At 40.2% G+C, this 60,948-nt stretch overlaps 2 protein-coding genes across 3 annotated transcripts; one reads left to right on the forward strand and one right to left on the reverse strand.

Annotated features, from left to right (window-relative positions):
* Window positions 1-42,516: 42,516 nt before the first annotated feature.
* Window positions 42,517-44,340, reverse strand: LOC129724908 (ankyrin repeat and MYND domain-containing protein 2). The gene is made up of 2 exons (XM_055680187.1): window positions 43,344-44,340; window positions 42,517-43,283 (listed from the first exon to the last, which is right to left on the reverse strand). The coding sequence occupies exons 1-2, from the start codon at window positions 44,200-44,202 to the stop codon at window positions 42,871-42,873; spliced, it is 1,272 nt and encodes a 423-aa protein (XP_055536162.1). The 5' UTR covers window positions 44,203-44,340; the 3' UTR covers window positions 42,517-42,870.
* Window positions 44,341-48,012: 3,672 nt separating this feature from the next.
* Window positions 48,013-52,992, forward strand: LOC129724903 (tectonin beta-propeller repeat-containing protein). Of its 2 annotated transcripts, none has more exons than XM_055680180.1 (6): window positions 48,013-48,238; window positions 48,304-50,417; window positions 50,524-51,149; window positions 51,202-52,009; window positions 52,074-52,529; window positions 52,584-52,992. In XM_055680180.1, exons 2-6 carry the CDS (start codon window positions 48,366-48,368, stop codon window positions 52,623-52,625), a joined length of 3,984 nt encoding a protein of 1,327 aa, XP_055536155.1. In that variant the 5' UTR covers window positions 48,013-48,238; window positions 48,304-48,365; the 3' UTR covers window positions 52,626-52,992. The 2 variants fall into 2 exon arrangements, with proteins under 2 accessions (XP_055536155.1, XP_055536156.1); XM_055680181.1 differs by having other exon boundaries at window positions 48,312-50,417.
* Window positions 52,993-60,948: the final 7,956 nt, after the last annotated feature.

The raw sequence follows: 60,948 nt of genomic DNA on the forward strand, positions 1-60,948 counted from the left end.
AGCTAGACCTTTCATTTGATACTAATTCTGAGGAAATCGGGTCAACCATCTCTGAGAAAAGTGAGTGAGCTTAAGTAGTCATCAGAATATGTTTCTTTTCATAGCTGGATTTCACATTTTTAAACATAACAGGAAAAGTAATAATCCGTTCGCAAAAAAAATCATTAGGGTCTTATGGGGCAACATGACTTTCCATATGACACTGATTTTATGAAAATCGGTCCAGCCATCTCTGAGAAACATGAGTGAGATTAAACAGTCTCCAGAACACGTTTCTTTCTGTAACTTCTGAACCATACATTCAATCTTCATAAAATTCAAAAGTTGAGGGTTTTTAGGTAGACCGTTCATTTGAAACCAATTTTGTTTAAATCGGTTGTGTAGTTTCTGAGATATTGATGTTTCGTGATTTTTACATTTTGATACATAACCTCTAAACTAGAAATCAGATTACAAAAAAATTCAATAGGGTCTTATGGGGCAACTAGACCTTCCATTTGCAATTGATTTCATTGAAATCGATTCAGCCATCTCTGAGAAAATCGAGTGAGATTGAGAGAGCGTTACACACACACACACACACACACACATGCAGATAATGCTCACCTCGTCGAACTGAGTCGAGTGGTATACGACATTCGGCCCTTTTGAGCACTTTTATACCTTTAGTTTTGCAGTGATTGCTATACCTTTCTAGGAGAAAGGCAAAAAGTGAAATGATAGAAATGACTTTTAATTTCAACTTCAATCTCGAGCAAGGCCGCAAACATTGAAATAGTACAATGTTAAATTTAAATGATGTTGAGGCCACATATTTTGATCGTAGCTATAGTTTTAAACAGTCTGCGGGTTTCGTTTCTTTCTATAACTTTCAAACCACATGTTTAAACATTATGAAATTCATTGTTTAAGGGTTTGAAAGCCCATTTATTTGAATTCAACTATGTTCAAAGCTTCTGAGATATAAGAGCGTTTTTCACATTCTGACGCAGCGCCAAAACTAAAAGTTTGATTACAATGAAATTCAATAGCAACCTAAGCGGTAAATAGATCCCTCATTTGACACCAAGATAGAAAGGATCGGTCAGACCATCTCTGAGAAAAGTGAGTGCGAAAAAAAGGTGCACATACACACGTACACACCCACACGCAAACATATACACCTATACATGCTTATATGCAGAAAATGCTCGATTCGTCGAACTGAGTCGAGTAGTATATGACATTCAGCCATTTGGATCACTTTTCTACCTTTTAATTAGCCAGTGATCGTTCGGAGAAAGTCAATATGTTTACTTCCATTAAGTGATTTCACATTTTTATGAACAACGGACAAGGTTACAATCCGACTGCAATGAAATTCAATAGCAACCTATAGGGCAACTAGACCTTTCATTTGACATTAATTTTGTGAAAATCGGTTCAGCCATCTCTGAGAAAAATGAGTGAGTTTAAACAACCTCAGGATAACTTTTCTTCACATAACTTTTGAACCATATGTTCAATCATAACGAAATTCAAAAGTTAAGGGTTCTGGAGACAGCCCAATCATTTGAAACCAGTTTTATTGAAATCGGTCATGTGATTTCTGAGATATTGATGTTTCGTGATTTTTACATCTTGATACATAACCTCTAAACTAAAAATCCGATTACAATGGAATTCAATAGCAACCTATGGCGCAACTAGACCTTTCATTTGCAATTAATTTTATGAAAATCGGTCCAGCCATCTCTGAGAAAAGTGAGTAAGAAAAAAAAGTTGCACATACACACACACATACACACATACACACATACATACATACATACAGAAAATGCTCAGTTCGTCGGAAGGGGTCGAGTGGTATATGCCATTTGGCCATTGGGACCACTTTTATACCTTTGGTTTTTCCAGTGATTGCTATACCTTTCTAGGAGAAAGGCAAAAACATTTTTGCTCTCAACGTCTTCTGATGTCTATTTTCTATAATTGGTGTTCGACAGCACCCTGGTTTAAATTTTTTAGGGGAACTGCTCCATTATTCATCTCAATAGCTAGCTGCACCTATATTCATCTTATTTCTCTCATTTGTTCAATTGATCGTCAAATTTTTACAAATGTTTGAAAGTAAATCTATTTGCTTCTCGATTTTGTCAAGTGGTTGAAAGTTGTACGTTGAAAATATGGTAAAGTTGGACGATAAATTGATCCAAAAGGCGTGATGGGATGAATATAGGTACTGAGATGAATATAGGAGCGGTTACCCTATGCTGTTAAACTAAAAAAAAATATAAATGTTGCTCTAGTGATATTAACAACATTAGAATGACTAGGTTTCAAATTCAAAAAGATATACATTAGGGTTGCCAGCCAAAATGGTCATCCCGAATTTCAAAAAAAAAAACCCTATACAAAATGTTCACCTTCTCGAAAAAACACCCTGTGCAAAGTTTCAGCTCAATCGGACTTAAAATGGGGTGGCGCAAAGCGATAGAAGTTTGGCCTTTTTGAAAACTGGAAAATCACCCAAGGGGGGGGGGGGGGTACGTTAAATTTCGGTTTTCGAAATTTTTTTTGATGCCAAATGACTTAAAAACGCATGAAACGTCGAGAATTGGTGTGATCTGAAAATTTTTTTTTTTGCAAAAATCGACTCTCTGGGACTTAGTCGTTTTTTCAATTGTGGAAGACTGAGTTCAAAATGTTTAGAACTTATTTAATGAAATTGATCACAAGTCTCTCGAAATAACCTTTATAATGATATACACTATAACTAGTATCGAATACATTATGTTTCATTAGGGTGGTTCATTTATTCGGCATAGGGTGATTCATTATATTGTGAAAATTGAGTATAAAATTTAAAAAAAACACTTCGGTTCATTTGATTGATGTGACGTCTTCGGCAAAGTTCCGACAAGTTTCCAAAAAAAATTACACTTAAAAAATTATTTATTGAAAATAAGTTAGAATAAAAATTCAAAATAGTTATTCAAAAGAGCTCTTTTCTAAAAATCCGGTTTGAAAAAAAACTACAAAAGACTTCTAAAACAATTAAACCAGTTCGGACATTTAGAAATCAAGAAAAAAAATCATTTTTTTGAAAAAAAAAATATTTTTGGAAAAGGCAATTGTTTTCTTTTGGAAGAACAAAATATTATCTACAACTTTGCCGAAGGCACTATGCCAATCAAACGAACCATTTCGACTGTAGACATATTTTTAATTTCCAATAGAGCACTCTATGAAATATTAAGAATACGGTTTATTTAATTGGCATAGTGTATATGGCAAAGTTGTAAATAATAACTTTGTTCTTCCTAAAGAAATGTACTCTGTAAAAAAAAATAAATTTAAAAAAATTTTAACTTTTTCTGATTTCTCCATGACCGGTTTTGTTGTTCAGGTAATCTTTCGTAGTTTTTATGAAAAAAATCAGTTTTTTGAAATGGGCTGTTTTGGATAATTAATTTTTAACTTTCTTTAATTTTTTTTTCAAAAAATTAATAATTTGTTTTTAGAGTGTATATTTTTTTTTTGAAAGACACTACTATTATCTACTACTTTGCCGAAGACGTCACACCGCTCAAACGAACCGTGTTGGCTCTAAAAATATTTGTAATCATCAATACCTATCCGAAATAGCATTTTTCAATAGCTTTTCGAAAATGATTTGTGTCTCAAAAAATTGAACCAATAGCACAAAATGGCATCTTTTGCCTATAAAAACGTCTATGCAAAGTTTCAGCCAATGGGCACGTTCACGTTCTGATGATGTAAACTTGACAGAAAATGTATGGTCGAACTGTCAAAACGCCGCTAACCCAGAAACAACGAGTCAATTGTGTTGCGTATCTGACCGAGATCCCTATACTCTCATTATCACTGAATAACATCGATACAGTCTATTGTCCGATTATATAAGCCAGAGCACTGTGTGTTCGTTCAAGTGTTGGCAAAGGACATTATTGTGGTAAATAAAACGAATAAATTGTCTTGTACAACATTCGAAAGAACAAGTACAAGTGTCCTAGAGAGTAGATTTTTCAAACAAAATTAAAAAAAAAATATTCCATCAGTTTCCACCGTTTCATGTACTTTTAAGACACTTGGAATCGGAAACATTTTTCAAATATTCAAATTCCACGTACCTCCCGTGTGTGATTTTGCAAATGACATGAGAGCATTCAACATTTTCCGCAAAACACAATCTTAATTTTGGTTGAGATAATTTTTTTTTGCATAGAGTTGTTTTTTAAAACATTTTGTAAATTTGCATTTGCATTTTACATGGTATTTTTTCCAATTTTTGCATTTTACATGGTATTTTTTCCAACTCAACATTGCCACCCTAACGACAATGATATAACAAATATTACGTTTTCAGAAATTTTTCTATTTGTAGTCAGTGAAAAGTGATTTTTTTTCATTTTATATTCAATTCTACACAATATTGGGAACCACCCTGTGTCGAATATATGAACCACCCTAATGAATCATAATTTATTCGATGCTAGTTATAGTGTATATCATTATACAGGCTATTTCGAGAGACTAGCGATCAGTTTGATTAAATAAATTCTAAATGTTTAAACTCAGCCTTCCACAATTGAAAAAAAAAGTCCCAGAGAGTCGATTTTTGCAAAAAAAAAATTTCAGATTACAGCAATTCTCGACGTTTACTGCGTTTTTAAGTAATTTGGCATCAAAAAAAAAATTCGAAAACCGAAATTTCACGTACACCCCCCCCCCTTGGGTGATTTTTCGGTTTTCAAAAAGATCAAACTTCAATTGCTTTGCGCCACGCCATTTTAAATCCGATTGAGCTGAAATTTTGCACAGGGTGTTTTTTCGAGGAGGTGAACATTTTGTATAGGGTTTTTGTTTTTGAAATTTTTTGGTCACTTTTTTCCATACGATGATTGGCACCCAATACACATAAACTAAACTTTTATCTGTTTCTTTATCAACTTCATATGAACGAATTTATTGTTTCGGACAGTTGCACTTAAAAGATGAAAACATTAATGTAGCTCATCATTTTGAATGCATAAAATACTAAAAATAAAAGCAGCATGCGAGAAAAAGCTTCTCAGTATCATTTTTTCTCTGTGTGGACTCATCACTGCGAACAGAGACATTTTGATCTATTGTGATATTGCCCAGGTGTTTTCTATTGAAGTAAATGATACGCTTTTTCATTCATATGCGTGCTTGTGTGTGAGAGTTTACCCTTTCTTTTCAAGCTTACTGCTCTACTATACCGAGCCTCTTTCTATCCTACCAATACCGCCAAATTTCAATTTCCTGGAGCGAGACTACACCTAACGTTCCTCTCTGGCAAGGTTAATTCTAAGAGGGACTTATTATGTCAAGAGGAAAGAGTCTTATCGAAACCTCGTTCCCCGTGCCAATATCGCCAACTACAATTCCCTGGAGAGGATAAATATTCCTGAGATCAGTTTTATTAGGGGAAAACATCAATTTTATTCTGCTTGTGCCATTCCAATACATCGCGGGCGTAGTGGCAGCTAGCTAGATCGAGCCAGAACTTCACGGGGTCTTCGTGTGACGGGATGAACTGCAAAACTATCTCCTAAAGACACTTCTCCTTGTAAACTTGTCCATTCATGGTTGCTCCAGTGATGAAAACTTTTGTCTTCTTTCCACAGCTACTAACAGATGGTTTGCCAAATCATCAACTTGCGGGCAGATTTGTTCGCAAAAACAAACTTTCATGCTCGGGTTTTAGCAACTAGGTTCTGTTTCAGCGTCCTGTTGGGTTGTTTTCTGACATGATACGACCGTAATCTTTCACGCATACAGATTCGACAAACTGTACTATGTGCTGCATTGAACCTTTTCGTCAAATCACGGAGGGAGACCCCAGGATTTTTCCGGACTGCCCTGATGACCTTCGCTCGCAGTTTCCGGTCTTATGTTCCATTTCTACGTTTGATTTGTTTAGTGCGATTCACCGTGAAAATTTCCCGGTACGGTTTGAGCACGGTATTCATAGTCGATTTCGGTAGTTTGAGAGCCTTGGCGATCATTCCTCCTGACATGTCGGGTTTTCAACGAAGGTGTGCACAATTTTTTTCTCGTCTCTCGCGTTCCATCTTGGATAACTTTTCAACGCGTGTATCAATCCTGACGAAATTTTCACCACTAAGTAAACAAACCTTCCAGGTCAAAACGCTGTCATTAGTTCCTCGGTACGATATCTAGAGGCGCTGCAATAATTGAAAGGAAACGGCCAAATACTAAGTGGAACAAACCTTAACCTAACAAATTTTACTTGTATTTTAAGGACATGTATGTAGTTTGTCAATAGTATGGCAAAATCATCGTTATAAATTATATTTTTTGAGCTCTTCGCTGTACTTAATTTAGGCTAGTTCAGAAAACGGCATTCTTATATATTTTTGTGAAAATAGAAATTTTAACTTGTATCGCACAATTATTTTTGGACTATTGACTTGACGATGCTACAAATAGAAAAAAAGCAAGGCCTATTGATGTGACCAAGTGTAGGTTTTAACTCTAGTAGAATGTTACTTGCCCTCATACTTGAAGTTCTTCAAATGCCGCTGGAATTTGAAGTTTTGGTCAAACCCTGTTTTTTGATCTTAGTTCTTTCTTTACTTACTTTGCTGGCCGACGGACCGTTTACCGGGACTAGGATCCAACTTCTTCTGTCTTGGGAAGCCGTTCTCGAGTCATCTCGTACACCAGTAGATCGTGCATCTTCTGCCATCGCGCTCTTCCACCGAGTGCTAGGCCTACTACGGAAACGACGGCCTCATCCTGAAGATAGTTTTTTTGGGTCTCTCGTCAGACTTTCTGGCTACATATCTATCCCACTAAAACCTGCCACTAGTGTATTACCTTTACTACATCATCATGTTTGTATACCTGGTACAACTCGTTATTTGTGCGCTGGCGCCACACTATCTTCCAATTTATCGCCAAGCATCGTTCGCAGGACTTTACGCCCAAAAACTCCGAGCCCTCCTCGATTAGCTTCCATCAGCATCCATTCTCCAAGTCTGCGTCTACATTACTAGTTTGGTGCGAGTTTGTAAACTACGGGACCTTTGATGGTTACGTAGTCCGTAGAACGCCCTGTTCACAGCTGCAACACGTCGCTTCACTTCGCGGCTCTTATCGTTGTCATATGTCATGTCACAAGCGTACCAAAAGAAATGAATTCAACCACTTTAAATCGTTCCTCATCGATCTTCATTTCATCACCAAGACCACCGGAACTTCCACGGTCCCTGCCAACTACCAGTTACTTTATTTTCGCAATGTTAATGCTTCCAAACCTCACTGCTTCCCTCTTAAAAGGCTTGAAGGCTTCCTCCACTGCCATATGGTCGATACCAATAATATCAATGTCGTTCGCAAAACCATAAAGCTTTATCGTACCGTTTTTTTGTGCACGTTTGCTCGTTGCACTTTTTTTTTGCACGTTTGCACGTTTGTTATACTTTCGCCACTGTCGAAAATAAGCCTGGCATTCGCCGATGAAGCATTACGTTAACGGCCTCAATCTGAAGAACAAGATACGCTAGAGCACTTTGTATGTGAAGTTGTTTCCCCATTTTAACCTCCCCCTGTGTTAGTGGCTCCACAGCTTGTTTGTCGCTCATAATCCTCTTCCTGTTCCTGTTTTGCTTATTTTGCTTCTCACCGCTCTATAGCGCCTGAAAGTGCCCCTTCCACCTGGCTGCAACCGTCGGTTTATCTGTAAGCAAGTTGCCGTCCTCATCATTACACATCACCGGCACAGGAATATTTCTGCTTCTGACCCTGTTGACTGTTCTACAGAAGTTTTGCGCGTCGTTTCTAACAAAGTTGTCTTCTGCGTTGGCAATCATCTGCTCCTCGTGCTCGCGCTTCTTCCGACGGTGGACTCTATTTTCGGCAGCTCTCGTCGCCCTGTAAGTCTCTCTGTTCTGACAGGTAGCCGCAGTGATCATGCGGCTCCAGGCACGGTTCTTCTCGTTCGTCGCTCTCTGGCACTCAAAATCAAACCAACCGTTACACTGTCTTTCACGCATCATATCTACCACTTCTCTCGCATTCGTTTCCATGGCACAGTGAATACTACTCTACAGCCCATTTATGTCTTCCACTCGTTTCACCTGTCATTTCTGCTACTGTTGACCAGCTCTCTGATGTATTCTTCTGCCACGCCATCAGCCTTCAACTGCTGTATTTGAAACCCATCGTCCTCTCTGTGCGAGATTTCAGCACGTTCGACAACCGTGCGCAGATCTTACAAACGAAGAGATAATCGTCAGAGTCAATGGTTGGTCCCCGAAAAGACCGAAGAACAGTAACATCCGAAGAGTACGTAATCGATCTGCAGGCTTCTCCAATTGGACGTTTCAAGTACCCAATTTCCAATCGTTTACCTTTTTCTGTTTCTGTGTTCATAGTCTAGGTTATTTCGCCAAAACAGAAGTTTCAGTTTACCACCTTACCAGGGAGGCGGGGTAGGGGAGTAGAAAGGCAGGGTAGAAAACAGCATTTCAATGATTCAGCCGCCTTATCCAAATCAGACACTGTTGTACACCGCTCTTACCAAGTATGAGCGCAAGTAACACTCGACTAAAGCTACAACCTACACCAGATTACATCACATGTCTTTGCATGTTTTCTATTTGTGGCACAGTGAATCAAAAAGTCCCCAAATAATTGTGCGATAAAAACAAAAAATTCTGATTCGTTTTTTGACGTAGAACTTCGTCTCTCAGGAAGTTCGGCTACATAGAGATCTAAAATAAAAATATAATGAAAAGGAAAATCTAAAAGCGAAAAAAGTGAAAAATATGCCCAATTTCAAATGCTAATAAATCGGTTAGTTTTCGATAGATTTCCTTCCTTCTTGCAGCAATCGATTGAAAAATCTTCTAAGAATCCTCCCAAATTAACAAAATTGTAATTTTATTATTCGAACTATTGTACTATTGAAAATTGTCAAGCCTTGTCAAAACGCAAAATTCATTCTCTTATTGCTCGTTATATGATTGCTTTCCCAAACACGGTCGACAGAATTATAGTATAGACTTAGTAATTCGGAATGTACTAATAGGCTTATATAAGAGCCTGTTTCAGCCGAAACCGCTCATATTAGTTCCAGACAGCGAATACAACAATCCTCTTAGCAGCAGCAGCAGCAGCAGTGGCAGCGGATAGCAGCAGCATTTGTGGCAGCGGATAGCTCCATCAGCAGCAGTGGTATCAGCAGCGATAATAGCAGGGCCAAATGGTGCAGCGGGACTTCCTCAAGTAAAAAGCTGCTGTAGTGCACTAGCGGGCAGCATCATTAGGCACACTAGCTGGCACTTTTTGTAATGAAAAGATGCCGTATTTTGACAGCACACAAATGTTTTAAGATGCTGGCATTCGAAATAGATGGGCCGTCAAATTTTCAGTGTGAAAACAGCTTTGTGTTATCAGAAAAAATGCCTTAATCCCCTCTGTCGGGATAGCACACAGATGCGATCAGCATTATATCCGATATGAAATTGAACAACAACTGTCCTTATACGGACAACAAACGAATTATTGAAGATTAAATATTCTCTCGTTTTGCGCTAGAATTAAAAGTAAAATGTTATTTTAATCTGCATACACTCTGACTGTTGAAACTTGTTTGCGTTGTATCGTGTTTGTTCCATTCTTGTTCAGTGATGAAACTGATATTCGGTAGCCCTTCAACTCCTCTTTTGCATAAAATTTGAAACATATTCTATACCTTGCGGTCGTGGCTTCGCACCCTTGTGATATTTTTTCTTAAAAATATATTAAAAATATATAAAACTCATCTAATTGTCAAGCAAATTTCATAAAACAACTTTCATTTTATTCGTAATTCAATAGAATTTGTATTTGTAGTGCTTTTCATACAAAAATAAATGGCAGCTTCAAAATTTAAGGAAGTTTGGAATATCTGTAGTATGAGCGAAAGTTACGTTCAACAAGACCTACAGCCTACACTTGATCATACCAGAAGTTCTGAAACGCGATAGCACCGTGTAGTACAATTACACCATGTTGTTGTTAAAGGACTTTAACATGGATTTATTCCCTTGCTCTCCACCTTTCGCGCTCAATTCTACAGTACTCCTATTGACATTGCTGACTGCAGAATTTCAAATCCCCGAAATAGTGATTAGTGAATTAAATTACACATTTCTATGATTTTAGCCTATACCAAGTATTTGAAAGTATTGACTTTTTCCCCTTTTTGAAAAAAGTATTGATATAAGTCCCTCTGCCTGAGAGCAAAAATACTAAAAGCACTGGCTAATTCAAGATTACGAGCATCATCCAAAACGTAATTCTGCCAAGCGTGGGCCTCCTGAAAAGTGGTAGTTTTACACCCCATTATGGGTGGCAATGTATTTCGATTATCCGCTACTGAAAGGAGTGCGACTGCGTAGGTTCTCCTCACTCACTCAATCATCGGCTTGAATCAGTGGGCGGCTGAGCTTCAGGGTGGTCATGAATTACTGTGCGAAATTGCGGTGCAATTTCGCTCTGGTAGATGACTAGTTTGCCAATACTGCCAGTACTGTTTGGCTATTAGCTGCCCGCGGACAGCAATTGAAGGTGATTAGCAAAAGTGCTCTGGTCAATGAAACTACCTGTGCTGCACACAAAATGATGCAATGTGATTTGCCTGCAATCCGTTTTAGCTTATCTCAACGTCAGAACAGAAGGCAAGTGTTGAGTTGATAATTACCTGCTTTGCACTGGTACTGTTATTATTTGCAAAAAAGCACCCGATTGCTGATTGTGTGACTTTTTCTGCTTGCTGCTGGATTCTCTAGAAGAAAGTTCACCTTCATCAGAGAGATCCCATGGGTGGATTGTGGCTGACATTAGCCTCTGATGATGATGGGAAGAACAAACATTCTATTGTCTGCGCACAGCATGTGGCATGGCGCCTCGAAGTTAGTTTTCATTAGGCGAAAACGGCCGGATTTCTGGTTGTTTTTCTGTGTCTGTCCATTACACAACCTTCCAGCCGCAAAAAAAAAGAACTTCCCAGACAGGGCGATATCATTCTGAAAGAACCCATCCGAAGGAGGAGCGCAGCAAGATGTAATCATTCTGTGGCCAGTCTGGATGTTTCGAATTCGATACCCGCTTTTGACATTTTTGATTGTGTTGGAATTGATTGAAATTTCACGACGCTTGAATTTTTAACATCAGTGCTACAAATTGGTTCCAACGTCAACATAATGCTCTGTGCATTTACCGTGAGATTCTAACTGATTCATTAATTTCAATGTAACAATATAGATTGAACGAGATTGAGCTGTGTATCTATTTATAGTACTGACACAATCCCAGATTAGTTGGAGCAGGAAATTTGCCCATCTGATTTCTTTGATGCAATCTTTGTTTTATTGGCTGATATATCAACACTACTATCGTTTATTGCTTCAGTTGATTTAACAGCCTTTCTTGTGATAAATCAGTTATTCTCGCTTCTTAGTATTCTAAACATTCGGACTGTGATTGAGATTGTTAGATTTTTTTGGAATATTTTAGGTTAAAATATAAGGTACTTTTTATTATATACAAGAAAAATTATTTTGATAATACTACTACTACTATTTACCTCTATAATATGTATTATTGATTTAAAATACTCATTGTGACCAATTTGTGGTTTCATTGATCACTAATAAGAAACATTCTGCCACTTTGTAGAGCTGGAAGACGGAACACACAGCTTCACCACATTCAGTGAACAACATTTTTACCCAACATTAAAATTGCTCCACGCACTAAACGTACGACCAAACCGGATTCCCCTTTACACTGCTATCGTCAGTTGGTCCGTCGTAAACGGCGACATCTTCAGTGATCAGATATTCAACTTCATTTCATGACCCATCATCACCATGGATCTCATCGCAACACACTTTTATAGCCCATCGAAGCGGTCGACGGTACATTCACGACCGGCAGCCGAATCGCTGACCGCGGGGCTGATAAGGAAGGCGTTAAAATCAATTTTATTGCCTTTATTAATTCCTTTTATACGCATAGTTTTGTTATATGACACCTCATTTCGTGGGACTGTCGATTCCAGGAAGCAGCCTCCGGATAGTTTATTCCCCTTTGCACTGGGTTTTAAACACTTTTCATGGTCTACGAGTGGAGAAAATTTAAAACGTATGAGATGAAGAAAGTTTGATAAGGCTACTGGCAGCAGTGTCGATGGGAAAATATTGATCTTTATAGTTTTTTTACAACCGATCGCTGAAGAATGTTTCGGCTGAGGACTACATGGTTCAGTTTAATGTACTAGCCAGGGGTGAAAAAATTTAATAATAAATTATTCACATATCGCCAGCTGACCTTCTTGATCCAAAAAGCATATGCGCTCGCGAGGCGATGCAGAAAAGAATGGTAGCAGAAACACTTATCTAATAACCTCGGTATCCTCTACAGTATCGAGTGTCAGCCGATTTTTTCTCACTTCAATATGCTAAATATAGGCTAATCTGATCACGCAAAAATGGAAGAAAAACGAATCTGATGGGTGCCGGAACATAGCGTTCAACCTGCGATTCAAGATTGGACTTTTTGATAAATAAAACCGTGCGCCGGTTTGGAATTCTGCTTTTTATGTGTCGGACACAAAAATACGAAAACAAACAAACATTTGAACAAAATTCTTGTTTCGTATTCTAATTTCGAAAACTCTGCGGCGCTAAAAACGATGAAAAATTATTGAAATCATTAAAAATTGATGAGCATTCAAATTCAGAAAGACGTCTTCCGGTGTTCGTTCGCTATTTCGTACATTATCTACAGTTGGGCGTTCAACTGACGTAACAGCACCAAACCAAAAAAGTATCATTTTATGGTCTTAATTTATTGACCGTTGGTTGATGACGACGAGGATGACCGAAGAGCGCAACTAATGCGAAGTGTCTCTGGCTCGGCAGAGGGTAAAAGCTAAGTTCTATAAACCTACAGAGCAAGAAGAATCGCCCGACAGAAAATCTACAGATATACAACAAACAGTTTACACCTCGCATCCAGACGAAAGAAATCCTAGCAGGTTAAAATGAGCGCAGACGAGCATCAAAATGACAACATTTGTCGGATCGATTTTATGTTACCTTTTCAGGCAGTGAGACACTGTCGTAATGGATATTATTTTATCACTTTCCGCACAGCCGGTAGCCTATCCTTGTGGGCGCATACATCCCAGTGTCGGCTAGAGATTGGGTTCCGCACGGTGACCGACAAAGGTCCTGAGTGACTATAAAGATAAGCCACTTCTGGATGCTGTGAAGATGTTTTATTCGATACGGCACATCGCACAGACGATACGGTATGTTCGAAAACTTGGGATTATTACGGCACAGGTTACATTCTACGCACTCTTTGGCGACTGTCGGACGCTATCTTTTACAGGTTGTTTTGGTTACTGCGAGCAACGGGGGAGGGACTTCAATCGAACCGAAGAAAGCGTCTGTCTAAGGATAGACATTTGTCGTATGCAATGGCTGTCGACGGAGTGTAATTCATAGTTTTCTCTAGCAGGTGGAAGCTCGTCGGGCACTGTCAATATCGGAGTTAGATATGTCAATGCGAGCGGCGCAGAGAAACTTAGCTACTTATTGAATAATTTACTTCCCAAAACACTTTACATTAGTTGTATAAACTAGAGATGCACCGAATAGCACTATTCGGCCTTTGGCCGAATACCGAATAAACTTTTTTCCATTATTCGGTGAGACGAATATTCGACCGTATATTCGGCTGAAAACAACGTTGATCGTATGATAACAAAATAACCAAATGGTCATTGTTTGAAGTTTAAATTGTTTCTTTCGCTTAACAATTGTTCATGTACGAAAACGATTGAAAATTGTCCGAACTATTGCACAAGAAATAATCAATTTTGCGCCTATGGAATTAGGCACGCTAAACCGTGGCGCACCTATTTTTGTTCTTATTTGAGTTGTCGTTTAAAAATAATGTTTTTGAGGATTATGGTTAACACAATTTAAAAGTTTGTGTTACAACTACCTCATCCAGACAAGACATGAAATATTGTGTGGAGATTGCGGTTCGTGTTCCGTTTCAATGAGATATAATCCTTTCTAAGCCCAAGTTACATCTTCAGTTTTCGTTTACCCCCGTTCATAAAACTTTGCACTATACTTTTATATTATTTTCTGATAATCATTGGCCACTATTCGGCTTATTCGGCATATTCGGCCGAATAATAAACTTACTATTCGGCGAGCCGAATATTCGGCAAAATCCAATATTTGCTAATAGTCGGCCCGAATATTCGCTGAATATTCGGTGCATCTCTAGTATATACTAGGGTAGCAATAAGATGTATGGTAAAAATATCATAATCGAATTTAGAGAACCGATCATGTACATTTTGTTTATTTGCCCAAAATAATAACCTGTGCAAAATTTCAGCCTAATGAAACATGATTTAGGGGTGCCTCAAAGCACTTAGAATTTTGGTGTTTTGACCCTCGGATTAACATCCTAAATAAAAAAAATATGTTTAAGCTGCTAAATAAACAATAAAATGTTTTACGTTATTTTGTTGTTTATTATGCATCTTGAACTAGATTTTTTGTTAGGGATGTTCATTTTCGAGAGTCAAAACATCCAAACTTGGAACACTTTGAGGCACGCCTAAATCATGTCCGATTGAGTTGAAATTTTGCACAGATCAGTTTTTTAGGTCAACAAACAAAAAGTACACGGTCGGTTCTAGAAATCGAACATGACCATTTTCGCTGCCACCCTAATATACACACTTCCAAAAAAACACCAACAACAATATCGCGTGGGAGAGCTAGCCGACCGACATCGCTAACCACAGAACCACGGGGACCACACACCGCATTCGGTAAATTTTTACCGAAACAGCTGAGCGTTCGGTGAAATCTTCGTTTTTGCCCGAAAATTACCGATCAGCTTGTGAAACTATCGACCGACAAATCGATAATTTTCACAGCTTTTTGATAATGCTTTGAACCGAACACCCTGTCAAATTTACCGAAAGAAACTGTAAAAATGTACAAGAAAAAAGAAAAAAAATACCGAACGCACTTGTAAAAAATATCGGTGGCAGAAGGATCATGTTATAAATGAACCAGCCGGTACCGCCTAAAATGGAACGAAATTAATTAGATTACTCACGAAAAATGTCAACGACTCGTTCTACCTGTTTCAGCAATTTATGATAAACACTTTCCATATCGTAAAAACTTTTGTTTACACACAACAACAATTGAAACAAAAGTACCACCAGTAGAAAAAAAAGTCGCGAAAAAAAGTCACGTATGTTAAAAATGGCCGCCAGATATTAAATTTGGCAGTTACACAGAATGATCGGTAAAAAGTTATACAGATTTCAATAAAGGTGAAGTTTACCTTTTATATGTCACAACAAATATTATACTGGTCATCCAAAAAATTTTGGATGTTCTGTAGTACAGAGGAAATTCACTTGAATTTAAAAACGTAAAACTATACATACATAGAGAAAAAAATTAGGTTAAATCAATTCACGTTATTCACGCATGCCTTCTTCCAGGTTCTCGCACAATGATGCATCCACCACCGTGCTTCTTAGTCGGTTGTAGGTTAACCTTTTATCGATTAAAAGAATCATGCACAGAATCAACTGAACGAAAAAGAACTCATATACACTTTTGTAAAACATAATTAGTCGTATAAATTTAAAAAAAAATGGTGGCAATATAGTATAACGTATGAGGAAAAAATCCGAACAAACTTTCAATTCCAAATTAAAATCTTGCGCAAATTATTTTTCTATACTTGTTTGTTTATTCAAGTAATGTAACTCAGTAACAAACCTCATAGGATAAAGTCAGCTCCACATCGCGCTGAGTTCCTGATCCTCCTTGCTTTATAGCTTCCTGAATTCCGGATGTTTCAATTGTTTTGAGCTCCTTCTTGATTTTTTTTATCAAACAATAGACGTTTTTTGCTCTGTAACCTTTATGGTAGACCATTCGCTTCAAATTTGCTCAGAAAGTTTCAATAGACTGCATCTGTGGCACATTTTGAGGATTGTATATTTTCGAAATAAACCCGATATTGCCTTGCCGCAAATCCGCTAAAGTTGCATTAGCATAGTGTGACAATGCAAGGTCTGGCCAAATCACTACTTTGTCATTTTTATGGGACTCATATTCTAAGTTTTAAACCCATTTTATACAGATACTTGTTCACCGTTTTTGGATCAATCTGATATTTATTGCCCAGCTCACGATATGATTTCGCCGACCGACCAGGCGTTTCCTCAATTTCGCTCGAACTTTGCTCTCTTGCAAAGGTCATTTTCCTCCGGAACCAGACTTTCTTTTGAAGGTATTTCCATTCTCGAAGAGTTTGACAATAATGTATGTACATATTTTTTTATATCCAAGATCTTTAAAATAGTATAACACTTGAATTTTAAATTTTCCTTTATTTCGCTCACAAAAATTACAAATCAATTTACGACGGTCTTCTTCCGACAACGCCTTTATCCCAACTAAGCGTTTCTTGACAGAATCGACTGCTCGTGTTTCCAGTTATATAAAAGTGGATCTTCATTTTGTGGAAAAGGATTTTTCGATTTGTGCAGCACTTGAAATCGTAGACCAATTTAAAAGTTGTTCGGATTTTTTTCCTTACACGTTAGTTAAATTTCCGACCAAATAACCTGCTTCCAGAACACCAGCGGCCTGTTGACATGATCCCTCGCAAAATTTGTTGGTGTTACTGATCATCGGTCGCTTTTTGGCGAAACAACTCTTCAGGTTCCGTTACAGAAAGCGTTGTCGAATGGTGGGATTGCAAAGGTAAAAGATTTGAAAGATCCAACCTTTTTTAATCTCCCGAATAGTCGTTCTTGAGATTTTTACTTTACGGATGATTAGCGTATCCGTTCTTACATCACTCTTACGTCGATCAGCCGCACTGCCGAGCGTCTGATGTCTGATGACCACATACTCAGCAGTGTTTCGTAGAGACTGTCATACCTCAAAAGTACCCATTGAGGGAAAAGAGTCATTCTTTGTTTTTCTAAAAAATAAATCAACGATACTGAAATGACAAAATGGTCTACAGGGTGTTCAATAAGTTCGAATACAACCTTTCATCGTTGTGTAGGTGCGCACCATGTGCTTTACCCTTATATACAGGCTAACCGACGCGCATGGTGTCAACTTGTCGACATTTGTTGTTTGATAAAACAGTACCGTTGAGTTATTTGCATGATGAAAAAGTACCGCGAACGTCGTCGTAAAGTTGTTTGCGGCAAGCAGGTCAGGAGTTCGTGCTTTCTGATGAGAAGCTCTTTGTCTTGCAACAGCCGCACAATGTCCAACATGGTCAGTTGTGGACGCCGACGTTGGCCAGCATCCCCATGTCCTACATAAACATCCCACGGTTCCAGAGTGCCGCATCGATGACGGTTTGGGGCCGTATCCAGGAGAGAGGAGCTCCCACTGGTGTTTATTGAGAAAAGCGTGAAAATCAACGCCGCGTACTATAAAACCGATATTCCGGAGCAGGTTGTGGCCCCGGCATTTTGGTACCTCAGAGAGCCCCGTAGTTACGGAGTCCGCTGGCAGTCGTGGGTTGGAATCTTAGTACACACTCTTAAATTGTTGCCAAGTCTCGGTAATTTATTGCCGAGAACGGCACCACTGAGTGCTCGGTTAGAAAAATATTGACAGCTGTCACATTTTTAAGTGAATCTCGGTTCACCTAATTGAAATTTCGGCTCGGAAGTATTTTGTGCCGAAATTTCAGTTAGGTTGAACCGAGATTTACGAACAAATGTGACAGCTGTCATTTTTTTAACCGAGCTTTCAGTAGTGCCGTTCTCGGCAATAAATTACCGAGACCCGGTAAAAAAAATTAAGTGTGTAGAATCAGGTCATTTGGTTGGCAAAAGACTTTAACATGTGTTTATTCTCAGGCTCCCCACCACATACCCTTCCTTCAATCTGCCTTCTACGGTACCACTGTTGACTTTCCTCCTAACAAAAATAGGTCCCTCAAATAATAAAACTGATTTGAGTAACGTTGCCTTTAAAGTTCCTTTCAGGGAATTGCAATTAGGCGATATTGGTAGGATGAAATGAGGCTCGGTGTTGCAGAGCAGTAAGCTTGAAGCGGAAGGGTAAAACCAAAGATGAGATAACAAGATACACTGGGGTCGCTTTTATGCGTTTTTTGAAAAGGATTTTTTTAGAATAGCACGGATTATTTTTTCTCGATTTGGAAGATCACTCGTACGCGGTAATAAGTTTAGTATAAGTATATTTATTCTAATCTTTCAAATGCGGTACAACCAGCCGCGTAAAAAGTGACCCCAGTGTACAAAAGTGTCAGATCTACTCATATAACTTGCGAACTTCCGGTAATGTGGCACCCCCGAACGACTCGCAGAATCAATAATGAAATGGTTATTCACTCTAGCTCTGGAAGACGCGTGAAGTCCTCTATGACGATTCTTCGCATCAAATGTACAGAAATCCATCCTGTAGAGACTTGTTGATGCAATAAACTGGGGCCAAATGACATCTTATTGCCTTGGAAACTTCCTTCGGCATCCTTTAGGCGAGCATCAAATACGTAAAAGCTTCTTTGGCGTTCATTTTCTCAAATTTGCAATAAAATAATTCCGATGTTCTAATGCAGCACTTGAAAGTAAACGTAACCAAATACACTGTCAACAGAAATAAGTAATTAGTTACACAACTTAACCAACATTAAAGTTCAAACATTTTCGATTTTTTTCCTGCCGCACCCTGTAGGCTAAATATTACACGTTTCGATGTATTTAGATGAGATTTCATCTTCTACTTTATTAAAAGTACAATTTTTTCAAGGAATGTTGATTTACATATGTTATACTTAATATTGGGATCATTAGAAGTCATCCTCTTCGAGGCATTCTGTGCCGAACACGCATCAGTATCGGACGTGTTTGGTGATCGCTCCGATAGAATATAAAACAAAAGACGCGTGAGAAAGTGTTGGCATTGTTTGCCTGGTCGAGTGAAGGTTCAAGGTCGCCGCCTTTGTGCAACTGTTTCGCATCGTGGCTGTTTGCTGGTGCGTAAGCCGATTTGGCTGCTAAGTGATTCGTGCTACAGCAATGGACGAGAATCTCAACACAAAGGAGGAAAAAGAAGAAGCCAACAGTTGACAGCGAGTTGCAGTGAATAGTCGCTGTGCTGAGTGATCGCACACCCGGCTCGCTGCTGGTGGCTGTTTGGAGCTGCTGTATTGGTGTTGCTGGCTGTAACGGCTGCAGCTTCGACCGTTCGGACAACCAACCCTGCTGAAAGGAGAAGTAAAGAGGTACGTGTTCTGTCGGCGCTAGTGCGCTAGATTTAGCGCGATGGATGTAGATCCCTCGCCGCCCGTGCCACCATCCCCGAACCCCTCCGACCCTGTCCCTCCTGCCAACCCTTCCTCTGTTAATTCTCCAATCCCCCCTCGCCCCAGGCTTAACCCGGATGGATCTCAAGGCAGCTTTACTGTTTTCTTTCGGCCAAAAGCAGGGCCGAAATCGAAACCGTTAAACATCCTGCAGATTCCAAAAGACCTGACGAAGGGGTACAAGGCCGTGACCGAAATCTCCAAGGTCAGACCCAACAAGCTCCGTGTCGTGGTCAGCGACCTGGAACAAGCCAACGCTATTGCTCGCTCCGAGCTTTTCACACGCGAGTATCGCGTTTATATACCCGCACGAGACGTGGAGATCGACGGTACCATAACCGATTCGAGTCTGTCGGTCGAGTGTATCTTGGCAAGCGGTTTTGGCTGCTTCAAAAATGCTTTGTGTCGCGACGTAAAAGTAAAGATCATAGATTGCAAGCAATTGCGGTCTGTGTCTCTTGTCAACGGCACAAAAGTGTACACTCCGTCAGACTCGTTTCGTGTTACGTTTGCCGGATCTGCTCTCCCTAGCCACGTCTCGATCGATCGGGTTCGTCTGCCTGTGCGATTGTATGTACCCCGTGTTATGAATTGAACCAATTGCAAGCAGCTAGGCCACACAGCCGCCTACTGCTGCAATAAGGCACGATGTAGCAAGTGTGGAGAAACTCATGCGGACGATTCTTGCAGTGTAAATACTGAAAAATGTATTCACTGCGGGGAAAATCAGCATGAGCTCTCCACATGCCCGGTGTACATGCAGCGCAGAGATAAAATCAAGCGGTCACTTAAGGAGCGTTCAAAGCGATCTTACGCTGAGATACTGAAGAAGACCGTGACCACTTCTACCATAACATCGAACCCCTTTGATCTGTTGTCCTCTGATGAAACCGATTCTGACGATTCACCAGCGGGAACATCTTATGCCAATCCTGGGGCGTCTAGAAAGAGGAAAAATATTTCCTCTCCTAAACTTCCCCGAAAAGGTCCTAAGATTTCCCAAAGTGAAATGAAAGTTACAAACAAACCAAACAGTGCTGCGGAAAAACCGAAGCAAACTCCTTCTGGGCTTGCAAATTTAAAGTCCCAGAAGGAGTTCCCAGCACTGCCAGGAACATCTAAAACTCCAGTTGTTCCTTTTGCACACCCAGTTGTTGAAACAAACTCTGGATTTGTGGAATTCTCTGACATTGTGGACTGGATCTTTGAAAATTTCAATATACCCGATCCAATTAAAGTTTTTCTTACAGCATTCCTCCCAACAGTTAGATCATTTTTGAAGCAGTTGACTGCCCAATGGCCCCTCCTTGCAGCGATTGTATCCTTCGATGCTTAATTCATCTACGTATACGAAGGATTCTATCTCTGTCTTACAGTGGAATTGTAGAAGTATTTTACCAAAAATGGATTCATTTAAAGTTTTAATAAATAGAAACAAATGCGATGCATTTTCCCTTCGTGAAACTTGGCTTACTTCAAATATTGATCTCAACTTCCATGATTTTAATATTATTCGCCTTGATCGAGACACCCCATATGGAGGAGTACTTCTAGGGATTAAAAAGTGCTATTCCTTCTATCGTATTAACCTCCCCTCGATTCCAGGCATCGAAGTTGTCGCATGTCAAATGACAATACAAGGTAAAGAGCTTTGTATTGCCTCAATATATATTCCTCCCAGAGCACAGGTTGGCCAACGGTTGCTCTTTGATTTAATAGAACTTCTTCCCTCGCCACGTTTGATTTTGGGAGACTTCAACTCTCATGGTGTGGCTTGGGCTTCCCCTTACAATGATAAGCGCTCCTCTTTAATCTATAACCTTTGCGATGACTTCGACATGACTATTTTGAACAACGGTGGAATGACACGTATCCCGAAACCTCCAGCGCGCCCAAGCGCTTTGGATCTATCCTTATGTTCGATGTCGCTACGGTTGGATTGCACATGGAAGGTAATCCTCGATCCCCACGGTAGCGACCATTTGCCTATTCTTATTTCAATTACTAACGGGTCAACCCGCATGCGACCAATTGACATTCCGTATGACCTCACACGGAATGTCGATTGGAAGTTATACGAGGAAATTATTTCAAAAGCGGTCGAGTCGATTCAACATCATCCACCACCTGAAGAATTCAACCTCCTCGCGGGCTTGATTCTCGACGCCGCGTTGCAAGCCCAAACGAAGAAATATCCCGGCGTAACGATCAAAGAGCGGCCTCCAACTCCGTGTTGGGACAAAGAGTGCTCCGATGTCTACACGCAAAGATCCGACGCGTTTTTGGCCTTCCAGAAGGGAGGTATACCCGACGACTATATACGGTATTCGGAGCTTAATACCAAGCTTAAAGCCTGGCTAAACCAAGAAACGCGGATATTGGCGTCGGTTCGTGAACGAGACGTCGAGGGAGACATCGATGAGCACTCTTTGGAACACAGCCCAAAAAAATGCGGAATCGCGTAACGGTCAACGAAAGCGAGGAGTCTTCAAGTAGGTGGATATTTGATTTTGCCAGGAAAGTATGTCCGGACTCTGTTCCTGAGCAAAATATTGTTCGCGATGCGTCTCGTTTACGATGGCAGAATTCACGTTTACGATGGCAGAATTTTCAGTTGCCCTCCTGTCCTGTAACAATAACGCGCCTGGGTTAGATAGAATCAAATTCAACTTGTTGAAGAATCTACCCGGCAATGCCAAGAGGCGCTTGTTGAACTTGTTCAATAAGTTCCTGGAGCAAAACATTGTACCGCAGGATTGGAGGCAAGTGAAGGTGATCGCCATCCAAAAACCAGGGAAACCAGCTTCTGATCACAACTCTTATAGGCCGATTGCAATGCTATCCTGTATCCGGAAATTGATGGAAAAAATGATACTCCGTCGTTTAGACCACTGGGTCGAATCAAATGGTCTACTATCAGATACTCAATTTGGCTTCCGCCGTGCCAAAGGGACGAATGATTGTCTTGCGTTGCTTTCAACAGATATTCAGCTGGCGTATGCTCGCAAAGAACAAATGGCGTCTGCGTTCTTGGACATTAAGGGGGCTTTTGATTCCGTTTCTATTGACATTCTTTCGGGTAAACTTCACCGACAAGGATTTTCTCCAATTTTGAACAATTTTTTGCACAATTTGCTGTCCGAAAAGCACATGCATTTTACGCACGGCAATTTGGCAACTTTTCGCATTAGCTACATGGGTCTTCCCCAGGGCTCATGTTTAAGCCCCCTTCTTTACAACTTTTATGTAAATGACATCGACGAATGTCTGGCAAATTCATGCACGATAAGACAACTTGCAGACGACAGTGTAATCTCTGTTACAGGAGCCAAAGCTGCCGATTTGCAAGGACCATTCCAAGATACCTTGGACAATTTGTCTGCTTGGGCTTTACAGCTAGGTATCGAATTCTCTCCGGAGAAGACTGAGATAGTAGTTTTTTCTGGGAAGCATGAACCTGCTCAGCTTCAAACACAATTAATGGGTAAAACGATTTCTCAGGTTTTGGTACACAAATATCTTGGTGTCTGGTTCGACAAAGAGTGAATTTTCTTCGTACAATAACCGGACAATGGTGGGGAGCCCACCCAGGAGACCATATAAGGCTTTACCAAACAACGATATTGTCTGTCATTAAGTACGGGTGTTTCTGCTTCCGCTCCGCAGCAAACACATATTTGATCAAACTGGAGCGAATACAATATCGTTGTTTGCGTATCGCCTTGGGTTGCATGCAGTCGACCCATACTATGAGTTTGGAGGTCTTAGCTGGAGTACTACCATTGAAAAACCGCTTCTGGAGCCTGGTCTTGAACCGTCCTTTCTTGAACCGTCCTTTCTTGATGGGTCCACTGGCTTCGGTATTTTCAATAACAAATTAACCCATATCCCATAAGCTCGATAATCCTGCTTCTGTTTACGTCGCAGAATTGGCTGCAATTCAGTACACCCTATGGATTATCGAAAAAATGCCCACGGACCATTATTTCATCTTTACGGACAGTCTCAGTTCCATTGAGGCTCTCCGATCGATGAAAGATGTTAAGCACTCTCCGTATTTCCTGGGGAAAATACGGGAACATCTGAGTGCTTTATCCGAAAAATCGTTTCAGATTACCTTAGCGTGGGTCCCTTCTCACTGCTCGATACCAGGCAATGAGAAAGCGGACTCTTTGGCTAAGGTGGGCGCAACAAGCGGTGGAATTTATGAAAGACCAATTGCCTTTAATGAATTTTTCCCATTTGTACGTCAGAATACGATCATCAGTTGGCAAAATGCTTGGACCAGAGGGGAACTGGGAAGGTGGTTACATTCCATAATCACCAAGGTGTCGACGAACCCGTGGTTCAAGGGGTTGGATGTAGGTCGGGATTTCATTTGCGTGATGTCCCGGCTTATGTCCAATCACTATAGATTTGACGCGCATCTCCGTCGTGTTGGGCTCGGAGAGAGTGGTGTCTGTGCCTGTGGTGAAGGTTATCACGACATAGAGCACGTTGTTTGGTCATGCCCTGTACACCGTGACGCCAGGTCTAAATTAAAAGCTTCCCTGCAGGCCGAAGGTAGGCAGTCGGCTGTTCCTGTTCGTGATGTCTTGGCGAGCCGTGACCTATCCTACATGTCCCTTATATACGTTTTCCTGAAATCCATCCACGCCCCAGTTTAGTCCTATCCCCTTCCGCCTACATCCAATCTAACAACAAGAACACGTTAAGACCCCCGATCCGGAAACAGCAATCAGACCCGCACGATACTCTCAAGGCCCGAGGGAGACAACCCAATATGCCAGTCCGTAATATCTTGGCCCAGCAGCGGAACAAATTAAATATGCTGCTTACCTATGGCAATGAAATCCATCATACAGTAAACCAGTGCTTTCAATGCAAAATATTATAGCTTTAAGTTAGATTTAGTTTCAGCTCGTACCCTGGATCGAAACCCGTACAGTATCGAAATCCGTACACCTTGATGTTTTTCTTCAGTTTTAAGCATTATAAAAGTGAAAATTCATATGATGGTTACATGTACATATCCGTTGTGTTGTTGGCCTTCTGTTAAATTAAACTAATTCGTTTTTACGGCAGGACTATCCCGTCCTGGACTACGCTTTGCAGCTGAAAAAAAAACACTTTCCGAGCAGTTGCAATGGTGTGCGTAATACCAGAGGTAACTGTCACTTTTGTTTTGGTCATTATCGCCATTGTCTTTTATCGCATTTGTGCTACTGTACGAAAAATTTGCCAATTTAATGAAAAATTTCCAAATAACAAAATAAAATAAATAAAATTCAACCTGATGTTTGACACGCGAAGAACGATAATCAAAGCAAACCGATTTTGACACATTTTTTTTTTATTTTGACACATACGTGTGAATGTGTTGGTGTCTTCAAAACTGCACTCTGTTTCTTGCGCGGACTGTCCGGGACAGAAAAAGGGTAGTCCGGGATAGTCCGGAAAATGTAAAAAAAACAGTGATAGGACAAAGTGTAGTCCGCGGGGTAGCTAGACCGCAAAAACGAAAACGACACTAGTTGTACCGTTAGAGAATTTACTAAGGAAACGTTCTTCAGATAAAAACGATTATCAAGTGGGATATAAGTGTTTTACTCTTTTTAAAATTGATGGAAAAGGTAAGTCTTTGTCATTTTCGACCTGTATATTGTCTAATAAATAGTGTAAGTTGTATTTATTCAACAAAAACTCTGCCGTACGGATTTTGATTCTTTTTATTTGCTTGAATCGAAATCCGTACAGCGTGTGTATCATGCATATATTGTTGAACTTTCTTCTTGTTTTCAGTATATTATGGAAGAAAACAAGTATAAATATACGGCAAACAATTTTAAACGAGCTGTGACTGAGGTGCGCAAGAGAAAGTCGTACTGGGAAGCTTCGAGAGGTTCCGGTGTTCCGGTTACTACGAAACGCTACGAAAATTGCACTATTTCAGCTGATATCAAAAATTAGAAAACCGTGTGGAACTTCAGGAGCCAGTTGATCCTCAAAATATACTTATTCGGTAATTTAAAGATAAATTATAAATAAAAGATGTTCATTTTTGTACTTCTTCATCTATAGGGAGTTTGATTTATTGTTGTATGGACTTTGATCCAGTCTATATCGCGTGTGTGCGGATTTCGATTCAAAAGTGTACGCATGGGCGCAACTACGGGGGGGCTAGGGGGGGCTGAAGCCCCCCTGGAACGTGTTTAGCCCCCCCCTAGAATTCCCCAGAGAATGATTGTATTCAATATATATACATTCCATACTACTTATCAGAGCATCAAAATCCACACAATTTGAGATGTCGTCATTCATTGGCTAAGAACTAGTTCTGCACCCAGGATCGATTCTCAACCCTTGCTCTCTTACTCACCTTACCAGTCAGACGAGAGCTGTAGTAACTCGTGCTGTATCAAGTAGTCGCCAGTTTACTCGGTTTTGGGCTGTGTTTCACCAGTTCCCCAGACGTCTCATCACTCGCAAGTCTCTTTCGATCTGGTCGAGCCATCATGCACGCTGCGCCCCTTAATTTCTTGTGCCGGTAGGGTTGCTGAAGAGAAGTGATTTCACATGGTTGTCGTCCGGCATTCTAACGATGTGACCGGCCCACCGCAACCTAATGTCTTTCGCCAGGTGTGCATTGGGGTTCTCTCCAAGCAGCGCTTGTAGCTCATGGTTCATGCGCTGTAGCCATTATCCGTTGTCCGCTTGTGCTCCACCGTAGATAGTCACCTTCTGTTCTAAAATATCAAAAGGACTTCCGTAGAGGACTACCGGTTATCAGGGTTTTATAGTTTTTTGTATCGAAGTCTTCATGTCCGATCATCACCGTGATTGGTGCGTACGTTTGTAATGTCTGAGAAGAACGGGCCGTCGTTGAGAACGTGGTCAATTTGTTTTGCTGTACGTTGGTCGAGGTAAGAAGGGACTTTGGACTGCTAATCCGCGGGAAGCTGCGAAGTTGGTGCATAGCAGGCTGTGCGGGCCGATAACCGGCTTATATAAGTCTATCCTTCCGTTCATGTCCCCAACGACGATCTTGATATCTCTACGCGAGTAGCTATCGTAGAGTTTCTCCAGCTGTGCGTAGAACGCTTCTTTCCCTGTATCCGGTCTTCCTTCGTGAGGGCAGTGCACATTGGGAATAGTGTAGTTGTGGAACCGGCCTTTAATTCTCAACAAACACAACCTGTCGCTGATTGCCTGCCACTTTGGTGGTACTGTGCCTTGCGGCCACAAATCCACCATACCTTCTCTCCTTTCAGGCAAAGCTCCTGGAGCGCAACGATGTCGAAGTGGCGGGGTTCTAGCTGATCCAGCAGAATCCGGTCGACATCCGGGTCATTAAGCGATCTACTGTTACATGTACTGAGCTTCTAATCGTCGTCCTTATTTCGTCGGCTGGGTCATTGCCGATTGTTCCGGTTCGTTTTGAATTCTTGATTCTCCGTAGTATGTTTATTTCAGCATGCTGCCTTACTAGGGCTGCGATGCCTAGTCTTGCGACGGAGCTGCCACCATGGATGTAGCCGGCGAGACACCGCATTTCATAGTTCAACCGTTCGGTCCGGATCAGTCGCTGTTTGAGCCGCCCCTAGCCTGTGGGGTAGACGCGCAGACAACCTGCTCTCTAAGGAGAACAACTACCCCACCGGTTCACCGGTTTTTCCTTGGTTGCTCGTATCCCAGTCGGTACCACGTGGAGGTAGGAATAGGGCATTATGCCTTGAACCACAGTGGGGTCTATTTTATTCTAACTAGTACGGGTGAACTGTTAAAAAGCACTGCCCAGCCGTTTACCAAATCTAGCTCTCCTCAATATTGAATCATTGTTGCTGAAAGAGCTTGGCGTTGACGGTGTGTTCAAGATATTCAGTATATCTTCGGAGATTCTATCCCGAAGTGATTTTTTCTGCTTTTACGATACTATTTTAAGCGTCATTAAAAAAGCATATTCAAACTCTTTTTTCTCTTATTTAAAATGACATACATGAAAACTAGCCCCCCCTAGAAATTTTCCTTAGTTGCGCCCATGAGTGTACGGGTTTTGATTCAGACAAAAAACTGTGTACGGATTTCGATTCAAAACAAGTTCTATTTAAACATGATTTTTTCGAGTTTCGGAGTGATTTCAATCATTTTGCTGGAAAATAGTGATATAATTGGCGCCGTTAAACATTAAATTGTATTTGTGCCGTGTCAAATAAATTATAGATGAACAAAAAAAAAATCCTCTTCGAGGAGTTAACCCTGTAAATTAGCTTGAAATTCTAAGTTTACAAACTAAAACCAATTTTAGAAAGCAAATATAATTAGGGTTCCGCGAAATAAGTCTACGTAAAAGCGGACCTTATTATAAAATTTCTAAGTTTTTCTCGTTCGAATCCTGTTGTATAAATTTGTGACGTTCCTCAGCAAACTCGTAGTCGAAACAAACAATCAATCTAATGACTCGGTATTTTCGTCTATTTCATGGTGGTATAATCAATTTGCTTATACCCGCACAAACCGTGTGGCATCGGGCATTGCGCCCGAATCCTGGTGCAAAGGTACGGCTCGGTTTGCTGAATGATCGGGCGATGATTTTTATAAAAACAAAACCACGATCTTTCCAGTGAGCAAAAAACGCAGAGTCATAATCAAAATGTGATAATTACTCGCCATTGAAGTGTTCGGGATTGTTATCGATGAACTTTTCTTTCCTGCATCCGATCAACTATTAGTAGGTACGCGGCTAGTTGGATGCCGATTTTCGTTGTAACTAGTCGAAACCGGTGAAAACATTATGTCTAGCAGACACTTTAGGTTCTGGTGCGCTGAGCATCGAAAGCCGCATGCGCTTGGGTTCCATTCACGAAACATGATCATCAGCGGGGAAATGATAATTGAAAATTGCCAGAGAAAATGGATAAAATATTACCGTGCTCATCGTCGCAATCTATGCTGCGAGCATGAATGGGCATGGATCCCGATTGTGGCGGATGGACGGATCGGCTTTTGACATCAAACTTGCCGGCTTATCAAGTGAAATGATGACGACCGTTAGAACTTGCTGAGGCTTAATAATCGAACTCAGACAGGTCAGCCATCATAGAACGGCTAATGTGTATTTGGTTAATCTAGCAGAGATAATAATCAGCTTTCTTCCTGCAACGCCCAGTATTTTCTATCTGTTTGGAAAACGGTTTGCTATACGTCCTTCAATACCGGTTTTATTACCTGTAGAGAAACATGTTAATGATTATCGGTTACTAGTCGTTTGGATCACATTGTTCAACAACTACATTCAAGAGCGAAAACCTTAAAGATTGTTGTAATTTACGTATGTTTGTTTGCAAAGCTAATGTTGATAAGGATTTCGTTTCGAAGAAATAAATTGGATAATGCGCTCGAGGTATTACTGAAGAGAAAAATCGCGGAAGAGGTTTCTGAGCATAAAGCCACTTCCTCCTCCTGCGCGGCTTCTTTTTAACAAAAATAAATCCCTCCTATCAATAAAACTGTCCAGAAGGACGCACGACAAAACTTCTCCAGGGAATAATAATTGGTGATATTTGGCAGGAAGATCGAGGCTCGGTATAGGAGAACAGTAAACGTGTAAAAGGGGGGGTAGCACATTACACACAAGCACAGATAAAAAAATAAGCATGCCACTTCTCAATAGCGGTATTGCTGATAATAGAAGTGCGGGATACAGCAGACACCCGGGCATATCTCACAATAGATCAACGATTCTGGTCGCAGTGTGGAAGAAGTCCATACAGGAAAAAAGAAGGGTGGTATCCAAGACACGACCGCATAGTTGACGTAGGACTGCAATAGTTTTATATTTGCTTTGAGCTCGTTTTACTTCTGATACGGATTGATTTTGGCACACATGTGCCAAAAACGAGTGATTATGTTCAATCACTTTTTTTAGTTTTCTTGATTTTTTTAACCAATTTAAGCTCAACTTCCTCCAAAGGAATGGTATTTTGGTTCCTTAGGTTGCCGAAGCGGGTGACCGGAATCGGTAAAACGGTTCCTGAGATATGACCGGAACATGTTCCGGTAATATAATGAAAATGATCAAAGCAGTACTATGCCTCTAATTATTCGGGTGGTAGTATGAAGTATCTAGGTCATCAGCCCAAATTTATCAAGCGATACCTGGATACGACTTGGAACTAAAATTAGTTCATTAGTGGCCATATCAACTGTTAAGGTCGTCTTTGGCATGGTTCGATTTTGGCAACAGAAAAAAAATCTGGTCTGTTGCCAAAATCGAACAGGGTCTGTATTTTGATTATTTATTTGCAGCAACCTAGTTTAGACGGAAAAAAATTATCTTTAACATTACCTTACATTCTGATACAGTCAATTTTCTTCAATACGCTTCTATGAAAAACCTAAATTGAGGACGACTTAGTAGAAATTAAAGTTCCTTCTATATTTATTTATCTTGTGAAAGATAGCTCACTCACCGATCACAAAGCGGCAAAGATGTCACATAAAAGTTCGTGGAAAAAATAACGTTGAAGAATTACATTCTTTTAGTCGAAAATGTATATTCACAGAAAATTTATAATTCACATAGAATTTTATGAACAAGTTAACATTCCATTCAGGAAAATTTAAACATTTCAGCAGTAAACTGAATCAAAAAAATTAATCAGTTTCAAAAAACCAAAAAACAACAAAGATGTTATATTTGGAAGTCATATGTCTGTTATCTTCAAAAATAAACCGGGCTAGAATGATAAACAACATTAGCCTCAGCAATTGAAAATTTGCATAGTGTTGTTCAATTACAAGTAAGGTAGTATTTTGAAGCTGCAAATGTGAAAAATTTTCTAATTGAAAAATACAAATAACATACAAATGTGGGAACTTTTATACCAAGATGAAATAAATTTGGTTTTCTTCAAAACCGCCACCGTGGGATGCAACTAAGATTGTCATATTGCACTCATTTCATTTAGCTAGCAAAATATAATAATCATTACAGCTCGTTCAACTACCTCTTCAAAGATCTGTACGTAGCATTTTGGTTTTCCATTGTCTTTTAAATACTCTATGTTTAGTTATTTAAATAAATCTGAGAAAAATAGAGTGTAATGTTCAAAAATAAACAACGAAATGTATGTACAATGCACCAAATTTATATACCCTGCTATCTGCTTCTACTGACACGTACAAAATTTTGTTGTCCCCGGCGGTGCTGCGTGTTTTGCGGCACCCGAATAATCATATTGAATTCTGATATTTGCTACTATAGGAAACAAGAAGAAGAAGATGACAATTCAAACGACAATTCGATTATGTTCCAGATCGCAAAACGATACCTACGCATTAACCCACCACTCCTCACTGTGCGTCGGCAGCGGCAATGTGGTCGTCACTTGGCTTCGCTGCATACAAATGAATATCGAGTTCTTCTGCACTGGTAAACGACGAGTGACCAGCGCTGTATTCATACATTGCTCGGTGCAGTACTGTTGCCTGCGCCAGCACTTTTACCTTCAAAACATCAGTTTTAATAACTTTCTAACAACAGAACGTTAAACTGTCTGATAGAGGAAATGGTTACGAACAAGGTTGTTGTGGCATACGCCCTTTCTAAAAGTAACCATAGAAAAAGTTAAGTAACGCTTGTTACGTACGATGCGAAAATAAATGAGAATAAACTGTCAGCAGGACTGACACATTCGGTTAGACAGCCGACGAGTTCAGACGTGAGTTTTTATACAATAGTGAAAAAAGAAAATCTTTCCTCTTTTGGTGCGTTGGAGTCTTTGGATCCTGGAGTTTTGGCGTTTCCCGAGTGGTGGTCGACAGAGGCTAATTTTGGCCTCTATGCGGTTAAGTTCCGGTATTTTTACTTAGGTGAGTCACAGTGCTCCCGGGGTGAAACCCCCTATGTTAAGGATCAGAGCGATCCCTCAGTGTGGGTTGTAAAAACCCAAATTAAAAGATTATTATAATCATACATTAAATATCCTATTTTATAACTGGCGACGAGGATCAAAGTTAGCGATAAATTCGACGCTTTTCATTGCGGGTTTTATTTTTCTCTTTGTGTGATTCAATTGTTTCGGTGGCGTTGCTACACAATTGCTGCAAAGCAAAAAAGTCGCCAGCGGCTATCTGGCAGCTAATTGCAAAATTTTGGAATTCTATGATCCAAAGAAACAAATTGTGATAATTTCTGATGCGTCCGGCTATGGCCTAGGGGGAGTGATGGCACATATTGTGGATGGGGTTGAAAGACCAATATGTTTCACATCATTCTCCTTGAATTCAGCCCAGCGGAATTACTTTATGCTTCATCTAGAAGCGTTGACCCTGGTATCAACAATAAAAAAGTTTCATAAATATCTGTATGGCCAAAAATTTGTAGTTTTCACAGATCATAAACCGTTGGTTAATATTTTTGGGAAAGAAGGCAAGAACGCAATATTCGTTACAAGATTACAGCGATATATTCTGGAAATGTCCATTTACGATTTGATATAAGGTACAGGCCCTCTTCTAAAATGGGAAACGCAGACTTCTGTTCGCGATTTCCATTATCAGAAGCGGTGCCAAAACAATTAGACGAGGAAATAATAAAACATATAAATTTTAGCAAGGAACTCCCTATTAATTCAACGCAGATAGCCAGTATGACTAAGAAAGATGACTTCTTAATGGAAATATTTAAATATATAAGAAATGGTTGGCCAAAGAAAGTTGATAAAAAAATTTTTAAGGTTTTTTTCAATCAGCATGAGTTAGAGATTATGGACGAATGCTTGTTATATCAAGATAGGGTGGTAATGCCATCGCAAATGCGAAGCCGAATTTTAAAATTATTACATGCCAATCATATTGGTATGATTAAAATGAAGCAACTGGCTAGACGTTCTGTCTATTGGTACGGAATAAATAGGGATATTGAAAATTATGTAACCAGCTGTGATATTTGCTGTAGTATGGCGATAATGCCTAAATCAAAAGTAGAATCCAAATGGATTCCTACTTATAAACCCTTCAGTAGAGTGCACATAGATTTTTTTTACTTTGAGCATCGTACTTTTCTACTAATAGTCGATAGCTTTTCCAAATGGATTGAAGTTGAATATATGAAGGAGGGTACTGATTCGGAAAAGGTTCTTAGAAAACTAGTAGCGTTTTTTTGCAAGGTTCGGGTTACCAGATGTGCTGGTATCGGAGGCCCCCCGTTTAATTCTATGGTTTTGTCAACTTTTTAGAAAGGCAAGGAATAAAGGTGCTTAAAAGTCCGCCTTATAATCCATCAAGTAATGGTCAAGCGGAAAGATCGGTGAGAACAATTAAAGAGGTTTTAAAGAAGTTTCTAATGGAACCTGAAACCAAAGAATTAAACTGGGAGGATCAAATTAACTTGTTTCTATATACTTTTAGAAACACCTGTTTGACAAATGACGGAGGTTTTCCGTCTGAAAGAATTTTTAATTATTTTCCTAAAACAATTTTAGATTTAATAAACCCAAAAAAACATTATAAACGACAAATGTCGTTACCATGCCCTCCAAGTGATGAAAATTCATCAGGTCGTACTAATGTGAGGGAAATCCCTACAGATGTTACGACTGAAAATACTAACGATAATTTTAACAACCTGATGGAGGGTGATGTGGTGTGGTACAAGAATAACAAACCACATAACCACATGCGTTGGTCAAAGGCAATTTTTTTAAAGCGTTATTCTAAAAATACATTCCAGATTACGATTGGAAACGTGCCTATAATGGCCCACCGAAGTCAAATTAAAATACAAAAGAGGAGGCCTAATGGATCAAAGCTGGTGCTGATACGAAGACCGATCGAAGGATCGGACATTCTAGGACAACGAACAAGCATAGAAGAGGAGCAGGACTGCAGAGGTTTTCCTGACAGCGAATTGGCCTCTAGATCCAGAAAAAGAAAATTATCGATGGAAACTTCGGGAGCCGAGTTAAGGCGATCGAAGAGATTAAAGCATACTAAAGTTTACAAAGACTATGTTTATAAAATTTGGCAAATGTCTAAATAGATTGAAAAATCTTTCGATTTTTTTATTCATTAAGTTCGTCAAAAGACGTTTGTAAAATTGTTAAAATGAAGTTTTTTTTAAAAAGGAATTGCTGTGGCATACGCCCTTTCTAGAAGTAACCATAGAAAAAATTAATAGCGAATTTCTTTATTCCACCAGCTCACCTCGTTTTGACCTGGAAGCGCACTAACTGCTGTCAAAACCCTTCTCTATTCGCTCGATTTTGACCCAGTTTTGACCTGCCGTGCTGCCCGAAGCGCACTGTAAAATTTGTCAGCTTCAACCCACCACCGCACGTGCTAAGTTCGTAAACAATTATCTGGCATCTCTTTCTTACTTGCGTCTTAAATGGCGATGACGTTTTATTATTCCTCGGCAGTTTTGCCCGCACACAGTGGAATAAAAAAATTCACTATAAGTAACGCTTTTTTTTTTCTTCACAAATAATAAGTAACGCTTGTTACGTACGATGCGAACATAAATGAGAATAAACTGTCAGCAGGACTGACACTTTCGGTTAGACACAATGACCATAGAAGAGAGGTGAGGAGGAGAGTGAATTTTTCTAGTATTAGTAAATGCTTCAAATGTAAACAACTAGACGAACTCAATGGGAAACCCAAATAGCTACGTCACTATTTGGCATCAACTATGGGCGGAGAGGGGCGATCAGAGAAACGCGTGCAAGTGTTAGTAAGTTTCCTCCTCACCTCTCTTTTATACTCATTGGGTGAGACAGCCTACGAGTTCAGACGTGAGTTTTTATTCAATAGTGAAAAAAGAGAATCTTTCCTCTTTTGGTGCGTTGGAGTCTTTGGATCCTGGAGTTTTGGCGTTTCCCGAGTGGTGGTCGACAGAGGCTAATTTTGGCCTCTATGCGGTTGAGTTCCGGTATCTTTACTCAGGTGAGTTTCAGTGCTCCCGGGGTGAAACCCCCTATGTTAAGGATCAGAGCGATCCCTCAGTGTGGGTTGTAAAAACCCAAATTAAAAGATTATTATAATCATACATAAAATATCCTATTTTATAGTTGTTAATACCTAAGACAAAACGCGACAGCTGGTCACCGTTACATTCAACCAATTTGAACCGGCTGCTGATTGGCGGAATCCGATAACGCAATCGTCACGTAGAAAATACAACGAAGTTACTTTTCACTGTAAAGTAGTGATGCTGGAGGTTCATAATTTTGCTAATATAATTGTTCATAAATAATGATGCAAAAGTATGCAAGGTACACGATATTACCGAGTAATGTATTTCACTGTTATAACTTTAAAAATGCATTGATTAATCGTTTTTTACTATTTCGGTTGAAGTCCAAGAAACTTAGGAACGAAAAATTTGGGTACCAAGAAACTTAGGAAGAAAAAATTTGATAGTAGAAGTATGCTTTATTGAACATAAAATAATAAATAAAAATTGAGTATTATTCGCATATATATTGCAATTTTAAATTGTTCTATTTTCATTGACCTGCAGAAATTGTTAAAAATAATCATTCTGGCATCAACGGTATGGAACGTTAAAAAAAATTTCGACGGGGATGACGGCCGTTACTAAAAGAAGAATAAGAAGCCAGCTGTCGCGTCTTGTCTTAGGTAGCGAATGGTGTACGACTTGATAAAAAAGCAGACACGGGGTGAGGAAACGTTTTTTCACTTCGGAGGATTGGAGACGAAACATCACTAGGCAACAGGAAGAAACTTTTCCTTATTTGTTTATGTTTCACTTCTAATCAGGAAAATAAATTTCTCAGTTTTGATTAGCTTATGAGACGCTTTTTAGAGCACAAATTTGAAAAGTGAGGTATGTAGCATTGTCATATTTGCATTTAAAATGCATCTAAATGATATATCTAATAAAGCAAAAGATGGTAAAGCAGTGGATGGTAATAAACAAACGATAAATTATCGATTAACAACCTTGGTTACGAACTTCTCGAAAAAACTTCACGTTCAAGATACAAAACAGTCTTGGCTCATGGAAGCAAACATTAGTTGACCTATTGGGACAAGGAGTTTCTGTCAATTTATTTTTGTTACTACTATACAGGTTATCACAGCAGGCAGTTGGTGTCTACTCATGAAGTCTGTGTCAGGCGTGCTCGCATGTGATTGGTACATTGTTCGTGAAAATTCGACCTTGAACTTGTATTCAATTTTCACTGTTTAACAATGAAGTGTTAATGATAACAAAATTGTCCATCATTTTATCAATCCAACGACATATTGATTATTGTAATCCATCATGTGGTTACATCCAGTGTTGTTAGTCTCACTAGTCAGCAGCATACAACACCTTATGTGAGGTTCTCGGTGTCGCCGCTTTCTCATAGTAGAGAATTCTCCATTCATGCTATTTCTCGTTTTTTCCTGCTTTCTTTCTTACTCCCGAGATCATATGCACACAATCTCGTCTACTCTTCTCGTGTGTACTCGTGTATACCTACTCCCCAACTCGCGAGAACAACCAGCCGAAGACAATTGATTCAAGATGCTTTGCGATGGTTGCAGATGGAAAAAATATGACTACTTCGGCAGCGGTTCGCTTCGGCTGGTTTTGTATTAGACCGCTGTAAAAAACTTACCGAAGCAGTTCGATACTCTACGCGTTGCCCCACTGTCGGCTGTCGGTGCATGTCGGGAAGAAAGCATTTTCGTTTTCGAGCATAGTTTTTCAAGCACTCCTCCTAGTCAAGCCATTTTAGTCGAGTACTCCTACTCACTAGCAAGAACTCGCATACTCTTTTACGGTAGCTGAGTAGCAATAGGAAAAAGTTTGTTCGTGTCCGTGCATGCTTGCTGCTACTCAGGGGAATGCATGAAGAAGAAAGAGTATCTCCAAAGCGTGTGTGCAAAAGACTTGAGAAGCGTAGCATATGTCTCGTTCTCAAGCAGAAAGGAGAAGAAAGGTTTCGCTTCTCGCTCGATTTGCAACGCTGGTTACATCATTATAACCGTTTGAAATCTTTCATTCCAACTTTACACCTTGGTTTTAGTTTCCGCAGAATGTATCTCAATATAGCGCGGTTAGACGTAGTCCTACGTCAAAAAAAACTCGACAGGATATTCACAGCGCCCTCTCAGAATTTAACGAAACTTTGTCTCATACTAACAAATGGTGAGTTGACAACCTGGAAGGAGCGTCAAACATAGCTTCGGCCCTCACAAGTTCCTATCTCACACCTCCGCGAGTCATATGATTACACTAGACTAGTTGGTGTTGCCTGGGCAATGTTGTCATCCGACAATAGCTAAGTGAGAAGGTGCGACGCGATCATTGGCGCGTAAACCATACTCCGGCGGTAGAGGAAATGCTTCGCCAACCTGAGCGTCTGTTCACCAAGATGGTGCGGCTCAAAACAGCGTCTGATCTCCATGTTAGGAGCGGCTGATCAACGTCCTGGTGGCAGCGTGGGACTCTAAACAGAGCTGACACGATGGTCCCCCGGCGAGACAGGGGGTTGAGGAAGGCCCAACAAGCCGCCCCGGAAAACAACATGTTACAAACAACGTAAGAGATAATACGGATCGGAACAATCGGCATAGACCTAGGCAACGAAATACGATTGGACTACGATTGGAAACTTGGGACATGGAACTGCAAATCGCTCTGCTTTCCAGGATGCGACAGGGTAATCCATGACGAGCTACATCCACGCAACTTCGAAGTCGTAGCGCTGCAGGAACTTTGTTGGACAGGACAGAAGGTATGGAGAAGCGGGCACCGGGCGGCTACTTTCTACCAGAGCTGTGGCACAACCAGCGCGCTGGGAACCGGCTTCATAGTACTGGGTAAGATGCGCCAACGCGTGATGGGGTGGCAGCCGATCAACGCAAGGATGTGCAAGTTGAGGATAAAGGGCCGGTTCTTCAACTACAGCATCATCAACGTGCACTGCCCACATGAAGGAAGACCCGACGACGAGAAGGAAGCGTTCTACGCGCAGCTGGAGCACGTCTACGATAGCTGCCCGCGACGGGACGTGAAAATCGTTATTGGGGACATGAATGCTAAGGTAGGCCGGGAGGCAATGTACAGACCGGTAATCGGACCAGATAGCCTGCATGCCGTGTCTAATGATAACGGCCATCGGTGCGTAAACTTTGCGGCCTCCCGTGGTATGGTAGTCCGAAATACCTTCTTCCCCCGCAAAGATATCCACAAATCCACCTGGAGATCACCCGACCAACAGACAGAGAACCAAATCGACCACGTTCTAATCGACGGCAGGTTCTTCTCCGACATCATCAACGTTCGCACCTACCGCAGTGCGAATATAGATTCGGACCACTACCTAGTAGCTGTGTGCATGCGCTCAAAACTATCGACGGTGTATAACACCCGCCGAAGTCGAACGCCGCGACCAATTACTGAGCAACTGCGGGACGCCGAGGCTGCACAGGAATACGCGCAGCAGCTGGAGGCAGTGCTACCTACGGAAGAGCAGCTCGGCGCAGCTACCCTTGAAGATGGCTGGAAAAGCATCCGATCCGCCATAGGTAGCACTGCTGTAGCGCTACTAGGTACAAGGGCCCCAAATCATAGAAATGACTGGTTTGACGGCGAATGCAAACGGTTAGTCGAGGAGAAGAATGCAGCACGGGCGAGAATGCTGCAACACCGCACGAGAGCGAACGTGGAACGATACCGACAGGCACGGAACAGCCAAAACTCAGTCCTCCGAAGGAAGAAGCGCCAGCAAGATTACCGAGATCGCGTAGCGATGGAAGAGCTGTACCAAGCTAACGACACTCGAAAGTTCTACGAGAAGCTGAACAGCTCCCGCAAAGGCTTCGTGCCGCAAGCCGATATGTGCAGGAGCTTGGACGGCCACCACGGATCAGATATTTGCGGTTCGGCAGGTTATGCAGAAATGCCGCGAATATAACGTGCCCACACATCATTTGTTCATCGATTTCAAATCGGCGTACGACACAATCGATCGGGACAAGCTATGGCAAATTATGCACGACTACGGTTTTCCGGACAAACTGACGCGGTTGGTCAAAGCGACGATGGATCGAGTGATGTGTGTAGTTCGTGTTTCGGGGGCACTATCGAACCCCTTCGAAACCCGAAGAGGGCTGAAGCAAGGTGATGGTCTCTCGTGCCTACTGTTCAACATTGCCCTGGAAGGTGTCATTAGAAGAGCGGGGATTAACACGAGTGGCACGATTTTCCAAAAGTCGGTCCAACTGTTTGGTTTCGCCGACGATATTGACATTGTGGCTCGGACCTTTGTGAAGATGGCGGATACGTACAAAGGCTGAAGCCAAACGGATTGGACTGGTCATCAATGTATCGAAGACGAAGTACAAGAAAGGAAGAGGGTTCACGTGAAGACAGTAACAGTATCAGTAACCTCCCACCTCGAGTTCAAATTGGTGGTGATGAAATCGAGGTGGTCGATGAGTTCGTGTACCTGGGCTCACTGGTAACTGCCGACAACGATACCAGCAGAGAAATTCAACGGCGCATTATGGCAGGAAATCGTGCATACTTTGGTCTCCGGAAGACGCTTCGATCGAGTAGAATTCGCCGCCGCACCAAGTTAACCATCTACAAGACGCTGATCAGACCGGTAGTCCTCTACGGGCATGAGACATGGACTATGCTTGTGGAGGACCAACGCGCCCTTGCGGTGTTCGAGCGGAAGGTGCTGCGTACCATTTTCGGTGGACTGCAGATGGAAAACGGAGTGTGGAGAAGGCGAATGAACCACGAACTGCAGGAGCTGCTTGGGAAGCCATCTATCGTCCACACCGCTAAGATAGGCAGGTTGCGGTGGGCTGGGCATGTTGTAAGGATGTCAGACGACAGCCCGGTAAAGATGGTTCATGAAACCAATCCGTCAGGGACGAGACGGAGAGGTGCATAGCGGGCAAGGTGGATCGATCAGGTGGAAGACGACCTGCGGACTCTACGCAGGCTGCAGACCTGGCGAACTGCAGCCATGGACCGAGTGGAATGGAGACGACTCTTACGTACAGCAAAGGCCACACCACGGCTTGGGACTGTTTGGTAAGGTAAGTAAGTTGTTTTGTACTAAACTGAGCAGTGTTTTTATCAAATTCAAATTCCTGCACCCAACTTGGGAAGTTTTAATATAAGAAACAAAATAAATAATAATTATTGGAGTATTGTGCCGTGTCAAATAAATGTTGTGAAAAAAATCACAGGAGGGTTGTGTGCAAAGCCACGACCGCAAGGTTGAAGTAGAATACTTTTACACAGCTCTACTTACGGCTATAAATTAACCTACGGCCGGCGTATCGGTTCGCGCCGCTTATCGCGTTTAGCCTGGCAGAGGCCTAATGCGCACGGCCAACACAATAGAAAGGTGTTTTCACATTGAAAATTAGACACGGCTTTACTGGAGTAAGTGTTGACAAATGCATCTACCGCTAATACCGCCGCTATCGTACGAAAAATGACGCGCGTCTAAGAACACCCGAACTGTTTCGTTGTGCCGCTTCCATTTACTTCCTTATTACATCGGCCTTAGGGAAGTACCGGCTGCACCTACCGCTGAGGCTGTTACCATACTGCTACTGGTACCCAAAGCTATTAACTCTTCAAATTAAGTGTTTTATTTGTCCTCAAAAGAACAATCGTTCAATTCCATATCGGATATGATGCAATCGCATCTCTGTAATATTACCGACAGTAATATTCTTCTGAACAAAATGATCCTACTTTTCCATTAGAGGAAGTGCCGGCTGATGTACCGCAAAAATCTCGCCCGATCGCTCGCGATGGCGTTCAGCCTGGCAGAGGCCTGAGACGTGGTGACCAACCACAGGGCAAGTGATTTGTTTAATTTGAAGGCAGCCACAGGCGCGACCCGCTGCTATCCTCTGTTACTGCTGAGTGCCGATATCTGCTGTTACTGCTGTCAACGTTGTGGACGGTCCATTCAGTTCACCTTCCGACTAATGAATGTAGCTAGTTTTCCCAGAAACACTCTTTTATAGCCGAAGGGTGCTACGTAATAGACCACGCCTTTCAGTTCAAATTTACCATTTCCTTATGTTCTTTAGACGAATTATTCCACAATTCGAATTTGATTTTTGTATCCAGCGAATAAACACCGATGGTGCTCTCACACACGCAACGGTTTTAACCCCTATCTTATTGCGGTTTGTAACATCAAGCGATTTCGTTTGCTCGCTGTTGCGTGTTGCATCATGTCGCAACTGGGAGACGACGAAATTCTGTAACTGCTGATTGATTGAATCGACATCATATTAGCCCTGCATAGTCGAACTAACTATATATGTGGTCCCCGTGGCTCTGTGGTTAGAGATGTCAGTCGGCTAGCTCTCCCACACGGTTGTGATATCGGGTTCGATTCCCGATCAAGTCGAGGATCTGGAAATTTTCTCGACTCAGCACTGGGGCACGGTGTATCGTTGTACTTATCATACACATGCAAAATGTGCCAAAAACAATATCGATAACGAATTCTCTCAACTAACCTAGTTGATCGAGACCGCTATTAGCCCCAAGGCTAAGCGTGCGATATTGTGTTATAGTCGAACTAACTGTCTTTGTGAATGCGTTCTAACAGGGCAGTTTATTATTCAATGTCGGTTATGCTGATCGCAGCCTTTGCGCTGCCCCTACAGTCGGGGGTTTACTAAATAAAGTAAAAGTAAAAATTAGACAACTACAACAGAATTTGATTGCATCCCGCACAGAATGTCTGCTTGTGTTGATGCCAGAAAATTATTAACCTTCAATTATCTGTTTATTTGCCTTGAAAAAAGCATTTTGCGGTACAAAATCGGTTACTGATTACAACTATTGAGCTGCCCTAACATTGGGGGAATTAAGATACACGGACAACATGCACTATGAAAGCTATTTTACATTCAGTGAATTCGACGGGTGCGACAGATTTAAATTGCTAGGATGCAACAAAGAATGCTTGCTTGCGTTGACAAAAATTATTAACTTTCAATGACTTGTTCATTTGCCTTGGAAAAGGCATTTTGATTTCCAAAATTGGATTTCCTGATGGCAATCTTCATGCTGCCCCAACACGGGGAGAATAATGGCTGTCTGGCGACACACGCTGAGAAAAACCGCGCTGCTCCTGAGACGTGGTGACCAACCACAGGGCTAGTGCTGCTGCTAAGGAAGGACGACTGCTGTTGTCGCTGTCTAGAACTATTATGAGCGGCTTCGGCTGAAACAGGCTCTTATATAGGCCAAAAAGCATGTTTTCAATTGCAAGGTATATGATTCTGTCGACCGTGCTTGGGAAGCAATCATATAACGACTAATCAGAGGTCGAATTTTTCGTTTTTACAAGGCTTGACTGTTTTCAATAGTACAATAGTGTGAATGATTAAATTACAATTATCTTATTTTGGGAAGAATCTTAGAAGATTTTCCAATCTATTGCTGCAAGAACGAAGGAAATCCATCGAATACTAACCGATTTATTAGCATTTGAAATTGGACATATTTTTCACTTTTTTCGGTTTTAGATTTTCATTTCACATCCCTATGTAGCTGAACTTCCTGAGAGAAGTATTCTACTTCAAAAAAATAAAAAATAATAATTGAGTTAATTTTGGCGTATACCGAAAGAGGTTGATTGCGATTCTTTACTCCTCTCAGTCACTTGTGATGAAATGATAGCAAATGAACTCTATGTAAACATAGGTCGAATAGATACTCAAATCCCGCTTAAAATGCTCAAGTAAATCTTCAACAGTAGTCTTTTGAGCCATAAGTAATTGGAAAATCTAAGTCTCATCTGTAAAATACCTACTGGGTTGACGTTGAATGCAAGTTACGTCAAAACGCAATCCTGCCGCATATGCTGTCTGCCTTGCAGCAATTTGGACGTTTAAGTCCTTACATTGTGATCACGACAGTAGAATTATACTTGGATTTCTATACCACAAGTTAAATTTGACTGAAATTAATTTATTTTACATAGAAACTTCAATATATTAATAGCAGTACAACACCCGAACGGTCAATAATGCCAGATATGCTTAGCAACTCTGTAACGTTCTTTGAATTCCGAGTTAGGAAATTTCACAGTTTCAATCACTTATATTGTACGGTCCAACTGTTACACTAAAATTCAATAACGAACCTGTACTTCTTCAAATCTATCAATTTATGATTTATTGACATCCAAAAAATAGCAAATGACACATATAAATGCTACGAACTACATTCACTTTGACTGCCATGCATTCCTAGCTGTTTAGTTACGCTCTTCGTTAATGCCTGTTCTTATCACACTTATATAATAAATTTAGTATCTTTGACTTTTCGCACTACTTTTGCACAAGAGCTGTTAATTTGACTCCCAGCTTTACCGTGCACATTTAACTGGTAACCAACTTTTGAAGCTGTTCGCTGATCTCCACCGAATCGATATCCTTTTTAGCCTCTTTCGGCCCCCCGTGTGTGGTCGCATTTGGCAGTGGTCGGGCACAAACTTTTTTGTGCAGAAACCAGTGCAAACGTTGGCACTCTCGATCGCAGTACTGCACCTCTTTGCATTTGGAGCATTTTTTGTCCGGTTTCTCCTCACCACATGAACTGCAGTAGGAAATCGTATCCTGAAATACACGTTGACCATTGATGGCCGATTTCACAATCTCTAAAGCACTGGCAGGATTTTCCTTACTAGCAAGCTGAGTTACCACTTGTCGAAAAATAGTACACTCTCGAAAAGGGAACTCTCGCACACACTCGCGAATTGTTGCTTCAATATATTCTAAAGAACCATCTTTTCCTGAAATAACGAGACGTTAAATATCGACAGTAAAACATACTATAACTTTTAACAATTTACCAGGTTTCAAAACACGTTTAGCAAACAGTTCCACAAAATCGGTCTTCTGATCTTTGCCGCTACCGCCTCCGTCCTTACGTGCTAGGAAAAAATCACGACATTTGGCGATTTCGCTAACGAAGTATCCCAAATAGTGATACTTGAACGCCATCACCTCGTTAACCTCCGTTCGACGTTTCATTTCCCGCTCCATCATTTCCTCCAGAACACTTTTGATACGTTTCAGGTCATCAACAAATAGCCCATACTTTTGCAAATTTAGCGCAATACGTACAGGATGAATGTTAACTTGCATGACAAACTTGTGAAATCCATCAAGATGGACTGCTGAAAAAAGGGGTTGGGATCCTTGCGTCTTAGTGAAACACTCAATTTCTATAATCGGAACAAAATTGTTGATAGTCGCGACAACTTGATGATTAGCAACGAATGCCGCCATCTGCGCCGCAGTCCTTCCAACCGAATTAAGAGCACCGGCTTTCGCTCCCGCCAACAGCAACTTGAGACACACATCAACACTACCGGATAAAGCTCCAAAATGCAGTGCCGTGTAATTATACTCATGTTTGCTAGAATTAACATCGGCACCTTGATCTAGCAACAACTGGACCGCTTCTTTGTTGCCTTTATAGGATGCATGCTGCAGCGGTGTCATACCATTCTCGTCCACGAAATCCACATTCTGTTTGTATTGCGCTAAGGCTAGTTTTAATTCGCTGATTTCGTTCTTGGAAATTCGGTCGAATATTGTCTTTTGTTCTGTTGATAGTACCACTTTTTGTACTTGCGGAGGAGCATCTTGAATGCGTTCTTCCGTCGGGCTACCCGATTGCGTCGCTGCAGGATCATTTGCTGACATTTTGACTGACTTTCAATGCAACAGATTGAAATAATACACGAGCAAATGAAATTTTACAATTTTACGAAATTTGTGTAACTACGATAGCTTTAAAGTAAACATGCGCTTTCAAGCCCACTTCACTGCTTTAGATCGGATCGAATCGAACCGAATTTTGACAGCTGACATTAATAGTGTGTACTAAAACCATGTGTTATTAACAAAAGGTGGGATGCTCGATTTGCCGAGCTGGAGAACATTCGTACATTACGTAACGCAGAATTTTGCAATCTTCAGCGTTGAACAGGCTTTATTTTTTATTCACACAACATTTATTTGACACCGCACAATACACATTGATGTTTTTTTACGGAGCCAACTATAACAACAATAGGCTATTTTCGCTGCAGCACTACTCTGCAACTCGCTAGAGAGCCCAGTGACGCGAAGAATCATAGCGTAGTTATTATTTTACAATCATGTCTTGGTATGCCACATATGTTTTGTTGTCTTGGCTATGAAAGATGTGCTTCTTAAAAATACTGCAGATATTTAATTTGTCTTCAATATTTTGAGTGCATGATTAATTTCACACAAAGCATGATTAATTTCACACGAAGCAGTTCTAATGTTTATGATTGAATTGACAAAATTTTACGATTAGAAAACAACCAAAACTATAAGAAAATAATAGTATCGCATATTCTGAGACATTTTGTATTATATTCAAATACTACAAAATTCACTGGAAAATCCTTATTTGACGAGCGACTCGTCGCTTTCGATTTTTCTCTGCATGGACAATATCTGTACCATAAGCAGCTAGCTGGCATCTCTATCTTAATTGCTGGCCCACCTGACAGGTACTATGTTATGCGTATGAAAAATGGCGATGATATGCTGTCTTGTTTACACACACGCTGAGCTGTTGCGAGATACGAAAACGTCAAACCTGATACAAAAACGTCAATGTCGGTCAGATTGTTTTCATTATTTTTCTGTTTAGGTTGGGGCTCAGCCCTTGTGCTTCTTAAGTAGACACAGTGGATCTGGTTATCATCCAAAAAAGTAATGTAATCTAAGTAAAAAACTCTTTATAATTTATATATGAGCTCGAAAATAAAGGATATTCCCAAGAAACAATTTGGAAGCTGTTATGAGAGCAAATGTGGAACAAAAGCAGTGTTGAAGCAATCGATGCTGAATAAACAACACGTTGAACTATTTGTTGAACAAACGTTGCAGCATTCTTTGTTAATGTACTTATTCAACAGTGGAACTTTAGCTTAACAGAAGTTGTCCAAACGTTTGCAAGTGATTACCAGCAGCACTAATAAATATGTGCTTCGTTGAAGCACTTTAAAAGTCTCCATTCATCAGTAGCGATCTCGCCCAAAAAAAAGCTATTTGAACGTTTCAAACGGCAACTCCGCAACTATTATTGTGCACGTGTTGTTCAAATGCTGCATACATGCGTTTGAAGTCTTTCAAAGAGCAATTCTTTAGCTCTTATAGACGCGAACACTAGATCACCGGTTTTATAAAACATCCTCCTGAACGCGTCATATAGTTGATTTATTGCAGTATAAACATTTTTTTAAACCACTAAAAGATTTAGCAACTTTTGTATTTCAAATCAACGTCAGTGATGCCCCGAAAGATTTTTTTATTCTCGGAAACCGAGGAACTCTATGAAAATTTGAACACCATTTTACAGTTATTGAATAACTTTGATTAGACAACAGTCAAACAACAACTGAAATGGAAAATAGAAAATTTCTGTTCAATGGTTGAAATTTTCCGGCACACAGTTGTCTAGAAACGGCGAAGAGGGTTTTAAACAGCAACATCAGAATGTCTTGACATCAGAAACACTTGTTAAACCAGCGTTGAATAGATGCACCGCAAAAAGTTTATTAGGCTACTGTTCTGTATGTGTTCGACCTGTCGAATAAAATATCAATGAAACATTTGCTAAGCCGTTGCTCGACTGTTGAAATGCTCTTGTTAAATGCTTGTTTAACCTTGTTTAAAAGTAGTGTTTACAAACCTTTGTTTCGCGCATTAGAACATACCTATGCAGCTCACGCTGAATAGTAGCCTAAAAAAAAGGTTTAATCGACATTGATTCAGCTTTTTCAGCACAAAGAAATGCAAAAATGGAGCTCGAATTTTTTGTTAAAGTTATTTTTATTAGCTTTATTAGTTTTTTACTTGTGGAAATGATATGGGTGATTTTCTAATTTGTATTAAAAGGCAACAAAAACTATCTTTTGCTGGGCTTCTGTTGAGATTCGAACTTGTGATCCATTGCTTGGCTGCCATCGATGAATTCATGTGAGCTAATCTTTAATATGACGTGTGCAGTGTGTAAAGTGAATATGCTTCTAAACGTTCTGGTCTAGTAAATGTTGAACAGCCATCATATAACTACTGGAATAAAAGCTTGTTGCACGCTGCAGTTGCTGCTTGCAAACAATGGTTATGTTAAATCAACCGGTAAGCTTTGTTTAGAGGTGCGTGCAAGAAGCTTATATTCCAACAGATATACAATGCCTGTTCAACATTTATTAGATCAGAACGTTTAGAAGCAAATTCACTTTTAACACAGCACACGTCATATTACAGATTAGCTCACATGCATTCATCAATGGCAGCCAAGCAATGGATCACAAGTTCGAATCTTATCAGGGATCTAACAAAAAAGATGGTTTAAAAAAAGGGTGGCGTGTGACGATGTTGCCTTCCGATATAAAATAAAATTTACCCGTAGTATTTCCAAGTAAAATAACTAATGAAGTTATTAATGAGAATTATAATAAAAAATATTACCACAAATAAATATGGTTCAACTAATTTCTTTGAACTTTATTTTTACATATAGTTTGTGCTAAAATAGCTGAATAAATACCGACTAAAGGTTTTTTCCACGCTACTATTCAGCGTGAGCTGCATTAGTATATTCTAATACGCAAAACAAATGTTTTCAAACATTATTATTAAACACGCATTTAACAAGAGTATTTCAACAGTCGAGCAAAGATTTAACAAATGTTTAATAAATATTTTTTTGAACACATACAGAACAGTAGGCTAATAAATGTTTAATGTATTCAACGCTGGTATAACAAGTGTTGAATACAATATTCTGCTGTTGTTGCTCAAAACCCTCTTCGCCGTTCCTAAACAACTGTGTGTCAGATAATTTCTCTAAATTCACCTGAACAACCATTCAACAGAAGTTTTTTATTTTCCATTTCGGTTATTGTTCAACTTTTGCCTGGTAAAAGTGATCGAGTAAATGTTTAGGCAACAATAATTCACAGAAATAATTGTTACTTGGGTTATTTTTACATGCAAGTAATGTTCACCGAAAATAGATCCCCAACAAATAATTTTGTTGATTCACAGCTCGGTTCACAGCTTATTTAGCTATTAACAAGCTGGTTTTGGGTAGTTTAAGAAGCCGTTATTCAACAAAACTGTTTGTTGGGCCGCATTCTAATCCCAAATGCCTTTTTCATGCCAATAAACTAACCCAATCAATCTATCATGTTGACCCACATCGACTTTTATTAGAACCCACAGTATTTAAATTAGCCAATCTTATTCCCTAGATAAGTAAACTAGTAGCAGGACAAATTTCACTGCCGTTGAAACGAAAATGAAAATAGTTGGTACGTGGCCCAACTATTAAGCACCCAATCAACAAACACGAAATGACCGAAACACTAGCCGAAACACCAAGTGTATGAAAAAATCTTTAGATTAGTTTTTCTTACACTTTAATTGTATGCACTCAGGTTAGCGTGTAAAACACTCCGACATATTTTTCATGTGCCAAAAAGCCAGTGATGTGATTAGACCAAAACAACATCTGCAAAAAGTTTGCAAAATTTCGGTTGATGCGAAAAAAGTCGCTAGTATTATTAATTATACACCTAACAAATATTTAATCCATGTGAAATGTCGTTAGCATAAGATTCTTTACTGAAGTAACTATACGTTTAAGCGGGTGTAATCTTAAATCAAGGCCTTAGATGTGCAACTAATAAAAGTGAGTCAGAATATCGATCTGTCTGAAAATGTGAACTACCTAATATTTTTTTCTTTTTCGCCTAGCAAAACAGTAAAATACGTGTATTGAATAAGTTCATTACCCAACGTCTCGTAGCTAGCTGGCAATGCCGAGTACTCTTCTATTTGCTAACAGCAATGAGGGCCGAGTGTACGCCCTATCAACTGCCGGGTCAGCCTGGCGGGAGTTTCTTTATCTAGGACTAGAGTTCAAACGAATTTCAGTGGTTCCACACTTTATGTGGGCCATTGGCGGTGATCGACAAGTGTACGTCCATGTGCACGGCTTGGACATTCCAATACGAATTAAGGAAGAAACATACGAAAATGAGCGATGGCTCCCAATTGAAGGGTTTTCCAGCAGATTGCTTCCCACCGATCGTTATCATTTTTCGAATGCCGACGGAACGGTAGATAGAAACATTGATAAGATTCGATTACCCTCAATGGCTTGGCAATGGGAAGGTGAATGGCAACTTGATCTCAGTTTAGACGGACAACCGTTGGATCATGACGGTTGGACATATGCCATTGATTTTCCATCTACCTATCACCCGCAGAAAAATTGGAAATCATGTGTGAGACGACGGAAGTGGGTACGTTTTCGAAGATACTGTGCATTGAATTCTTGGTGCGCAGTAGCACCGTTGCACAAAGATCCCACCCAAGAGCCATTTATAGATGTAGCAATTAATGGAACTAATGTCCCTGGAGCAGCACCTGGTCTTTTGCTTGTTTGGGCAGTTACGGCTCATGGAAGGATTATGTTTAGAACGGGGGTAAGCACTACGGCACCGGAAGGTCTACGCTGGACGTCAGTTACGACACCATCCGGATGTGAAGTAGCACAAATAGCTGTTGGGCCCACGGGTTTAGTTTGGGCCTCGTTATACAATGGAAGAGCTATAGTGCGAACCGGAGTTACGCGGGATTCTCCAATGGGTACCACTTGGTTGGAGGTAAAACCGCCTGGACCGAATTTGAAAATAATTCAGGTGTCGGTAGGAACTAATTCTGTTTGGTGTGTGACTAACGATAACCATGTTTGGTTTCGAAGAGGAGTTCATGGAGAAGCGTCCGGCATTAGTGAAGATGCAGCTATTGGCAGTGGTTGGGTCGAGATGGTTGGAAATATTTCGTATATTTCGGTTGCTCCAAATGATCAGGTTTTTGCCGTTGGATCTGAAGATCGAGCACTTTACTTTCGCTCTGGAGTATCTAGCTCGGATCTAACAGGGAAAAAATGGCGCCTAATACAACTTCCCCTGCAGATGAGTCGTACTTCTAGCAACTTTTCTCTTTCCAGTCGTCGGAGTGGAAGTGAATCTCCTTCAACCAAACATCGCAGCTTGAACAGTTTATATAAAGAAAAATTGCAACAAGAAAATTGCTCTCTTGTAGAGAATAGCGATGAAACGTCCCGATCCGCGCCAACTATTAATCCAAAGAATCGCCCGGAACTGTGGCACAAGCCTGAAGTTTCCCCCGATGCAGTCGCCACTGCAACCAAGTTAGAATCGCAGCACGTCGGAAGCTTGGTTGAGAAAAAAGTGACCAGAAATTTGTCCAGTGAAACAGTCGTTGCTTCCAGCGCTCCGTTGAATGAGGTTTACGAAATTTCTGGAAAACAGTTAAAAAATTCTCGTGCATGGAGCCCAGTTCGAAGTGTCGGATCGGTTGTTGGAACCGAAGCACATCCGGAGTCTGATTCGAGTGTTTTTGAAGGAGAAAGTTCCAGGGACTCGGGCGTTTTCGGAGAATATGAAGATCACGGAGGATCACAAAACTGGGCTGAATGTGAAGTGCTATGGATCGGCTGTGCGGCTGGTGCCGTCTGTGTGGACCCAACTCAGTTGCCTAGCTGGTTCAATGACGCATTTGCGAATGCGACTCAGGAGGAACTTGCTCAACCGTGGCGTTTGAAAATCCTGGATGATTTGAAACAGCGACCTCCCGGCCCATTAGAGAGCAGTGAATTTGCAGTTTACGAGAAAGCTATAGAAATGTCATCATGGGTAAAATCGGGTGAAGCTCGGGCAGCCAAGTCGGGGCACCCTTTCGAGGACTGTCTGATTGAGTTGGAATGGGTTAATAATCAGGGTTCTGGTCCGGACTCTGGAACATTAACTATTTTGAATCCTGATGGCATAACTACAAAGGTGTGTAGGTTGCATTTTTATATATATTTGTTAAATTCGAGCGCTGAAAGCTTCTAAACTTTTTTTTTTAAAAGTTGTTAAAACATGAAACAAATTTTGATTTCAGATGCAATTCTCTCTTTCGGAAATAACGTGCATCATGTGCTGCAGTGAGCCTGGTTCGCCCAGGTTAGCTATTCATGCCCCTCGATTACCGCCCGGATCATCCCCGATCAAGGTGCAGTTCAGTGGAGACACTGATCTGGAAGACTGGATATCTCATCTAACTTCTGTGTGCTGCCAAATAAACGAGGTTCACGGTAAACCGTCGTCTCGTTCGATGTGGATCACTTCCAACATGGGTGATGTTTTTGTGTTCGACCCAACTAACCTGGAAGCCTCACAATGGCAACCAGAGGACGGTATCTTCCAACAAAAAATTGACGTTTCGGCTGCCGAAACGCCATATTTAACATCTCTGTATAATGGGATGACTAGAGGATCACGTCTGGTGATATCAGGTTTTGTGTACGACGATGCTGATCAAATTCGATTCGACCTGCAAAGCCATCCGACAGTTCGATTAAGACACAAGATGGAATCACAGAGAAATATTCCACTGCACGTAAATCCACGTTTCAACGAAAAAATTACCGTATTTAACTCGATGGAAGCATCCCACTGGAACGAGGATGAAATAAGAAATAGGGATATGCTGTTTTCGCCAGGAGCGGAGTTCAAACTCGAAATAAGGTTTGTTAGTAGTTTTCTCTTTTGAATTTATAATATTTAGAAATGTTTGTAGAACTGATCGCGATGGTTTCTCCATTACCGTTAACAACCAGAACTACCCGAAGTTCAAGTATCGAAATGGGCTGACCCCGGATGCTATTTATAGCTTGTACAGCAGTGGTCGTGTTAAGATTTTGAATATTGTTTATGAGAGCCCCAAGTTGATATTGCCATTGCGAGATGTTTTCTGGCGTCAGATCGGAGGGCATCTACGTCGGGTTCAGCCGTGTAAAGCGGGAGTCGTATGGGGTATCGGGTATGACAATACAGCATGGGTTTATACTGGCGGTTGGGGTGGAGCTTTTCTTAAGGGCTTGGAGACGAGTAATCAAGGGATTAACACAATGACAGATACCCATAATTATTACATTTATGAGAACCAACGGTGGAATCCACTATCAGGTTTTTCAACGACAGGTTTACCAACGGATCGACATATGTGGAGTGATGTTACGGGTAAACATAAGCGAAGCAAGGAACACACCAAACTATTGTCCATGCACTGGCAGTGGGTGATCGATTGGTTGGTAGACTTTCATAATCCAGGTGGTGTCGATCGTGATGGATGGCAATATGCAGTTGATTTCCCAGCCAGTTACCATGCAAAAAAGCAGTTCACAGATTATGTTCGTCGAAGACGCTGGTACAGAAAATGTCGTCTTACAACAACCGGACCATGGCAGGAGGTTGGCAACGCTAAAATCATGGATGTATCGCTGCAACCAGATAGTGATGAAATAGATTGCAGTATTACAGTGTGGGCAGTTGCCGCAAACGGAGATGTACTCTACCGTAGAGGCGTAAGTCAGTCACAACCTGCGGTTAGTATTTCAATTCTGTTTAGTTTGCCTCATATTGTATCTAACATTTACTAATAATCAATAGGGCACTGGGTGGGAGCACGTAGCTTGTGATCAGCCATTAGTAAGCATAAGTTGTTATGTGAATAAGGTATGGGCAATCGGTAAGAATGGCTCCGCATTCTGGCGTTGTGGAATCTCTAGTGAGAATCCGCTCGGAAGTAAATGGCAGCCTGTCGAACCGCCAGGTGGAGTCACATTCAAACAGATTTCGGTCGGAAAGGCAGGCATTTGGACGGTTGACACGGCGGGTCGATTATCGGTGCGGAAGGAATTTACCCCCACATTCCCCGAGGGTAGTCACTGGCAGCTGCTATCCAATATACAGAACGATCCCCCTCATTACGAAGGGAACGTTGGATTTAAAAATGTTTCTGTTGGAGAACATGTTTACGCCGTATCTCAATCGGGATATATTTGTAAGAGAAGTGGAATAAGTGCAGAGAATCCCGCTGGGACCGGATGGGATCTGGGGATACAGGTGAGCTTTTCTAGCACGTGTTGGTTTTTTTTTCAATTTTTGCATTTTTTTTAGGGAAACTGGCACTACGTGTGCGTAAACGGATTCCTCAATTAAAAGTGAAAACCAAAGAAAGAGGAATTTGTGTCCAAGTGTTCTCATCTAATATGTGTTATTATGTTGGTCGAACAAATTATCGTATTTATATTCGTATCCACTTTTATGCTACGATCTGCATATAATTAGTTATATCACGCACGTGTAACAAAGGTTTGAACTATGAGAAAGATTGAAGTTGGGCATGATAATGTGAAATAAACGATTCTTGCGTGACATAGCTAATGGATTGCATCCTAAATCTAAAAATATGCTTTCGTATATTCGTCTACTAGCTAACAACGTGGAATGCCTAGAATCTAAATTTGTTACATCAGTGCCATATAAATCACTTACTGTTTTCAATAAATGAGAGTCGTAGGTGTAAGTCTGCGATAAGTTCTTCCCTTTTCACTGACCTTTTAGGGACCATCCATTAATGATGTCACGCAGTTAGGGGGAGGGGGAAGGGTGTTTCCATTATTGTGACATTTCTAGATAAACATTTCAAAAGGTCCTATCTGCTTTTGTCGTTTTTCCGTAGCGTCTTTTCATTTTGGTAATGGCTCAGCTCTAGTAACTCTCCCAAGCGTGGTTTTCGTTCAGAGGGCTAGAGCGATCCTTCCGCTATCAACTTGTGCAAATAACGTATGAAAAGGTGTTTAATAAGTTGTGGTGATTGAATGAAAGCAGACATGTCTAAACCCACCACACCACCCTTCAGTGCGTTTACAAAACGAAAAACCCGCTGTGTTCTAGATAAAACAGCCCTTCGAAAGATTCGGCAAACACAGGCCCGAGTGTTCTTTACTTCGGGAGCCCGCATGCCTACACGTGTTTTCTCAAACGCTCATTTTTTCAAAAGTACATATGAAAACAATATTGCATTATTATTCCGTTGTAAATCTCTTCGTGGCGACTAATGCTTGTGTGTTCCCCGAAACTGCAAGCTCTCGGTTGCCTCATGTGCCGAAGTTTAAAACCCTCGGTTGGCTTGTTTACGAATGGCTTTCCAGTGTTTTGTCTTGAGTTCGCGACGAAGGGTAATACGAAATGCCCTGCGTGGTGTGTTTGTTAGCAGATGGGCCACATGCGTTTTCGAGTGCTGTGGTTTCTTCATGCCTGAATGAAAGTGATCGATCAAAGCAGACCGGACCTTTTGAAATGTTTCTCTAGATTTTGTGACTTACGTGGGAGGGGGGTTAGCTTGAGTGTGACATCACATTTCAACTTTAAAAAAAGACGTAGGGGTAAGCGGGGTAAGACCGCTCCCTCAAGCATTTCTGCTTATAGAAAAAAAAAGTTGCGGCTGCAATTTAATTTTTTCTTCGCTAAGAGGTTCTTCTATTCGATACCCGCATTTAAAAAATAAGAACTGAGATATATATGTTTATTTTCCAGCCTTTTTTTCAATTTTAAAAATTCATTGAAAATGTGCAGATCTTTTTCATGCGGGGTAAACCCGCCCACCAGCGGGGTAAGATCGCCCACTATTTTTTGAGGATAACAAATATTTTTAGGGCCAAAGCGGTTGATTTTCTCGGTATAATATTTTTGACAAAGTTGTAGATGGTATTTTTTTTCTATTTTAATAAAATATACACTGTGTAAAATCTGATAAAAGTAATTGTTTTTCTAAGTTTTAACTTTTTTTGTTTTTTTGATTATCCAAGTTCAAATCAATGTTTAGGTAACTTTTGTGGTTTTCAAAATAAATAGATTTTCCAGAATTGGGGTTTTTCAAAATATTCAATTTATAATAAACCTGTCTTTAAGCTAAAAATAGAAACTCAGTAATCCTGTCTGTATGATTTTTTTTGAAGACTTATTATGTATGGAGTAATACTAATAATTATAAATTTTTTATTCATATTTTCAATTTTTTATGTTTTTTTTTTTGAGGAACAAAATTACCAACGATTCTACACATCAAACAAACCGCCCAAAAAAATTCTTTGCAAAATTTGAGCTGTTAATATTTCTGTTACTCCATGATGTAACAACCATCAAATTTTAGCTTACCTTTTGCGGATTTTGCAGGCAAAAACATGTTTTTTTTTTTTCAATAAATTCAAAAAAAAATTTAATTCTATTTTTATATCTTTTCTTTGAATTTTTTTACAGTGTATACTTTTTTCGGAAGTAAAAAAACTGCTATTTTCAACTCTGCTGGAGACGTCATATCGATCAAACAAACCGTCCTGGCTCCACAATTATTTTTGTTCTTTAATACCATTTTTACACAAGTTTACTTTTCTCAAAAATTAGTCGCGTTAAAAAAATATTACTAGAAAAGCTCCAACCAAATCGAAAGTGGTCGATTAAAGTCGATGTCTTATGTGGCTTGAAATTGCTTTACTGATCCTGCATATATTCTCTTTGTAGTGTCGAGGCATTTGGGTTTTGAAGTAAAATAACAAGCAGTTGTACACGTGGCGGTTTTACCCCATGTATAGTGGCGACGTTACCCCCAGTGGAACATTTTCATATTCCATCGAAAAAGTAGTCAAAATTACAAGATCACTCACGGCCTTCGACATTTCCGAAAGGAGACAGATTCAGGCAAGCGGTTATACGTATATTCACGAATAAAACAATAAATTTTTAGACAGAAAAACCTTAAGTCCCGTTGCCGCAAAACAATAGCGCATTGACTGGTTGCCAGCTGAAAGGTTGTTTTTGATTATTTCTGTGACTGTTCGCGCACTATCAAAAAAGAAAGGGGTGCAAAATGTTATGTAATTATACTGTAATAGACATGTTAAAGAAATTTTTCAATTATTATATAACTTGGGGGTAAAACTACGGGGGGCGGTCTTACCCCGCTGGGCGGTCTTACCCTGTTTACCCCTATAGCTATACCACAGAGTTTAACTCAGAACTATTTGCATCATTCATCCATAGTTCTACCACAGATAACAGACATTCAAGTTAATTTTGCTTTTTTGTTGTTTTGTTAATTTTGCTTCAATTTTTTGCTGTTTTTTGGCGCTAAGAACACTCAATGGTGATGGTCTGGGAGGGAGAAACGGATACGAAGTTGTGTGAGTGTCAAAATGAACCAGAATGAGCTGTCACTGACTGTCAATTTGAACCAAGAGAAAAAAAGCGTGGTTTTTGTAAAGAGTATTGTTATAACTGAACGATATCGCGTTGCTTGAAAAAATATTCATCGCAAACAGTTTTTGTATTCATTGTCGTTTTACAAAATATTTTGTGAGGAAATAAATTTCACAAGCTTTAAGTAATAATCATGTCAGCGAACCTCGAACCTTAAACTTGCGTTTTTTTTTTCTGGATTTAAGGCTTTGGTTACTATTTCGAACACAATTCATCACGGCCGAATGTTAATTCTCGTTTCACAAACTAGTGAGATGTAGGATTTTTGAAACTGCATTAAACCCTGAAAACCCCGCCTCACAGGTTACGCACTCGTACACATTTTCAGGAAGTCTGCGCAAATATATAAAAAAACGAAACTCATAACTCTGAAGAAACTTTAATACAACGGCAAATTGTAAAAACGCAGACTCGAAAAATTTGTGTTTTACAGATAAATTTTCACATTCAGTATTTCTGATGTTACTAAAAACTTCGTTTGAGTCATGCATGCGTTATAGCAATAAGATTGCTACACGCTATCAAAAAACGACGCATGTCTGTGGTCTCTGTTTTGAGTGTAGTATTCGTTTCTCCCAGGCCTATGAAAAGACGCCATTTTTATATGACCGAAAAATAACATAAGCACTGAGGAAGACTGTACGTCACAGTCGAAATATATATTTGCGGACTGAATTTCAATATTTATTTCCAAAAAATTTAGTAGAGTATAACGGAAACCGATAACTATTTCTTTGATTGAAAAATAACAAGCAAAATATTGAAACCACGGTGGGTTCGAAATGGAAATAGAGCCACAAAAAAGTCACATACAACCCAGTGCAAAGGCATAGGCGCGTCTAAGGCCTGGTTTCTCAGGTTTCTCCCTCCCAGGTGATGGTCAATGATTCGATAAAATCGATAGTTTTACAGCTCTTATCGATATTATTGCAATAAAAAGGGTTGCCGTTTTTTAATGTAGAAATTTTGAGCAGTCGTAATTTGTACGTAATCGACAATCCCAGTTTATATTTGCGATAAATTTGTTTGTTTTAGTGTTGATATGAAACAAAAATATACAAACCTTACAAAAACAGTGTTATATCTATGGGTAAGACACTATCGATATACACTGTTCGTTCGCTAACTGGGCTGAGGGCCTAGCCCAGTTAACGAATGTCGCTCGCTAACTGGGCTGACATTTCAAATGTCGTCAAATATCGAGGGGGATTTCGATGTAATGGCGCTAGGCAAAACTCTCAGCGAAAATTGTAAAATGTTTTGAACAAATACACTAAAAATCCTGATTGATGAACAGATAATGAGAAAAAATAAATTGTTAGCCTTGCGTGTGCTTTATTTGCACTAACCGTTGCCTGGAAACATGTTGTTTTCATAAAACATTTATTTGACCTGGAAACAAATAGATGAATATGTAATGGATCGCATGTGTAACGACAACCAGAATCCATTGAACTGAAAAAATCAATCTCAATTTACTATTCATGTGCCCCTATCTCGTTTTGACAGCAACATGCCAAACGCTGATTTTTGACGTTCATCTGCTTTTTAACTGGGCTATAGCCCAGTTAGCGAACGCCCAGTTAAAAAGCAGCCCAGTCAAACAGCACCCAGTTAGCGAACAGTTACTGTATTGCGAAATATTCCCAATATTCAATATTAAAAAGTTTTTACCGTTCCGTTTTCTGGCACCCCTCTATCTATATCAGAGCCCATTGCCGTTACATCATGCGTTACATTATCGTTGGGGGATGTCAATTGACAGATAAACGATAAATATCAAAATATATCAATCAATATCGTGTAATATTAGCGAAATATTTTTCATGAAAATAAAGGTGTCCAGGCCCTAGTGTTATATTGTTGCAAAAACAGCGACTCTATAATCTGGGATGATTTTCATGCATCTGGCAGCTTTGACTATAATCTAGCGCTGCCATCACACTTAAAGTCGCAAGTTGCAGAAAGATGTCGTTAGCGTTCCAAACGAGTAAGAATTTGAAATTTTACACGCGAATTTTGGAGTTTTTTGTTCTAGCTCGGATATCTGTTATCTGTGGTTCTACGATCCCTTTTCGCTTAAAGCCTGACCGAGCGTCAAATATCTGTCTCTTTTTAACAGATAAAAATTTAGTCAAAGATAATTATTTGTCACTCTCCGATTTTAACATGGGGCAAACACGGGCAAACAACAACCATGATGTCAAATAAATTTGACCATTATGTCAGAAGGTCAAATATTTGACCATTAGACAAAGAGTGTACTACAGGCTTAAGATTTGCTTGAGAGTAAAAAAAGAGGATTTTTTTGTTCAAGTTTTTTTTTGTAAGATTTGGACCACTGCGACCATTATTTTGATCTTTTGTGGTATTGTTCAAGTTAAAAAAGCATAATGTTCGTTAGTTCTATTTTACCGTGCATGTTTGTTTATAAATGACAGCGAAATTTCATTTATTTTTTAGTCTATCTCAATCGTCGAAAATCGTGAAAAAACGTTTATTGCTGTAACATGTGGAGGAGATTTGGATTGCGAATTGATTGAAGAAGAGGAACTAGAAATGGATGGTCTTTCAGAACTATAACTTTCTGCTTCGGCTTTCAGGGCCGGTGTCACACTATGTTTCCAAGTGGGTAGTAAGGAATGGGGAAGGTTAATTGTTGGCCTTCCGGTAGTTAACCGGAATAATCGCCATGGCGTGCAGGCATGTTTTGGGTTCTTTCTTCGTTTTATTTATCAATTTTCGCAACAAAATTGTTGGAGTAAATCTTATTCTGCAGTTTTGTCAAGAAAATCTCGATGTGGTCAGCTAGGGGACGCTCCATCTCGTCCAACGATTGCTTTGAGTAGTGGGTCGACGGCAGATCCAGCCAGTACACCGCGTTTTCGCCCCAATGATATTTCTTGATGAATGACGCAACTTCCGGCAGGCACTTCTTACTATAAATTTCCTCGTTTACGGTCAGTCCGGAGCGAAAGAAGAGCAACTTTAACATCCCCTTCTCGCTAATTATCAGCCACAGCAGCACCTTCTTGAGGAACTTGATGTGTTAAATGAAATTTCTCTCGGAGCTCACTTCTTCGTGAAGGAAATAAATTACGAAGCGCCCTGCCAGTCGTTGCCATCCATGTTCGCCAGGCAATTTCCACAGTTTGGCCGGTGGCAACAACCGCCCGACCAAGCGTCCGTAGTGATGCAGCCACTTTTCCCTCGGCCTTCCTCTTCAGCATCCTTTGGAGCTTTTTACCGCTCAGGGTCGTCGGCCGTTCGGAACTGGATTTTCTTTCGATGCTTTGATTCTTGTCCAATAGTGCCAAAATCATATAGATGTCGAAACGGGGGTGTCCGGCGTCCACGAAATGACGCACGTCCACGAAGTGTCGGACTTCTGGTAAGGCTTTACTTACAGTAATAAAAGTCTCACTTTTCTGACCAATGAAAAAAAATGCACAAGAGTAGCTCTTAAAGTTTTCGGAATCGAAATTTTGTTTGTTAGATAGCAAAACGCTTAGAAATGCATGAAATCTGTAGATATCCATTGAAAAGTGGTTTCTCGAACATAGAAAACATTATATTTTTTTGGTTTTGTCTGATAATTCCGTGTGGGTAAGTACCCACAGGGATATTTTCCGAGTGGGTACTACTACCCACACTACCCACATGAAACGCCGGCCCTGTCGGCTTTCTATGTCGTCGATAAGCGACTCCATCAATAGAATCTTTCTAGTTATCTTTTATAATCTTCTCTCAGTTAAGTTTTTCTTTCGGTAAAATCGTTCTAATTTAGGAAAATGCATTTTTTATAAATTACACAGTTTTTAATCAATTATTGATCAAAGAAGGTGGAGGGGGGATATAAAAACGTGACGTAACTTAGGGGGGGGGGGTCAAGGAAGTTCTGACAATTTGCGACCAGGGGGAGTTAGTTTTTTCCAAATTTTGCGTGACATCAATAATAGATGGTCCCTTATTGACGAAACCAGTATTAAAATAGTAAGCTGGGAGGTAGATTTATGTAAAATGAATTATTATAATTAAAATTTCTTTTTCGCAAAACGTGAATTTGTTTTTGAAAGTCGTTTTCTCGGATTTTTACTTATTTTTATTGTTTCATACAATATCGATATTTTATTTCTTTATGCTGATGAAGTGTATTTTCAATTGATAAACTGTTTTTAAATTTGGATTATTCTTTAAAGCTGGTCTTAGCCAAATTTGTTTTCTTTGTTCACGTTTCTTTTTTGTCTGGTAGGTACTTGTATCTATGTTTGAGTATTTTATAATGTAAAGCAAAATCCTGTTGGATACTTACTCATTGTAATTGCATTTTTTAATCATAATTGAGCTTACGACAATAATATTAAAAAGTTCGTATTTTTCTTTTCATTCGAATCGTGAAATTGAATCGATAAGTCTGGAATCTGATTAATGTAATGTTCATAACTATATTAGTATTTAGCAAGTTGCATTGTATTCGAAACGTTTGAAAACTGTCATTGCACAAACTTTGTATAACAAAAAATAAAGATGAGTTTACCGATCATCAGATACGATCGACTGTTATTTCTATCAAAATTATCGAATTTTTGCATGATGGTTAGTAGTGATTTTTCAAAATTACGTCTGATTAAAACGAAAAATTTTCCCGGAAATGTTATTCATTATCGATTCGTTCATGTCGTACGAAAGTCGGATACGACTACTTTTTTTTTTACTTCTAACCCTAGCCGAATTTAGGGGAGATGGGGGGCATGGCCTCCGGGTCCCCACACTTTAAAGGCATTCACGAAAGTTCACTTCTGGACTCATGACCAAATACAAAATATTAAAAATCCAAAAAATTTCATGACATTTTCAAATAATTGGAATTTTATTAAAACTACCATGTATAATCCTGCTACAACCAGGTTGTTTGACATATTCTTTTATTGAAAGTTTGACAAATGAGAAGGGAGCCCCCACAATCCTAAGTCCGGCCCTGCTTTAAACATGGTATATCCTATCACACTAAAATCTCGAAGACGAAATTCAGTAATCTTTACTGAATTTCAACAATAAAAACCGTATACAGTGATGATTCGCTCGTTGGGTGTTCGTTAGTTGGGGGTTCGTTAGTTGGGTGTTCGCTAGTTGGGCTGTCACCCAACTAAAAAGCACTCTAATGTCAGAATTTAACGTCATTCAAATGCTTTTCAGGGGTCCGAGAAGTGAAAAAAATATCACT

The sequence above is a fragment of the Wyeomyia smithii genome, chromosome 2 (genome assembly GCF_029784165.1).
Source record: "Wyeomyia smithii strain HCP4-BCI-WySm-NY-G18 chromosome 2, ASM2978416v1, whole genome shotgun sequence".
Lineage (NCBI taxonomy): Eukaryota > Metazoa > Arthropoda > Insecta > Diptera > Culicidae > Wyeomyia > Wyeomyia smithii.

What these genes read in the sequence shown, in the direction of transcription:
- LOC129724903 (XM_055680180.1), top strand. Translation starts at nt 48,366, where the DNA reads ATGCCGAGTACTCTTCTATTTGCTAACAGCAATGAGGGCCGAGTGTAC. An exon ending in CTGATGGCATAACTACAAAG is followed by an intron (nt 50,418 to 50,523) that starts GTGTGTAGGTTG and finishes TTTTGATTTCAG; the next exon opens with ATGCAATTCTCTCTTTCGGA. An exon ending in GAGTTCAAACTCGAAATAAG is followed by an intron (nt 51,150 to 51,201) that starts GTTTGTTAGTAG and finishes AAATGTTTGTAG; the next exon opens with AACTGATCGCGATGGTTTCT.
- LOC129724908 (XM_055680187.1), bottom strand. Translation starts at nt 44,202, where the DNA reads ATGTCAGCAAATGATCCTGCAGCGACGCAATCGGGTAGCCCGACGGAA. An exon ending in TAAACGTGTTTTGAAACCTG is followed by an intron (nt 43,284 to 43,343) that starts GTAAATTGTTAA and finishes TCGTTATTTCAG; the next exon opens with GAAAAGATGGTTCTTTAGAA.